General features: G+C 37.3%; 1 protein-coding gene across 2 annotated transcripts; it reads left to right on the forward strand.

The window, feature by feature from the left end:
* Window positions 1-5161: 5161 nt before the first annotated feature.
* SULT1B1 (sulfotransferase family 1B member 1) lies at window positions 5162-45037 on the forward strand. Of its 2 annotated transcripts, none has more exons than XM_025289970.3 (8): window positions 5162-5188; window positions 22294-22465; window positions 22741-22869; window positions 25931-26028; window positions 34878-35004; window positions 35633-35727; window positions 39768-39948; window positions 43791-45037. In XM_025289970.3, exons 2-8 carry the CDS (start codon window positions 22318-22320, stop codon window positions 43901-43903), a joined length of 891 nt encoding a protein of 296 aa, XP_025145755.1. In that variant the 5' UTR covers window positions 5162-5188; window positions 22294-22317; the 3' UTR covers window positions 43904-45037. The 2 variants fall into 2 exon arrangements, with proteins under 2 accessions (XP_025145755.1, XP_006071192.1); XM_006071130.4 differs by lacking the exon at window positions 5162-5188 and adding an exon at window positions 7372-7519.
* The last annotated feature ends 27052 nt before the right edge of the window (window positions 45038-72089 follow it).

The following is a 72089-nucleotide window of genomic DNA, read 5'->3' on the forward strand; positions in this document are numbered from 1 at the left end:
TGTGTGCTAGTCACTTAGTCATGTCAGACTTTTATGAACCCATGGACTGTAGCCCACCAGACAGTAATTCAGTTGACATTGTTTGCTGAACACACACCCTATGAACATCTCAATGTGCTCATAAAATAATAAAGAACTTTAACCAAGAAATAAATACAAAATGGTGATTCAGACTTCTATAAATATAGGTGGCTCATGCTATTCTTTGCAACATTTTTAACTTTTCCTGAAGAACTGAAAATTTCTGAGACAGGTTGAATATAGTGAGTCTATAGGAGGTAAAAGTATAGAAAGTATAGAATAATGTGTTAGAACTCAGACCCCTACTCCACACTCTTTAATAATTGTACCCAACAAGTAACAAGTGAGAAAGTCTGTATTTGAACTCAAATTTATCTTGTAGACATTGAATTTCATGATCTCATCACTCTACTATGTTCTCACTTAAGGGTAATTACCAGATTTTGGGTCAAATTAAGGATTGAAGAAAGCAATTGTGAGATTAATTACATGCTGGCATTTATCAAGCACAATTGATTAAATAAAATTAATCTAGTTCCTATATCTAGGACTAAAAACTTTTAATATATTACATAATTTTATGAGTATTGACATAGATCTAAAAGCCTTTAATTCATCAGAACATCTACCAAGTTCATTCGAAGGGTCAAGATCAGTGCTAGTCTATATCACTACCAAGTAAAGTTTTGAGTGTTGTGTACTCTACAATTCTAGGTGGTACAATTCATATTGAAGTAAAAAACAAACAAACAAACAAAAAAAACTAATGTTCCTGAGATCTCAACAGACAATTGGTTTCTGAAGAGGAATAAGCTCCAGGTTTTGCCACCAAGGCACTTTAAATTATGTCAAATGAGTGGGTTGTTTTTTTTTTTTTCTTTTGAAGACATCTAAGGAAAGAAGTCTAAATTATTTAAGCTCACTTTTGTATATTTTATTTCCCAACGCCAATAATTTTTGGTATTTCTTGTTAATATTTCTTTATCCAATAATATTCCTTCACTGTTACCATCCTTTTTCCTCATCAAAGGTGACTGAGGTTTATGAGGGTATTAATATTCAGATGAAGGATTTCTCCAGTTCTGAATAGGGAAGTGAGGAAAAACCCATTCTGGCAACGCCTGTCAGTGTAATCTGCCTTCAGAGAGGGAGGAAGAGAGATCTTCCGCCTAATCCCTGCTTTCTTAGGTAGATGAGCTATGACGACACCAAGAATTTCAAGGAAGTGACTCTTACCATTATTTCTATCACAGGAGGAAGAAGACAGCCCCATTCTCAGGAATTAAAGGCAAACAAGCAATTTCAAAAAAAACGTTACCTTTTCCTTTAGACTCATGCATTCATAAGAAGGGTAAGTAGAAAACTATTATGTATGCAGACTTCACTGGTATAAGAAAAATGAAACTTGGAGAAAGTAGATAAATATTAGGACATTAAATTTCATAGTCTTAGATCCGATCCTATCACTTCATAGCAAATAGAAGGAGGGAAGTAGAAGCAGTGACAGATCTTAATTTCTTGGGCTCTAAAAAACACTGCAGATGGTGACTGCTGACATGAAATTAAAAGATGCAAACTCCTTTGGAAGTAAAATTATGACAAACCTAGACAGCATATTAAAAAGTAGATCTTTCCTGACAAAGATCCATGCAGTCAAAGCTATGGTTTTTGCAGTAGCTATGTACGAATATGAGTGTTAGACCATAAAGAGGGCCGAGTGGCAAAGAACTGATGCTTTTTAATTGTGGTACTGGAGAAGATTTTTGAGAGTCCCTTGGACAGCAAGGAGATCCAATCATTCAATTCTAAAGGAAATCAACCCTGAATACTCATTGGAAAAACTGTCCCTGAAGCTGGAGCTCCAATACTTTGGCCACCTGATATGAAGAGCCGACTGATTGGAAAAGACCTTGATGCTTGGAAAGACCAAGGGCAAGAGGAGAAGGTGGTAGCAGAGGATGAGATGGTTAGATACATCACCAACTCCGTGGACATGAATTTGAGCAAACTCCAGAAGATAGTGGAGGACAGAGGAACCAGACATGTTGCAGTCTATGGGGTCACAAAGAGTTGGACACAACTTAGCCACTGAACAGCAACAACAGCAAATATGGAAAATGAAAAGAAATGCTCTTGAAATATAAATAGAGAGCTAGGGAAAACATCATAATCTGAGAAAAGCTGTCATCACTTTTGCCTGGAGTTAAATATCATAAAATAAAATGTCCAGTTTCAACATTTCCTCTCACTATCACTTTTAAACTTGATCTTTAAAAAAATTAGAACATTTATTCTGTATTACTAGGTTCAAAAATTGAGGATATTATTTTTATTAACATGTAGTGAAAAGTAAAGTTCACTGTGGACATAAGCATGCATGGCTAAAATTTAGAAGCCCTTTTCCTCACAAATGAATCTATAAAAATTACACGCATATTTATCATTTCTTTGTATTTACTTTGCATATGCATTTTTTTAAAGCATAGTACACATTCCTTGTCTTCAAAGAACTTATCTTCTTATAAGATAGATAATAAAAAACTAAAATTTATTAATAAATATCAGGCTATTGTGTAAAGGAAAGTTGCATGATGTTGGTCATTAGGGTTGATAAAATGTGCATTGATAATCCAATCATGAAAGTTTAAATTGGATGAAGTACCTAATTTTGATTTAGCAATTCTAACAATTTTTTTCAAAGTATGAAATTTTTTTCTTAATAGCAAAATTCAGCTCAAAACTGGCATGTATAGCATAATACCATTGGGTAGGGCAATTTGTGTAAAAATATTTAGAATATTTTTAAATACCCAAATATTAATAGCAGTTGTTTCTTAGAACAAATTTAAATTCACATTTTCTGTATCTTCTAGAATTATCTTGCAATGTAAATATATTACTTTAAAAATATTTTAAGATTTCGTGTGCCTCTAAAATTTTATCTTTCCCACTTGAAATAAAATAAAACCTTAATTTTTATTTAACTCTTCCTAGAATTTATTTATGTATTTATTTTATTAGACATGTAGTGACATTGGAAGAACTCAAACTTCTTGAACACTTCTGTTTAGATCGATTAAAGTGTACACAGGGTTAATTTTAGGGAAAAAAGAATACATGCACTGTGAATCTTTTCTTTCTTAATCTAGCTCTTTTGTTTGTTAAGCCCACATGACTTAGAAGTCACAAGTTGTTTTCTGAACCTGATACTTTACCTAATATTTATAAGATTTTAGACAAATCATTTAGAATTTCTGAATCTTAAAGGTAAAATTTGAGCTATCAATAGATTGAGGATGCCTTCAATCAATAATTATTTGTAAATCAGGAAGGCAAACACAATGTCTTTCTTTTTTTTTCCCAGTGTAGTGTCTGGGACATTTTATGTCTGGTGACTGAATGAATAAACAAATGAATGGACAGATAAATGAATGAATGAAATATAGAATATTAATACTAAGTTTTAAAAGAGCGAATTTTTATTCATGGTTCTCAAAATATGATCCTCAAACTAATAGCATCAGTAATATCTCTGAGTTTGTTGAAATATTAATAGAACATTTCCAGGCTGCATCTTAGAACAAATTTATCAGTAACACTAAGTATTGGGATCCAGTAATTTGTATTTTGTCATGGCCTCCAAAATGATTCTGAAACATGCTAAAACTCAAGAAGCTCTGATTTATGTTATTTTTCAATTAATATTAATTGAAGTTTGATGGTTTTGTTGTAGGAACGGGAACCTCTTCCAGGGGTTGAGAATGGGCTCTTAACTAACAATCAGAAATGAGTTGTCTGAAGAGATACAAGTGCTGACAAAGCAAGAGACTTTATTGGGAAGGGGATCCTGGAGAGCAGGAGGGTAAGGGACCCAGGAAAACTGCTCTGCCCTGTGGTTTACAGTCTTGGGTCTTATGGTAATGGGATTACTTGCCAAGTTGTCACTGGTCAATCTTCTGACTCAGAGTCCCTTCTAGTGTTGCACACATTACCCAGCCAAGTTGGATTCCAGAAAGAAGGATTCTAGGAGGTTGATAGGACATGTGATGTCTTCTTTTGAGCTTTCCCAAATTATTCCTGTTGATGGTGGCTGGTTAGTTACTTGTTCCTTATCAGGACCTCTTGTCATAAAATAACTCAGGCAAATGATTACTATGGTGTCTGACCAGGGTGGGGCCTTCAGTCAGTGTTTCCCTGAACAGTTTAATTGATACTGTGGTTGCCAGGCAACTTATGCACATCTGAAGTAGGGTTGCCCGAAATTAACACCTTGTTGCCAAAGTTTGCCAGTTGCATTCCTTGGTATGTCCTGCCATACGGAAATACTTATATTGTTTCATGTACGTATTAATAGTTAGTTGCCAATATTTAAAAATTTAATATTTGGACATATCACAAAAAGAATCTAGATCTCTAAAAATGCTGCCCTCTTTTCTGCATGAAAAAGATGTGGTAGACCCTTGCACCTCCAGCATCAGCATCATCAGCACATTATTCTCCCACTAAACTCCTTTGTGTATATGTGACTTACCAAAAAAAAAAAAAAAAAAAAGAGGTTGTGGAAATGATTAGAGTGACAGAAAACAAGTGTATTCTGAAACCATCAGCTCCACTCTATTTCTTCTGCCAAAATGTATTTTTAGTGTATGTTTGTGTAGCTTTGTTTTTCCTGTAATGTTGGAAACTCATGTTTCTTTCAGATGAAAATACACACACAATGACTTTTTATCATGATCAAAATTATTACAAGACATTCTTTAAAAATTGTAGAGAAACAACAGGATTCCATCTACTGAACCTTCAGCTTCTTTCCCTTTGTTTTTCTCTCTTTGAAGCCATGTAAACCTTTAAATCTAGGTAATCTCTGACTTTGCTTACTCTTGGCTGCCACCCTGATTCATTTCCTTTCCGGGCTTTCTGCCTCTTCCAGCTGTTGAAGCAGGGGCCCTGCCTCTGTGTGTGTAGTTCAAATTTGTATATCTTAACTGCCCATGAAGTCAATGACTACAGCATTCAGATCATATCTTTAAACTTTTTTTTTTTTAAATCCCAGAGACTGGAATGAGCCTCCCCAGCTCGTCTTTCCCTCCTTTCAGGACTCCCACCAGGACCCAGGATTCCTTTCGGCAGCTGCACCACCAACTGAAAAGAGGGATTAAATCCTCAGGTAAAGTTTTCTTTTTAAATCTCTTTTCTCTGAGTTTTTATCATGCATCCACAGCACAATGAGCTCTTTGAATAATTTCTGTTTTGAACATATGTTTATTGTTAGAATGTTTTTGCCTAATTGCAGTTTTCCCTCAGGAAACGCGGTGTTGTTTATATTGTGCAGACTCTCTTAGTCTTTCAGTGATCCCTTTCATTTTTCTAGGTTCAGTGGGACTCTGCTGAAGCATGCCAGAATTGTGGGTCTTCTCATCAAACTGTAGGCTCATAAGGGAGAATGGAATCCACTCCAAGCTCTCATTTTTCTGCTCTCATCTGTACTTCACTCCATATACACATGTGCACATACACCCTTTAGGGTACTTTCCAGAATACCGAACATGTTATTTAATTTATATATTTCATTAGCTGGAGTTTGGTGTAGACTAAGTAGAGCTGCAGTTTGTTAGAGTGAAACAAATGGAGCAAATATTCTTTTCCCACTAAAAGAATCTCAGTGTCAGAGGATTCAGTTTGTTTCTCCTAAGAAGGGCAATGGTTTCCGTTTTCCTCTTTTATTCTATTGTTTGTTTGTGTGTGCCAGTCGTATCCAACTCTTTGTGACTCTATAGACTGTAGCCTGCCAGGCTCCTCTGTTCATGGGATTTTCTATTAATGTTTCTGAAGTCAATTTTAGACATTTTAATTTTTAACTTATCACTCAACTAGGTAGATGTGTAGTATTGTGTAGACTGTACTATACAACACATTAAAAGTTTTTGTCATTTTTTGTCATTTTAAGATATAAGAGACTTCTAGGAACTGAATTTTTAAAAGTAAGTATCCCTCATTAACCATCTGCCAAAGTATCTTACTCAATAATGTTAGTGGTAGCTCAGCTGGTAAAGGATCTGCCTGCAATACAGGAGACTCCAGTTCAATTCCTGGGTTGGGAAGATTCCCTGGAGAAGGGATAGGCTACTCACTCCAGAATTCTTTGTCTTCCTGCTGGTTCAGATGGTAAAGAATCCACCTGCACTGTGGGAGACCTGTGTTCAATCCCTGGGTTGGGAAGATCCCCTAGAGGAGGGCTTGGCAACTCATTCCAGAATTCTTGCCTGGAGAATCCCATGGACAGAGGAGTCTGGCGGGCTACGATCTGTGGGATTGCAAAGAATCGGACACGACTAAGAGACTAAGCACAATGCTATATCTTTGGGCTCTCTCCCCTGAATCTATTTTCTCATATAGTTCTAAAATCATCATCCACTGGTCACGATGAGGCAATGCTAATCCCAGATTGTTACTCCAAGGTCCTTGAATTGGTTACACCCACTTCCCAGATGTGACTAGTATGTAGTCATTATCCTTTTGTTACTCATAGCCCTTCTTCTCTGACAACATTTTTGCAGCATGAGGAGTTAAAGTTTTTGTCAGAGAGAAGTTTGCTTTGTCAAATAAACAAAAAAAATCCCCTACAAACTGTGAACACCCTTAACCAAATGAGATAAATCAGGAACACCTTTGATTCTAGTCAGGCCTACCCATGCAGTATGACCAAGTGAGCAAAGCTGGGAAAACTGAACTCTATTTCTGAGACACACCTCACTTGCTATGTGTCTGAGCAGACTTCCTGCAACTCTGTTTCCTAATCTCAGTCTGTAAAATGAAAGTAAGATTTATCATCAGGGAGATGATATATATGAAGCACATTCAATATAATTTATTTTCTGGAAAACAATTCATTTTGATAAATCATTTATGTGTACTCTATATTGTTAGAGAGTACCTTAACAGTAGTTTAAAACCATGCTTCCCCAATTTTCTTCTAAATGTAAGCTACTTGGGGATTTTATTAAAATATAAGTTCTGATTCTGGATTGGAGCCTCAGATTCTGCATTTGTAATACAAGCTATCAAGTGATGACAATAGTGCATGGGGCTTGCATATGTACCATATTTAAATAGCAATTATGACTCAATTATATAAATATAAGACAATCAGTTCAGTTCAGTTCAGTTGCTCAGTCATGTCCGACTCTTTGTGACCCCATGAACCGCAGCACGCCAGGCCTCTCTGTCCATCACCAACTCCCGGAGTTCACCCAAACCCATGTCCATCGAGTCGGTGATGCCATCCAACCATCTCATCCTCTGTCGTCCCCTTCTCCTCCTGCCCTCAATCTTTTCTAGCATCACGGTCTTTTCAAATGAGTCAGCTCTTCGCATCAGGTGGCCGAAGTATTGGAGTTTGAGCTTCAACATCAGTCCTTCCAATGAACACCCAGGACTGATCTCCTTTAGGATGGACTGGTTGTACCTCTTTGCAATAGTACAAGTTAAATTAAAATGAGTAAGTAAAGAAACTAAAAAGTTTAAGACATGAAATGGAACCAGGAATGATGTTATAAGTGTATAACATAATGTTAAGCACATATTATGTGAGAAACAAATTTGTCTGTGTGATTTGTTGCAGACCGTATGGAAAATAGATCTGTGTCCTCAATACCTACTTGCTTTCCCATGACAATTTGTGTGTTTAATAAGAGTTGGTAAATGGAGTTATATTTCTACTAAATGCTAAATTCCAGAGCCAAAAAATAAAAAAAAGAGAGCCTCATTTATTTTTCTCAACTGATTCAGAATATGCCAGTGTTCAAATGAGGCCTGGAATTGATATTTACCTTTACATAATCTGGAAATTTTAATTTGCTAAGGAATTAATGGAATAAAATATTTCAAAGAAAACTATTTCATTTACTATGTGAAGCTCAAATCTAATATATCTGATAGTATATAGAAAATCTAGTATATCTGAATATACTATGTTTATTTCTGTTCTCACTCATTCCTTATATCCAAACTCCAAAGTAACACTATCCCTAAGATCTTAGAAGATTCTGAATGGGAAGTACATGTCACATCATTCATTCATTTATTTATTCAATTCATTTAACACCTACTTTATTCTCGGTACAGTGTTTACCTACTCAGCTCCTCCTCCTTTCACTTCTTGCTCTGTTGAGTTTTTGACCAACCACATTATTTGTTTCATTCTTGAAGCTGCTGACATGTTCCAGAATTTTTCTGGACCTAACAAGGGACTACAGATGCAAACAGATAGGATAATTAAGAAGCATCATGAAGACAGCAATTTAATATGGGATATTTAATTTTCTAAAATGCCCAGACCACATAGCTCTCACCCGCATCCTTGTTTTAGTGTCTTGCTGGCTCTAAACCTATTTGTGTCTACTCTGTGCTGAGACTGCTCTTTCATTTAGATACTCTTTTCTAGGCTCCTCAGGTCCCCAAATCCTTTTCTCTGTGAGCAGTAATGAAGATGTAAAATTCAAATTATTTTTCCTATATTTCTAGCATAAGATGCCATATGTTTTTAGACAAATGCATTATATAATAATAACTTTTATTGGGAAAACTAAAAAAATACACTATTGTGGGCATATCCAGTAATTGTCAGACATAAAATATGATATATAATGCATATTTTATAATGTAAAATGAAAAATATGTCCAAATTTCTCTCTTCTAGACTTTTTTTAAACATTATGTATTATTTTGGCTGCACTGGTCGTTGGTTGCTGTGTGCAGGCTTTCTCTAGTGGCAGAGAGCGGGAGCTGCTTTTCATTGTGGTGTGCGGGCTTCGCATTGCAGTGGCTTCTCTTGTGGAGCACGGGCTCTAGAAAGTTGGAGCTTCCATAGCTGCTGCACTTGGGCTCAGTAGTTGTGGCACACGGACTTAGCTGCTCCACTGCATGTGGGACATTTCCAGACCAGGGATCGAACCTGTGTCCCCTGTATATTCTTAACCACTGGACCATCAGGGAAGCCTCTCTTCTAGACTTTTTTCAAAGCCTGGAGAATGGGGTCTAGCAGCGTGTGGAGAAGTTATCTCTAAAACACAAGGCTGTTACACAGTATATTTTTCCTAATCTAAAGCTTTTCTTTTTCTATAGAAAAGCATGTGAGTTTAAATAGCAGCTAGCTTTTATGTTAGTGATTTTGTTTGTGGTTCCCATTACACAAATTGTTAGCTTAACAAGTTTCAACAATTTTCAAATCACCAAATTGCTTTCAAAATATTTGCCTGATAAAAATATTTGTATCAATTTGCCAATCAGCGATCAGCAGTCTTTGATGTCTAGTTATAATTATTTGCTAGGGCAATATAAGTTTATCTGAGATACATAATTTATGTTGTTAATTCAAACTCTATTCATCTGGTTGTATACATTATCTATCATTATTGACTGACAAGTTCTCAGAAATAAATGAAATAGTAGATTATAATGGATCTTAAAATTTCTACATTCTGCCTTTCCTTCTGTTTCTGAGAGGCTTATGTTCCTTGAGGGCAGAGAGAAGGGTTGTAAAATGAGAAACACATTAGCAAGAGCCAGGCTACAGTTTCATATGCAAAGTTCAGGGAAGATGAAGTGGAAAAAGTAAATAATGATGAGCTCTATGTGATGGTCAATTTTGTGTGTCAAAATGATTGACACACAGGAAACCCATATATTTGGTCAAAAATTATTATCAGTGTGCCTGTTAGTGTATTTCCTGGATGAGATTAACATTTGAATTATTATATGAACAAAACAAACTACCCTCCCTATTGTGGACAAGCCTTATCCAGTCAGTTGAAGGTCTGAATCACATAAAAAGGCAGACGCTCTGAGAGTCAGGCGGAATTCCTCTTGCCTGACTGTTTTTGAGCTGGGATATCATGTTTTCCTATCTTCACACTTAAACATGAGTTCTCACTGGGTCTCAAGCCTGCAGGCCTTCAGAAGGGAACTACACCATTGACTGTCCTGGGTCTCCAGCTTGGGATAAGTTGATTCTATTTCTCTGGAGAATCCTGACTAATATACTCTCAAAATGTTTTGAATAGGTTAGCAGATCAATAAGATTCTAATTCAGGATTAGTATTATTTAGGATTATTATGATAAGAATAGTTACCACTCAAAAATATGCAAGACAATCTTTATTGTATATAAATATTTGTGTGTATATATATATATACATAAAGAGATTTATCATATGTAGTTGGCTTAGATAATTTTAGAGGTGGGCAAGTCCCAAGATGTGCAAGATGATTTGCAAGCTGGAGACCAAGAATAGCTGATATTTAATTTCAATTGAGTCTGAAGTCTAAGAACAATGAGAGTTAATGGTATAGTTTTAATTCAAAAGCTGCCAGGCTTCAGACTCAGGAAAAGTTGATGTTTTAGTTCCAATCTGAAGGCAGGAAAAAAACTGTACTACAGCTCAAAGGCTATCAGGTAGGAAGCATTCATTCTTACTCAGATTTATTGTTCTAATCAGGCCTTAAACTCACAGAATGAGGTCATTCCACACTAGGGAGGGCAATCTGCTTTACTTAGTATTACCCATTTAAACATTGCTGCTGCTACTGCTGCTAAGTCGCTTCAGTTGTGTCCGACTTTGTGCGACCCCATAGATGGCAGCCCACCAGGCTCCCCCATCCCTGGGATTCTCCAGGCAAGAATACTGGAGTGGGTTGCCATTTCCTCCTCCAATGCATGAAAGTGAAAAGTGAAAGTGAAGTCGCTCAGTCATGTCCGACTCTTAGCGACCCCATGGACTGCAGCCTACCAGGCTCCTCTGCCCATGGGATTTTCCAGGCAAGAGTACTGGAGTGGGTTGCCATTGCCTTCTCCGATTTAAACATTAATCTCATCCCAAAACATCCTTACAGAAACACTCAGAATAATGTTTGACCAAATGTCTGGGCATCTGGTGGCCCAGTCAAGTGGACACATAAAATTAATCATCATAGCTTCTAAGCAAAATAGAGTATCATAAATTAAATGTTCCCCCTTGTGTGAAACAACCAACAGGAATGTCAACAGAATACAACTTGGGCTCTATTATTTCCCCCATTTACTGCTTTGAGAGAATTTCTGGGCCACAACTCAGGGAGGAAAACCCAGGTACAACATCAGACATCCAACAGAAAGTATCAGGCATGCTAATTAGCAGAAGAAGGCAACCATAGTGAAAGGAAAAATTAGGTAATTGAAAATAATCTAGAACTAACACAGATGTTAGAGTTAGCAAACAAAGGTATTAAAACAGTTGTTATAACAATATTCAATATGCTCTAAAAGTTTTCTGCTTTATTGACTATGCCAAAGCCTTTGACTGTGTGGATCACAATAAACTGTGGAAAATTTCTGAAAGATATGGGAATAGTAGACCCCATGACCTGCCTCTTGAGAAACCTGTATGCAGGTCAGGAAGCAACAGTTAGAAGTGGACATGGAACAACAGACTGGTTGCAAATAGGAAAAGGAGTACGTCAAGGCTGTATATTGTCACCCTGCTTATTTAACTTCTATGCAGAGTACATCATCAGAAATGCTGGGCTGGAGAAAGCACAAGCTGGAATCAAGATTGCCTGGAGAAATACCAATAATCTCAGCTATGCAGATGATACCACCCTTATGGCAGAAAGTGAAGAAGAACTAAAGAGCCTCTTGATGAAATGAAAGAGGAGAGTGAAAAAGTTGGCTTAAAACTCAACATTCAGAAAACTAAGATCATGGCATCTGGTCCCATCACTTCATGGGAAATAGATGGGGGGAAAGTGGAAACAGTGACAGACTTTATTCTTTTGGGCTCCAAAATCACTGCAGATGGTGACTGCAGCCATGAAATTAAAAGACGCTTACTCCTTGGAAGAAAAGTTATGACCAACTTAGCATATTCAAAAGCAGAGACATTACTTTGCCAACAAAGATCTGTCTAGTCAAGGCTATGATTTTTCTAGTAGTCATGTATAGATGTGAGAGTTGGATCATAAAGAAAACTGAGCACTGAAGAACTGATGCTTTTGAACTGTGGTTTTGGAGAAGATTCTCGGGAGTCCCTTGGACTGCAAGGAGATCCAGCCAGTCTATCCTAAAGGAAATCAGTCCTGAATGTTAATTGAAGGACTGATGCTGAAGCTGAAACTCCAATACTTTGGCCGCCTGATGTGAAGAGCTGACTCTTTTGAAAAGACCCTGATGCTGGGAAAGATTGAAGGTGGGAGGAGAAGAGGATGACAGAGGATGAAATGGTTGGATGGCATCATTGACTCAATGGGCATGAGTTTGAGTAAACTCTGGGAGTTGGTGATGGACAGGGAGGTCTGGCGTGCTGTGATTCATGGGGTCACAAAGAGTCGGACATGACTGAACTGAACTGAACTGAAAAGTTGAGACAGGAAGAGTATAATCATTCCCCAAATGATCTTCTAGAGATGAAAACTATAATGTCTGAGGAAAAAGAAAAAAAAAAAAAACAAAAAAAAAACATTGGAAGGGATTAAAATCAGATTGCACATTGCAGAAGAAAAAGTTAGTGAATATAAAGAAATATAGCCATAGACATTATCTGAACTCAAACACCGAGAAAAAAAAAAAAGATTTTTAAAAGATTAAAAGAGCTTCAATGAGCTGTAAGCAAATTCATGTATCTTGGAGTATCAGAAGGAAGAGAAAGAGACCCTCAAAAAAGGTATTTGAAGAAATATTGACTGCAAACCCCAAATTCACAGAAGTTCAATAAACAGGAAGCACAGGCACACATACAAACCCTTGAAAATAACCACATGAAGGCACATCATAATTTAATTGCTCAAAACCAGTGATATTATAGAATATCTTAGAAGCAGACAGAGAAAACAAATGCATTATACACAGAAGAACAAAGGTGAGAAAGACAACAGATTTCCTGTATGAAAAAATAAGGAGAAACAAGATGGTGGATTAGAAGGTGGGTGTGGTGTACTTCTTTCTCCATGGATGCATCAGCAATACACCTTAAGACAAAGAAGATCTTGCAGAACACCAGCTAGAGTGGGCAGGAGTCTTTGACCACCGAAAAGTAATATATAGATCCACACAAATCACGTAAGATGAAGGAAGGAGGGGAAAAAAAGGATAGTTATCAGGACTGGACATGTACCCGGGGGGTTGGGGACCTGAAGCAGAGATCAGATACCCATATCAAGGCAATTGTTTGGGACAGAGGAGAAGCATTTGAGGCTGTTGGAGAGTGCAGCAGCTCATCTGTGACACTCTGAATGCAATGAGAACCAAACAATCTTTGCCGCAGCCATACCTACCCTGGACAGGATTCGAGTCCCCTGGAATGCGCAGTGACACGGAGCTGGGCTGTAGGGATTAGAGAGCAATCCCAGGGTGAGATCTGCTGTTGACAGCAGGGAGACAGAGAGAGAGGACATGAGGGAGGAGATGGAGGGGGAAATACCTTGGAAGGAAAGCTGGGCAGCCATGGAGGTAAGGCATTACTGCTGAGTCACACGCAGAGGGTGGAGCCGTCACTGTAGCCTCTCTTTCCCCACATGCAAGAGCCAGCAGCTGACCAGTAGACCCAAGAGAGGGTATCCCTTTAAGTGCCTGATGCCCTGAGCAACAGAGAAAGATCAGATAAAGAGACCCTTTGAAGCCAGGTGCCAGAGGCTAGAAAAAAACTAACAGCACCGTATTTCCTGCACCAATGGCTGCTGGCTCCCCTGTGTACATGGTGTGTACACGGCATTGCCAAGGTCCCCATGATCCAAGCAGCTGCAACACCTCCACATTCGGTCCTCACTGAAGCAGACCTAAAACCACCAGGGCAGCCTCAGGAGAAAACTCCTGTGGACAACCCACATACAGAGGTGGAAATAAAACCACAATTGAACCCCAGGGGCAGTGTGGCTAAGGAAGAGGATTGAAAACCTTCCCAATAACTGTACAAGCTGGTTTAAATCCACATGATCAACTAGGCAGACTCTGTCTATGGAATATATAAAAAGGCAATGAGAGTTCCCACAAAAGAAAATGCAGTAGCTCTGGCACCTGTGGACAGTGGAGGCAAGAACATGCAGCAGTAGAGCCAGGAACATGCAGGAGTAGGGTCAAGTTAGTCTGAGCTGTCCCCATAGCAGGTCCAGAGACCAACCAACCCATCATTGGAAGACATTTTAAGGAGGCAGAGGTGGACTGTCCAAGAAAAATGTCTATTATTATTCTTATATTTTAATTTGTTCTGTAATTGGCTCTGGATTTTTCTTCCCTGTTCCTGTGGTTGATTTTATTATTGATATTACTCTATTTAAGCTTTTGAGAACTTTTTTTAAATCCAATTTTCATTTCCTTTATATATTTCTACCTCTATGTTGGCCTTTTGCAGTTCTGTGGAATTTTTTTTTCTTTTAAAAATTTTTTCTAAAATTTATTTTTTGAGATTTTTCATATATATATATATAAATATATATATATATATATATATATATATATATATATATATATAATACGTTTGTGTGTGTGCTAAGAAGCTTTAGTCATGTCTGAATCTTAGTGACACTATGGACTGTAGCCCACCAGGTTCCTCTCTCCATGGGGTTCTCCAGGCAAGAATACTGGAGTGGGTTGCCATGCCCTCCTCCAGAGGATCTTCCTGACGCAGGGATCAAACCCCCATCTCATTATGTCTGTTGCATTAGCAGGCAGGTGTTTTACCCCTAGCAATACCTGAGAAGTGCCACCCTCCCTTTTTATATACTTGTATTTAACTTTGCTTTTCTATTTTTTTTCTTTTTCTTTCTGTTATTCATCATGTTTGTTAGTTTTTGTTTGTTTGTTTTGTTTGTTTTCTTTGCTTTATTTCCTAGTTGGCATTCTGCTTTGGTTTTGTTTTTCAGTTTGTGTTTTACTTAGCTTTGATTTTAATTGGTCTATATCATTTTTGGTTTCCTTTGCTCACTGGGTCACTTTCTTGTACTTTCTTTTCTTTGGACTGTTTTGGTTTCGTTTGTGTGTGTGTGTGTGCATGGGTGTATATTCTACTGTTTAAAAATTATTAGTCTGATTTTGTACTTACCATTGTCTAAGGGTCATCTTCTGTTTCTTGTTTTATTTTTTTCTTTTGTTCTTGTCTATTTTAATCATCTTTAATGCCATAACTTACAAATTGTGTAATCTCAGATCCCTGGCCAGAAATCAAGCCTAAGCCTTTGGACTGAAAGTGTTCAGTCCAGGACCCTAGACTGCCAGAGAACTCCTAATCCCGGGGAGTATTAGTTAGTGAGAACTGTCATGAAGGCCTCCAACTATATACAAGACCTGGCATCACCCAGTTGCCCACAACACCCAGTGAAGGACACCTTGCCCAAATAAGCAAGACAAAATTACAAACCCAATCATCAGTACAGAGGCTTCCCAAAGACATTACAAAATATACTTCCTCACACAGCCCTCCCCATTAGAGGGGAAAAAAACCAAAACCTCACCACCTCCCACCAGAACACAGGAACAATTCATTACCAATACAAAGCTTACACAAACCACTGGACCAAACTTACCTACTGAGGGCAGAAACCAAATGGAAGAAGGAATATGACCCTAAAGCCTGTGAAAAAGTGACCTCAAGCACAGTAAGTTAGAAAAAATCTGAAAAAGAATTCAGAGTAATTATAACAAGATGATACACAACCTCAAAAGTAGAATGGAGAAAATGAAAGAATTGATTAACACATTTAGCAAGGACTTAGAAGAAATAAAGGAAAAACAAACAGAGATGAACAACACAGCTACTGAAATTAAAAATACTCTAGAAGGAATCAATAGCAGAAAAACTGAGACAAAAGAATGGATAAGTAAGCTGGAAGATAGAATGGTGGAAATAACAGCTGAAGAGCAGAATGAAGAGATAAGAATGAAAAAAATTGAGGATGTCTCAGAGATCTATGGGAAAATATTAAACACATCAACATTTGAATTATAGAGGTCCTAGAAGAAGAAGATAAAAAGAAAGGGTCTGAGACAATTTTTGAAGAGATAATTGAAAACTTTCACATCATGGGAAAGGAAATAGACCAAGTCCAAGAAGTGCAGAGAGCTCCATACAGGGTAAACCCAAGGAGAAATACACTGAAACACATAATAATCAAACTAATAAAGATTAAATTCAGAGAAAGAATATTAACTGCAGCAAAGGAAAAGCAACAAGTAACATACAAGGGAAACCCCATACAATTAACAGCTGATCCTTCAGTAGAATCTCTGCAAGCCAGAACGGAAAGGCAGGATGTATTCAAAATACTGAAAAGAAAAAAATCTACAACCAAGACTACTTTACCCAGCAAGGATCTCATTCAAAATTGATGGAGAAATCAAAAACTTACATACAGTAAAAGTTAAGAAAATTTAGCAACACCAAGCCAGCTTTACAACAAACGTTAAAGGGACTTCTATAGATAGGAAACACAAGAGTAGGAAAACACCTACAAAATCAAACTCACAACAATTAAGACAATGCCAGTAGGAACATATATATCAATACCTATTTTTAATGTAAATGGATAAAATGCTTCAACCAAAAGAAAAAGACTGGCTGAATGCATACAAAAGCAAGACCCATATAGATACTGTTTACAATAGATCCACTTCACACCTAGAGACACATACAGACTGAAAGTGAGAGGATGGAAAAAGGTATTCCATTCAAAAAGAAATCAAAAGAAAGCTGGAGTAGCAATTCTCATATCAGACAAAATAAACCTTAAAATAAAGAATATTGTAAGAGATGAAGGACACTGCATTATGATCAAGGGATTAATCCAAGAAGAAGGCATAACAATTGTAACTATTTATGCACCCAACATAGGAGAACCTCAATACATAAGGCAAACACTAACAGACATAAAAGAGGAAATTGACAGCAACACAATAATAGTAAGGGACTTTAACACCCTACTTACACCAATGGACAGATTATCAAGCCATAAAATTAATAAGGAAACACAAGCCTAAAATGACACATTAGGCCAGATGGAGCTAATTGGTATCTTTAGGACATTACATCCAAATGCAGAATACACTTTTTTCTCAAGTTCACATGGAACATTCTCCAGGACAGACCCCAACATGGGTCACAAATAAAGCTTCAGTAATTTAAGATAATTGAAATTATACCAAGCATTTTTCTGATCATAACACTATGAGATTAGATATCAATTATAGGGAAAAAACTGTAAAAAAAAAACACACAAAAACATGGAGATTAAACAATACATTTATAAATAATGAACAGGCTACTGAAGAAATTAAAGGGGGAAATAAAAGTATTCCCAGAAACAAATGACAATGAAAATATGAAGACCCAAGACCTATGGGATGCACCAAAGACAGTTCTAAGAGGGAGTTTATAGCAATACAATCCTGCCTCAAGAAACAAGAAAACCATTGAATAGACAACCTAACTTTACACCTGAAATAACTTGAAAAAGAAGAACAGAAAACCCCAAAATTAGCAGAAGGAAAGAAATGATAAAGATCGGAGCAGAAATAAATGAAGGAAACAATAGTAAAGATTAGTAAAACTAAGATCTGATACTTTGAGAATATAAGCAAAGTTTACAGACTATCAACCAGAATCATCAAGGAAAAAAGAATAATCAAATCAACATAATTAGAAATGTAAAAGACTAAGATATGTAATGGGGAAAAGATGGTCTCTTTAATAAGTATCCTGGAAAAATTGGACAGCTACTCTTGAAAGAATGAAATTAGAACACTTTCTAAGATCATACACAAAGATAAACTCAAAATGGATTGAAGTCATAAATATAAGACCAGAAACTATAAAACTCTTAGAGAAAACATAGACAGACACTCTATAACATAAATCACAGTAATATCCTCTATGACCCACCTCCCAGAGTAATGGAAATAAAAACAAAAATAAACAAGACTTAATTAAGCTGAAAAGATTTCCTGGCAAAGGAAACTATAAACAAGGAAAAAATAATACCTTGGGAAAATGGGAGAAAATAATACCAATGAAACAACTGAAAAGGGAATAATTTTCAAAATACACAAGCAGCTCATGAAATCAATACCAGACAAAAAAAAAAAAAAACCCAATAAAAAAGTGAGCAAAAGACCTGAACAGACATTTCTCCAAAGAAGACATATAGATGGCTAATAACACCTGAAAATAAGCTCAACATCACTTATTCAGTTCAGTTCAGTTCAGTCACTCAGTCGTGCCCGACTCTTTGTGACCCCATGAATCGCAGCAGGCCAGGCCTCCCTGTCCAACACCAACTCCTGGAGGTAATTCAGACTCACGTCCATAGAGTCAGTAATGCCATCCAGCCATCTCATCCTCTGTCGTCCCCTTCTCCTCCTGCCCCCAATCCCTCCCAGCATCAGAGTCTTTTCCAATGAGTCAACTCTTCGCATGAGGTGGCCAAAGTACTGGAGTTTCAGCTTTAGCATCATTCCTTCCAAAGAAATCCCAGGGCTGATCTCCTTCAGAATGGACTGGTTGGATCTCCTTGCAGTCCAAGGGACTCACAAGAGTCTTCTCCAACACCACAGTTCAAAAGCATCAATTCTTCGGCGTTCAGCTTTCTTCACAGTTCAACTCTCACATCCATACATGACCACTGGAAAAACCATAGCCTTGACTAGATGGACCTTTGTTGGCAAAGTAATGTCTCTGCTTTTGAATATGCTATCTAGGTTGGTCATAACTTATCTTCCAAGGAGTAAGCGTCTTTTACTTTCATGGCTGCAGTCACCATCTGCAGTGATTTTGGAGCCCCCCAAAATAAAGTCTGACACTTTTTCCACTGTTTCCCCATCTATTTCCCATGTAGTGATGGGACCAGATGCCATGATCTTCATTTTTCTTAATGTTGAGCTTTAAGCCAACTTTTTCACTCTCCTCTTTCACTTTCATCAAGAGGCTTTTTAGTTCCTCTTCACTTTCTGCCATAAGGGTAGTGTCATCAGCATATCTGAGGTTATTGATATTTCTCCAGGCAATCTTTATTCCAGCTTGTGCTTCTTCCAGCCCAGCATTTCTTATGATGTACTCTGCCTATAAGTTAAATATGCAGGCTGACAATATACAGCCTTGATGTACTCCTTTTCCTATTTGAAACCAGTCTGTTGTTCCATGTCCAGTTCTAACTGTTGCTTCCTGACCTGAATATAGGTTTCTCAAGATATAGGTCAGGTGGTCTGGTATTCCCATCTCTTTCAGAATTTTCCACAGTTTATTGTGATCCACACAGTCAAAGGCTTTGGCATAGTCAATAAAGCAGAAATAGATGTTTTTCTGGAACTCTCTTGCTTTTTCCATGATCTAGTAGATGTTGGCAATTTGATCTCTGGTTCCTCTGCCTTTTCTAAAACCAGCTTGAACATCTGGAAGTTCACGGTTCATGTATTGCAGAAGCCTGGCTTGGAGAATTTTGAGCATTACTTTACTAGCGTGTGAGATGAGTGCAATTGTGTGGTAGTTTGAGCATTCTTTGGCATTGCCTTTCTTTGTGATTGGAATGAAAACTGACCTTTTCCAGTCCTGTGGCCACTGCTGAGTTTTCCAAATTTGCTGGCATATTGAGTGCAGCACTTTCACATTATCATCTTTCAGGATTTGAAATAGCGCCACTGGAATTCCACCACCTCCACCAGCTTTGTTTGTAGTGGTGCTTTCTAAGGCCCACTTAACTTCACATTTCAGGATGTCTGGCTCTAGGTCAGTGGTCACATCATCATGATTATCTTGGTCGTGAAGATCATTTTTGTATAGTTCTTCTGTGTATTCCTGCCACCTCTTCTTAATATCTTCTGCTTTTGTTAGGTCCACACCATTTCTGTCCTTTATCGAGCCCATCTTTGCATGCAATATTCCCTTGGTATATCTAATTTTCTTGAAAAGATCTCTAGTCTTTCCCATTTTGTTGTTTTCCTCTATTTCGTTGCATTGATTGCTGAGGAAGGCTTTCTTATCTCTTCTTGCTATTCTTTGGACCTCTGCATTCAGATGCTTATATCTTTCCTTTTCTCCTTTGCTTTTCGCTTCTTTTCTTTTCACAGCTATTTGTAAGGCCTCCCCAGACAGCCATTTTGCTTTTTTGCATTTCTTTTCTATGGGGATGGTCTTGATCCCTGTCTCCTGTGCAATGTCATGAACCTCTGACCATAGTTCATCAGGCATTCTATCTATCAGATCTAGTCCCTTAAATCTATTTCTCACTTCCACTGCATAATCATAAGGGATTTGATTTAGGTCATACTGAATGGTCTAGTGGTTTCCCCTACTTTCTTCAATTTAAGTCTGAATTTGGCAATAAAGAGTTCACGATCTGAGCCACGGTCAGCTCCTGGTCTTGTTTTTGCTGACAGTATAGAGCTTCTCCATCTTTGGCTGCAAAGATGTTTTCGGTATTGACCATCTGCTGATGTCCAAGTGTAGAGTCTTCTCTTGTGTTGTTGGAAGAGGGTGTTTGCTATGACCAGTGTGTTCTCTTGGCAAAACTCTATATAGCCTTTGCCCTGCTTCATTCCGTATTCCAAGGCCAAATTTGCCTGTTACTCCAGGTGTTTCTTGACTTCCTACTTTTGCATTCCAATCCTCTATAATGAAAAGGACACCTTTTTTGGGTGTTAGCTCTAAAAGGTCTTGTAGGTCTTCATAGAACTGTTCAACTTCAGCTTCTTCAGCATTACTGGTTGGGGCATAGACTTGGATTACTGTGATATTGAATGGTTTGCCTTGTAAACGAACAGAGATCATTCTGTCATTTTTGAGATTGCATCCAAGTACTGTATTTCAGACTCTTTTGTTGACCATGATGGCTACTCCATTTCTTCTAAGGTATTCCTGCCCGCAATAGTAGATATAATGGCCATCTGAGTTAAATTCACCCATTCCAGTCCATTTTAGTTTGCTGATTTTTACAATGTTTTTGTTCACTCTTGCCATCTCCTGTTTGACCACTTCCAATTTGCCTTGATTCATGGACCTGACATTCCAGGTTCCTATGCAATATTGCTCTTTACAGCATTGGACATTGCTTCATAAATGCAAATCAAAACTACAGTGAAACATCACCTCACACTGGTCAGAATGGACATCATCAAAAAAATCTACAAACAGTAAATGCTAGTGAGGTTGTAGAGAAAAGAGAACCTTCTTGAACTATTGGTGGGAATGTAAATTAATACAGCCACTATGAAAGAACAGTATGGAGATTCCTTAAAAAACTAGGACTAAAACTAACATACAATCCAACAATCCAACTACTGGGCATGTATCCTGAGAAAACTTTAATTGAAAAAAACGTATACCCCAGTGTTCACTGCAGCGTTATTTACAGTAACTAGGACCTGGAAGTACTCTACTATCCATTGATGGATTAATAGAAAAAAAAAGCTGTGGTACATATATACAATGGAATATTACTCAGCAACAAAGAGGAACACATTTGAGTCAGTGCTAAAGATGTGGATGGACCTAGAGCCTATTATACAGCATGATGTAAGTTAGAAAGAGAAAAACAAATACTGCATATTAATGAATGCATATATAGAATCTAGAAAGATGGTACTGATGAACTTTTTTTCAGGGCTGCAATGGAGATGGAGACATAGAGAACAGATTTATGAACACTGGGGGGAGGGAAGGGAAGGAGAGAGTGAGAAGAATGGAAAGAGTAGCATAGAAACATATACATTACCATATGTGGAATAGATAGCCAATGAGACTTTCCTGTATGACTCAAGGAACTCAGACTGGGGCTGTATGACAACTAGAAGGGTGGGGTGGGGCGGGAGTTGGGAGAAAGGTCCAAGAGGGAAAGGACTTAAGTTTACCTATGGCTGATTCATACTGATATGTGGCAGAAACCAACACAATATTGTAAAGCAATTATCCTACAATTAAAAATAAATAAATTTTAAAAATGAGATTCAACAGAAGTATGATGAAGAATGATAGGTTCAGATTTTTTTAGCATATTTCTGGAAAATGGGATTTTTAAATGTTCACTCCTATTTCTTTCCCAGGCTTCCATTCCACTAAAGACCTTTGATCTGCTTGTCACTAAGCCAGCTGCTGCTCTTGCAATCTACTGCTGAACACCCATAAAAATGCCCTTTGTATTTAGACTTCTTGTTCTCTCTGTGTTAAAGGCCAGTTTTACTCTGTCAAATTGCCGTGTCTTAAAAACTTTACTCAGCTTCTTAGTTTCATTCTCTCTTTTCTCCATGATTTGATTGTGCATTAGGTATTTGTATAATCTGGAACAAAGATGACTTCCCCAAAAGATGTCCTGAGAAAAAATCTGAAGCTAATCCATGGCTGTCCCATCACCTATGCTTTCGCAGACAACTGGGAAAAGATTGAACAGTTCCAAAGCAGACCAGATGACATCGTGATAGTCACTTACCCCAAATCAGGTGAGTTCTGTGACCTGACAAATGCAGGTCTAACTTCAACTTTTGTTTCCTGAAAATTAGCTTCCGTACAAATTGTTAATATACTAAATAAAATTAGTATTCCTAACAGTCAGTCTATCCCCCTAGTTTGATTATATGAAAATAGACATTTGGGGCATAGAAGGGGAAATTCTACAGAATTAATTTTCTAAGAGAGTATATTAAGATGGCAGGCTTCCAACAGGGACCTTCCCCCACATTCGGGTGAAGGTTAAGAAAATGTTCTTTTGCCACAGGTACCACTTGGATCAGTGAAATTGTGGACATGGTTCTACATGATGGGGATGTTGAAAAATGTAAGCGAGATGTTATAACTGCTAAAGTTCCAATGTTGGAACTGGCTCTTCCTGGACTAAGGACTTCAGGTAATTTTAAATGACCCAGGAATTATAATTTTATAGCAACATATCAGTATCATATTAGTTATTGTATCTGTGATTTCCATTCAAGAAGAATGGAGTGTATTTGGTAACATGAAGTAGAAGCATGCAAGTAGAACGGTAACCAAGGCATACAGAGAAACTGTAGTTTAGTCCATCGCATGCACATCCAGGTATAATAACCAAAGATAAAAGAATTCTGTTATGGAAAATGACTAGAAATCTCACTGATGAAAAAGTTTCTTACCTTTTACTGAGTTCTGTTGTATAAAATTTATTCGACTAATTTTTCAATTTAGAATATTATTGTAATTAAATAAACATGTGTGTATGCTCAGTGTCTTCAGGCATGTCCGACTCTTTGTGACCCCATGGACTGTAGCCCACTAGCTCCTCTGTCCAGGGGATTCTCCAGGAAAGAATACTGGAGTGGGTTACCATGACCTCCTCCAGGGGATTTCCCTGACCCAGGGGCCAAACCCACATTTCTTGCATCTCCTGCATTGAAGGTGGATTCTTTTAGTGCTGAACCACTGAGGAAGCTTCAACTAAATAAGTACCAATGACTTTTAAAATAAAAAATTCATTATTAATAAATTTGGCAGTATATGAGTATCCTATATTTTATATTTTATTGTTTAAACACTCTTGGCTGAGATGGTTAAGCCCCTGTTTGCAATGCAGGAGACCTGGGTTCTATCCCTTGGTTGGGAAGATCACCTGGAGAAGGAAATGGCAGCCCACTCCAGTGTTCTTGCCTGGAAAATCCCACGGACGGAAGAGACTGGTCCATGGGGTCGCAAAGAGTTGGACACGACTGAGCAACTCCATTTCCATATTTTATTGGCAGCCCTATAAGGCTGTTTATAATTTCTCCTATTTAGCCTTGCATTGCCTAAAGCAGCTTAAGTTCTTTTTTCTTAATCACTGAATTTCTTGGTGGCCAACTGTAGTGTAAAACCTAAGAGTTTGGTTTTGTATTTTTCTTTTTCATAATCCAAGTGCCTGACATATGCTTTGATTGCCAATGAAACATCAAAGAGGCAATTATTTTAAAAAAGGTGATTGCTAATAAATCTTGTTTTTTTTTTTTTTCTTCCTGTGGTTTAAATTTCTGCTTTTATGTTTTAAATTCACCATTAAAGAGTGAGCACTTAAAACCCTAAGCCTCCCACCCCAGAATAAAATAAAAGCAGAACTCCAGGCCCACTCACTCTCTCTCCAGCAATGAACTTGCTGTGTGGCACCAGGTGTGCTATATAATTTCCAGGTCCTGTAAGTAACAAAACTTTATTTTTTAAATAAATAAACTTGGTAGATTAATTTCTTAACTTAGATCATTGCTGTAATTAAGTAAAGAAGTACCAATTCTTAAAATACAAAATTTATTTTTAATACAATTCATTTTTTCATTGCACAAATATTTATTGAGTATTTCTAAAGAATTATGCACTGATCTATGGACTAGATATAAAATAATAAGTAAACTGGATTTCCTGTCCCCAATGAGCTTACAGTAATATTGTGATGTTAAATAAGTAAATAAACTAATGATATATGAACACTGTTAGTTTAACACATCCAGAGGTAGGGCTCTATGAAAGGGAACATGAGATTTTACTTTAGACTATATATTTAGGTATCTTAGCTCTGAATGGAGACCTAAAGCTTTGTACACAGCTAGAGAAGGCATATTTCAGGAAGATGAAGGAGTAGATATGGTGGCCTAGATGTAGAAAAGAGCTGGGTGGTAGTCTCTGAGGACTAAAAAAAACATCACCCACCAAAAATCAACAACAATGAAAGATTGGAAAGGTGAGATTTAAAACAATTGAAGACTAGACAGGAACAGATCACACAGGGCTTATAATTCTTAGGAATATTCAGTGAGCTAAGAGGGAATCAGCAGACTAGGGTGTCCTGTAGGCAAGTGAGAAGGGTTTGAAAGCAAGGGTTGGCTCTCAAATGCTGCTGGAAACATGGGATAAGAAGACACTATTATGGTGGTGAATGTGTCTATCAGTGTAAAGAGAAGAATTCATATTCTCTCCTCTACTAGAACTCATTACTTCTACAGTTAGACAAGGATCAACTGAAAAGGTGTTCTTTCTGTGTGGTTGTCTGAAGTCAGAAAGGAAATGATAAAGATCGCAACTAAAGGATCATTCTGGGACAAGTAACCAAAATGAGTGCAGAATGAGTTGAGATTCCAGAACCATAGAAAAATATTAAATGAAAAAGTGGTAGAATCAAAGTAATAAGGGACAAGGGAATCAGATAACTGATGAGAGATGAGGGTAGGGTGGAGAACAAGTCTGTGAAGCATCACCAGAGAGGGAGTATGTGAGATACAGCAAGTGAAGGAGAATAAACTGACACTCAGATTTATTCTGGAACCTGAATGTGCATACTTGAGATGTCATTACATATTCCCAACATTCATATTTATGTGTGTAGGAGGATTCTTTAAAGGACCCTGCATGGCAAAATAATTACAAGACAGAAAAGGCTGAGAAATCTTTTGGTAAAGTTAAGAGACAGAATGAAGCAACAGGTTCATTTTGTATATACATAGTATATATGTATATGTATACATATGATTCATAAAGGAGATAATGAAAATGCAGATATAACAGCTGATGCTCTACAAATATATCATCTATACTATCAATATAATAGCTGTTGCAAAGCATAAGTCAATGTGAGGTATGATGAAACTCCAAATTGCTAAGGTTGGTATTATTACTCCTCATTTTGCAGGTGAAGAAAGTGAATCCTTGAAATTCCAGGATACTTTCAGATGCTTGATGATGAATAAGTGATAAACTTAGGATTTGAACCCAAAGAGGTTAACAGAGAACCCAAGTCCTTATTCATTAGAAAATACTGGCTCTTAGAATCCACATTTATGAGGCTTGTGATTTGTTCAAAATTTAGCAACATTATATACTGCTGAAAAGTATTTCAAAAGGTTGGTTGAGAAATTCAGGAAATGGAGGTTCCTTGGAGACTGTGGTACCTATATAACCAAACTAAATTTCCTCAGGTTTAGAACAACTGGAGAAGAATCCATCACCCCGGGTTGTGAAAACACATCTGCCAATTGATCTCATTCCTAAATCTTTCTGGGAAAACAACTGCAAGGTATACTCTAAACAGCAAGTCAGTTTTTAACATGTCTTTTAACTCTTTCTCACTCACATAGTAAAGTGATTGCTCAAAGGCTTTGTTCACCTGTTACCATAAGAAGTGAGCTATATAAGAAAGTGTTTAAATTTGTAAAAACACAGTATGTTTTAGCCTAAACATGCATATTCAAAATTTCCAAAATTATGTAGGAACAGAATCCTTATCTCAGCACAATATTGCTACTACTCTTTCCCAGCTGTCCTCAATAGTCTGACCTTCTCTGAAAACTCAACATAAAGTTGTCAATTCTTATTTGTTTGGTAAAATTCTTCAGTGAGACATCTGAGCCTGGGTATTTGCTTTTGGGAAACTTTTAAATTGGAAACTTCCCACCCCCCCACCCCCTCCAAATATTTTGAAGCTATTCAGATTATCTATCTGGCATTTACTAGTTTGTCACATGTTGGAATCTAAGTTGTTAAATTCTAAGTTGTTGAACTTTGTAATGAAAAGTTGTTGGGAGCAGGAGCTGCATTCCTGGCTGTCCAGGTGCCCATGGGAGCTCACAGTGCACCGAGGCTGGGACTGGCTGGGCAGAGCACACAGGAGTGGAGACCTGCACAAAGGCATCTGCTTGCTCCTTGACTGCTGCGCTCTCAGGTTCTGCCTTGGAGGAGGAAAGAGGCTCAGAAATATCAAGTGGATTGCTCAAGGTGGCACAGCAAGTAAAACGCAGTGCTTGGCTCAGAGCTCAAGTATTTCTGACAGTTGACCACTCTCCTGGCCATGCATTCTTGACTTCATGGAGATTTTCGACCATGTTGTTGAACTTGGGAGAAATGGTTTGACTCCAGGGTCACAGGGCTTAGAATGAGCACCTCATGAAAGGCTGACTTGGCGTCTCCTCTTTGAAGAAGGACAAGCTTGGTCTCTGATGCCACAGTGGTGAGAAGTTAATTAAAGTAGCTCATTTTCAAATGAAGCTAAGTGAACAGAAAAGACCAAGTTCTGAGCCTTTAGAGTGGGAACACTGACTCCAAGACCCTAGACTACCAGAAAAATAACCCTAAGTAGTATCAAATAGTGAAAACTCACACAAAGGAAACCACTTGAATACAAGACCCAGCATCACCCATCCACCAGTAGCACCCTGTGAAGTACACCTCATCTAAACAACAAACAAAACAAAATCACAAACCCAGTCATCAGCAGACAGGATTACCACCTCACTTAGCCTTGCCCATCAGAGGAAAAATGAACAAACAAAAACTCAGCACAAATCTCACCCTATACGAAGCTTACACAAACCACTGGACCAACCTTAGGATGGCAGAAACCAAAAGGAAGAAAGAATTAAACCTTGACCCCTGGGAAAAGGAGACCTCAAACACAATAAGTTAAAACAAAAAATGAAAAGGCAGAGAAATACTACACAAATGAAGGAACAAACTACAAACACAGAAGTCAAAAAAAAAAAAAAAAAAAAAAAAAAGAAGAGGAAATAGGCAAACTATCTGAAAGAGAATTCAGAATAATGATAGTAAAGATGATCAAAAATCTTGAAAACAAAATGGAGAAAATGCAAGAATCAATTAACAAAGACCTAGAGGAATTAAAGAATAAACATACAAACAACACAATTACTGAAATTAAAAATACTCTAGAAGGATTCAATAGCAGAATATCTGAAGCGGAAAAGGAATCAGTGAGCTGGAGATAAAATGGTGGAAATAACTTCTGAAGAGCAGAATAAATTAAAAAGAATAAAAAGAACTGAGGATAGTCTCAAAGACCTCTGGGACAATATCAAACACACCAACATTCGAATTATAGGGGTCCCAGAAGAAGAAGAGTAAAAGAAAGGATATGAAAAAATGTTTGAAGAGATTATAGCTGAAGATTTCCCCAACATGGAAAAGGAAATAGTCAAGCAATTTCAAGAGGCACAGAGAGTCTCATACAGGATAAACCCAAGGTGAAACATGCCAAGACACATACTAATCAAACTAACAAAGACTAAACACAAAGAAAGAAAAAGATAGTGCTAAGTCGTGTCTGACTCTTACAATCCCATGAACTGGAGCCTGCCAGGCTCCTCTGTCCATGTAATTCTCCAGGCAAGAATACTAGAGTGGGTTTCCTTTTCCTTCCCCAGGGGAACTTTCTGACCCAGGAATTGAACTCAAGTCTCCCACATTGCAGGCAGAAGCTTTACCAACTAAGCTATGAGGGAAGTTTCAAATACACACACACACAAAGAATATTAAAAGCAGCAAGGGAAAAGCAACAGGTAACATACAAAGGAAACCCCAAAGACTTAACAGCTGATCTTTCAGCAGAAACTCTTCAGGCCAGAAGGGAATGGCAGGATATATTTAAAGAACTGAAAGGGAAAAGTCTACAACCAAGATTACTATACCCAGCAAGGATCTCATTCAAAATTGATGGAGAAATAAAAAGCTTTTCAGACAAGGAAAAGTTAAGAGAATTCAGTACCACCAAACCAGCTTTATAACAAATGTTAAAGGGACTTATGCAGTCAAGAAAAACAAGAGAAGACAAAAGATCTACAAAATTAACCCTAAACAATTAAGAAAATGGCAATAGGAACATCATATATATCAATAATTGCTTTAAGTGTAAATGGATTAAATGCTCTAAACAAAAGACACAGACTGGCTGAATGGATACAAAAACAAGACCCAAATATATTCTGTCTATAAGAAACACACTTCAGACTTTGAGACACATATAGACTGAAAGTAAAAGGATGGAAAAATACATTCCATGCAAATGGGAAGCAAAAGACAGCTGGAGTAGCAATCCTCATATCAGATGAAATAGACCTTAAAATAAAGAAGATTGCAAGAGATAAGGAAGGACACTACATATCAAGGGGACACTACATATCAAGTGATCAAGGGGTCAATTCAAGAGGAAGACATAATGATTGTAAATATCTATGCAGCCAACAAAGGAGCACCTCAATACATTAGACAAACACTAGCAGGCAAAAAAGGAGAAATTGACAGTAATACAATAAAAGTAGGAGACATTAACATGCCACTCACATCAATAGACAGATCATCAAAATAGAAAATTAATAAGGAAACACAAGTCTTAAATAACACATTAGATGAGATGGATCTCATTGATACCTTCAGGACATTACATCCAAATGCAGAAGAATACACTTCTTCTCAAGTGCACATGGAACATTCTCCAGGATAGACCACAGCTTGAGTCACAAATCAAACCTCAGTGAATTTAAGAAAATTGAAATTGTATCAAGCATCTTCTCTGACCACAGTGCTATCAGACTAGATAACAATTACAAGAAAAAAACTATAAGAAGCACAAACACATGGAGATTAAACAACATGTTTCTAAATAAACATCAGGTTACTAAAGAAATCAAAAAATTTCTAGAAACAAATGACAAAGTATAACAACTCAAAACCTATGGGATGCAGCAAAAGCAATTCTAAGAGGGAAGTTTATAGCAATACAATTGTACCTCAAGAAACAAGAAAAACACCAAATAGACAATCTAACTTTACACCTAAAACAACTGGAAGAAGAAGAACAACAACAACAATAAAAATTAGTAGAAGGAAAGAAATCATAAAGATTAGAGCAGATATAAGTGAAAAAAAAACATGAAACAATAGTAAAGATTAATAAAACTAAAAGCTGGTTCTTTGAGAAGATAAACAAGATGGATAAACCTTTTAGCCAGACTCATCAAGACAAAAAGAGAGAAGAATCAAATCAACAAAATTAGAAATTAAAAAGGAGAGGTTTCAACAGACAATGCAGAAATATAAAGGATTATAAGAGACTATTATGAACAACAATATGACAATAAAATAGATAACCTGGAAGAAATGGAAAGTTTATTAGAAAAGTTAAATCTTCCAAGACTGAACCAGGAAGAAACAGAAATTATGAACAACCCAATTATAAGCACTGAATTTAAAGCTGTGATTAAAAAAAAAAATTCCCTAAAAACAAAAGCTCAGGACCAGATGGCATCACAGGAAAATTCTATCAAACATTTAGAGCAGAGCTAATCTATCCTTTTAAAATCTATCTTTTTAAAATTCTTTCAGAAAATTTCAGAGAAAGGAACACTTCCAAACTCATCCTACAATGCCACTGTCACCCTGATACCAAATCAAGACAAAGACAACACAAAAAAAGAAAATTACAGGCCAATATCACAGATGAACATAGATGTAAAAATCCTCAACAAAATTTTAGCAAACAGAACTCAGCAACACATCAAAAAGCTAATACACCATGATCAAATTGTGTTTATTCCAGGGATGCAAGGATTCTTCTATATATGAAATCAATCAATGTGATACACCATATTAACAAGTTGGAAGATAAAAATCATAATATAATCTCAATTGATGCAGAAAAAGCCTTTGACAAAATTTAGCACCTATTTATGATTAAAACTCTTCAGAAAATGGGCATAGAAGGAACCCATCTCAACAAATAAAGGCCATATATGATAAGCCTATGGCAAACATTATTCTCAATGGTGAAAAACTGAAAGCATTCCCCCTAAGACCAGAAATAAGACAAGGGTGTTCACCTTTGCCACTATTATTCAACATAGTTCTGGAAGTCCTAGCTACAGCAATCAGAGAAGAAAAAGAAATAAAAGGAATCCAGATCAGAAAAGAAGTAAAGCTCTCACTGTTTGCAGATGACATGATACTGTACAAAGACAACACTAAAGATAGTATCAGAAAATTACTAGAGCTAATCAGTGAATTTAGCAATGTTTCAGGATACAAAATTCACTTGAATTTCTATATACTAACAATGAAAAACCAGAAAGAAAAATTAAGGAATCAATCCCATTCACCATTGCAACAAAAAGAATTAAATATCTTGGAATAAACTGACCTAAGGAGACAAAAGAACTATACACAGAAAATTATAAGACACTAATGAAAGAAATCAAAGATGACATAAACAGATGAAAGAATATTCCCTGTTCCTGGGTAGGAAGAATCAATATTGTGAAAATGACTATAGTGCCAAATGCAATCTACAATCCCTATCAAATTACCAATGGAATTTTTCACAGAACAAGAACAAAAAATTTCACAATTCATATGCAAACACAAAAGACCCTGAACAGCCAAAGCAGTCTTGAGAAAGAAAAATGGAGCTGGAGGAATCAACCTTTCTGACTTCAGATTATATTACAAAGATACATTCATCAAGACAGTATGGTACTGGCACAAAAACAGAAGTATAGACCAATGGAATAAGATTGAAAGCCTAGAAATAAAACCATGCACCTATGGGTACCTTATTTTTGACAAAGGAGGCAGGAACATACAATGGGGCAAAGACAGGCTCTCCAATAAATGGTGCTGGGAAAACTAGACAGCTACATGTAAAAGAATGAAATTAGAATACTTCCTAACACCATACACAAAGATAAACTCAAAATGGATTAAAGACCTAAATGTAAGACCAGAAACTATAAAACTCTTAGAGGAAATCATAGGCAGAACACTCGATGATGTAAATCAAAACAGATCCTCTATGACCCACCTCCTAGAGTAATGGAAATAAACATAAAAGTAAAGAAATGGGACCTGATTAAACTTAAAAGCTTTTGCACAGCAAAGGAAACTATAAACAAGGTCAAAGATAGCCCTCAGAGCTGGAGAAAATAATAGCAAATGAAACAACTGACAAAGGATTAATTTCCAAAATATATAAGCAGCTCATACATCTCAATACCAGAAAAACACACAACCCAATCAAAAAGTGGGAAACAGATCTAAACAGAAATTTCTCCAAAGAAGACATACAGATGGCTAACAAACACATGAGAAGATGCTCAACATCACTCATTATTAGAGAAATACAAATCAAAACTATAAAGAGATACCAATTCACACTGGTCAGAAAGGCCATCATCAAGAAGTCTACAAACAATAAATGCTGGAGAGAGTGTGGAGAAAAGGGAGCACTCTTGCACTGTTGGTGAGAATGTAAATTGATACAACCACTATGGAAGATGGTATGGAGATTCCTTAAAAAACTGGGAATAAAACCACCATATGACCCAGCAGTCCCACTTCTAGGCATATACCCTCAGCAAACCAAAATTGATAGAGACCCATGTATCCCAGCACTATTTACAATAGCTAGAACATGGAAGCAACCTAGATGTCCATCGACAGATGAATGGATAAAGAAACTGTGGTACATATACACGATGGAATATTATTACTCAGCTATAAAAAGTCAGTTCTAATGAGTTGGATGAACCTAGAACCTATTATACAGAGTGAAGTAAGCCAGAAAGAGAAACATAAATAACATATTTTAACACATATATACCGAATCTAAAAAAATGGTACTGAAGAATTTATTTACAGGGCAACAATGGAGAAACAGACATAAAGAATAGACTTATGGACATGGGGAGAGGGGAGGAGAGGGTGAGATGTATGGAAAGAGTAACATGGAAACTTACATTATCATATATAAAATAGATATCCAATGGGAATTTGCTGTATGGCTCAGGAAACTCAAAAAGGGGCTATGTATCAACCTGGAGGGGTGGGATAGGCAGGAAGATGGGAGGGAGGTTCAAAAGGGAGGGGATATATGTATATCTATGGATGTACTAAAAAGATCTTCACCACCAAGATAATAACGATGGTGTGATCACTCACCTATAGCCAGACATCTTGGAATGTGAGGTCAAGTAGGCCTTAGGAAGCACCACTACGAACAAAGCTGGTGGAGGTGATGAAATTCCACTTGAGCTATTTCAAATCCTGAAAGATGATGCTGTGAAAGAACTGCACTCAATATACCAAAATTTGGAAAACTTAGCAGTGGCCACAGGACTGGAAAATGTCAGTTTTCATTCCAATCCCAAAGAAAGGCAATGCCAAAGAATGCTCAAACTACCACACAATTGCACTCATCTCACACACTAGTAAAGAAATGCTCAAAATTCTCCAAGCCAGGCTTCAGCAATACATAAACCATGAACCTCCAGATGTTCAAGCTGGTTTTAGAAAAGGCAGAGGAACCAGAGATCAAATTGCCAACATCTGCTGGATCATCAAAAAAGGAAGAGAGTTCCAGAAAAACATCTATTTCTGCCTTATTGACTATGCCAAAGCCTTTGACTGTGTGGATCACAATAAACTGTGGAAAATTCTGAAAGAGATGGGAATACCAGACCACCTGATCTGCCTCTTGAGAACCCTATATGCAGGTCAGAAAGCAACAGTTAGAACTGGACATGGAACAACAGACTGGTTCCAAATAGGAAAAGGAGTACGTCAACGCTATATATTGTCACCCTGCTTATTTAACTTATATGCAGAGTACATCATGAGAAATGTTGGGCTGGAAGAAGCACAAGCTGCAATCAAGATTGCCGGGAGAAATATCAATAACCTCAGATATGCAGATGACACCACGCTTATGGCAGAAAGTGAAGAGGAACTAAAGAGCCTCTTGAAGAAAATGAAAGAGAAGAGTGAAAAAGTTGGCTTCAAGCTCAGCATTCAAAAAACTAATATCATGGCATCTGGTCCCATCACTTCATGGGAAATAGATGGGGAAACAGTCAAAACAGTGTCATGCTTTATTTTGGGGGGCTCCAAAATCACTGCAGATGGTGACCGCAGCCATGAAATTAAAAGATGCTTACTCCTTGGAAGGATAAGTTATGACCAACCTAGATACCATATTCAAAAGCAGAGACATTACTTTGCCACAAAGGTCTGTCTAGTCAAGGCTATGGTTTTTCCAGTAGTCATGTATGGATGTGAGAGTTGGACTGTGAAGAAAGCTGAGGGCAGAAGAATTGATGCTTTTGAACTGTGGTGTTGGAGAAGACTCTTGAGAGTCCCTTGGACTGCCAGGAGATCCAACCAGTCCATTCTAAAGGAGATCAATCCTGGGTGTTCTTTGGAAGGAATGATGCTAAAGCTCAAACTCCAGTACTTTGGCCACCCCATGTGAAGAGTTGACTCATTGGAAAAGACTCTGATGCTGGGAGGGATTGGGGACAGAAGAAGAAGCGGACGACAGAGGATGAGATGGCTGGATGGCATCACTAACTCGATGGATGTGAGTTTGAGTGAACTCTAGAAACTGGTGACGGACAGGGAGGCCTGGGGTGCTGCAATTCATGGGATCACAAAGAGTCGGACACAACTGAGGACTGAACTGAACTGAACTGAACTGATGGCTGATTCTGGAGAAGGAAATGGCAACCCAGTCCAGTATCCTTGTCTGGAAAATCTCATGGATAGAGGAGCCTGGTGGGCTGCAGTCCATGGGGTTTCAAAGAGTTGGGTATGAATGAGTGACTAAAACTTACTTACCTATGGCTATCTCATGTTAAGGTTTGACAGAAAACAGCAAAATTCTGTAAAGAAATTATCCTTCAATAAAAAGTAAATTAAAAAAAAAGAAAAGTTGTTAAAAATTCTCCCTCCTTATTCTTTAACAGACTTTATTTTATACAGTGATTTTATTTTTAAAGAATTTTAGATTGATAGCAAAATTGAAAGGAAGTTAGAGACTTTTCACATATCTCTTGTGCCTGCACATCCAAAGACTTCTCATTATCAGTAACTTATGTCCTCTCTATTTTGTCAGACTTGTTAGATATTTATCAATTTTGTTGGTTTTTTAAAAAAAGAACCAACTTTTTCATTTCTATTAATTTTCTTAATATTTCACTGTTTTTAATTTCATGGATTTCAGATCTGTTGTTTTACATGCCTACTGTATGTTACTTTTTTCTTAAACAAAATATCATGCATTTGATTTTCTTCATCTTCCCCCTACAGATCATTTATCTGGCTCGAAATGCCAAGGATGTTGCTGTCTCATTTTACCACTTTGACTTAATGAATAATTTGCAGCCTCTTCCTGGAACCTGGGGAGAATATCTAGAGAAATTCTTGACTGGAAATGGTAGGATGGTCTTAGCTAAAAATTAATGTCACTAAAAATTATTTTTAATAATATTAAACATTACAAGTATGAATTTCCCTTTCAAAACATTTCTTTTTCCAAATCAGTAACAAGTACATTCAAAAATCATTTCAAATTAAATCAAATACATTTAATATTTGCTGGCATTCAATATATAATCCTGCTATTAAACATCAGCTTAATGAATATATTCTCAAATCTCTTTTCAGTCGATAAAAACCCATTCTCAGTTCCTACTCACAACAAAAATTTATTTGCCCAAATCATTAGTTAAATCTTTTATACATACATTTACAGTAGTTAGATACATAAGTGATATGAGTATTTCATAAAAGAATAGTTTTCTTCTACATGTGGCCAAGTGTAACCTATTGGAGGTCAATGTATTTCCATTTGAAATGTTTCTTTTGCAATTAATATATTTAAAAATCTGAAATTTGTGCATCCATAAGTAGCTGATTATATATACTTGTTTACATAGACTTTATAGTTTCAGTTCCTTGATTACTAAATTCCACAAAATATTTGTATAATTTGACTTATTTTTCACAAACAAATCTTCAATTTGATAAATGTTTATGGAAATAAGCTATTTCTTTGGTTTTAGTGGCCTATGGTTCCTGGTTTAATCATGTTAAAAGTTGGTGGAAGAAAAAGGAAGGACACCCGATACTTTTCTTATTCTATGAAGATATGAAAGAGGTAAAATAGTAGAAATACATTATAGAAAATTCCTCAACTACATCCTGGAGCAAAAGGATTAATAGTTTTTTCAATTAATCTATGGAGTTCAAATGATATAATTGCTTTGCCTATTTTCCATGTCTGTTTACCCAGATCTTGCTAAGATCTTTAATGAATCTAATTGTGAAATCAGTGACATTTTAATCCTCTTATCCTTTTCAATCATTGTGTTTCTCTTGAGCACCTTTCTTTTCAAATTTGTCTCCCTCATTTAATGGGTTATCATTCTGTCATGGTTTTCCTGTGAATTTCTATCATTTGGTCATCATTTTTTTTGAACTCTTTGTTACAGATTGATGATCATATCTATTCCCACTGTTGCCAAAACTATGTGCTAATTACCCACCAAAAACTCCATTTTAACTTCTAACCTGAATTCAGATCCTTGTTTTTCTTAACTGCTACTGCTAAGTCACTTCAGTCGTGTCCGACTCTGTGTGACCCCATAGACGGCAGCCCACCAGGCTCCCCCGTCCCTGGGGTTCTCCAGGCAAGAACACTGGAGTGGGTTGCCATTTCCTTCTCCAATGCATGAAAGTGAAAAGTGAAAGTGAAGTCACTCAGTCGTGTCCGACCCTCAGCGACCTCATGGACTGCAGCCCACCAGGCTCCTCCGTCCATGGGATTTTCCAGGCAAGAGTACTGGAGTGGGTTGCCATTTAAATGACCCTCAAATTTAACATGTTGAAAATTAAACTCATCTTGCTTCTCTCTCTCTCCAAAAGTAATCCTTTTCTTTTATTCTGTCTTTTGGTTAATGATGTTTGGTTGTTCATTCAGTATTGAAAGTTTGAAAGTAAATTATCCTCATTGACTTTCATGTAGTGAATATGGTTCCATTTTCTCCTGAATATCCCATTGGTTCACATGCCCTACATATTATATTTAAGTGTGCTCCTCCCTTTTATATTCTTCCTAACTGTTAGTTCAGGGATTCATAAAGATTTTTCTAGTCTCCCATATGAACTAGTATTAGCCTAAATACTATTGCAAAGTTCCAGGCCTATCCTCAGGCTATTTTATTGCATTAGGTAATACACACATGCACGCACGCACACACACACACACACACACACACACATACATGGAAACCAAGCTTATCTAGTTGTAAAAGCCTGAACATGCAAATAAGGATATCTTGTGGAATTTCAGATTCTTGATGGAAGGCATACCTACCTTTCTTGTAACAGCATCCACAGTACTTATAACACCTACCACATACATATGTAGGTGCTCATGGCCACTTATTGTATGCATAAGTGATTGCTTGAATGAATGAATGAGTAGTGGTTGCAAACATTTGTGTGTGTGTGTGTGTGTGTGTGTGTGTTAGTTGCTTAGTCGTGTTCAGCTCTCTGCAACCCCATAGCCTGTAGGCCACCAGGCCCCTCTGTCCACGGGATTCTCCAGGCCGAGAACACTGGAGTAGGTTGCCATTTCCTTCTCCAAAAAGAACTATAGAAAGAAAGAAAGTGAAGTTGCTCAGTCGTGTCTGACTCTTTGTGGACTGTAACCTACCATGGCTGTAACCTACCAGGCTCCTCCATCCATGGAATTTTCAGGCAAGAGTACTGGAGAGGTTGCCATTTCCTTCTCCTTACAAACATTTGAGTGACATCAATAAAGAACCTGCCTGCAATATGGGAGACTCTGGTTCAGTCCTTGGATTGGGTAAATCTTCTGGAGAAGGGAATGGCAACCCATCCCAGTATTTTTGCCTGGAAAATTCATGGACAGAGGAGACTGGTGGGCTACAGTCCATGGGGTCGCAAAGAGTTGGACAGGACCGAGTGAGAAACACTTTCACTTTTTTTTTTTTATCCTACTCAGTACAGAAACCTTACCTTATGTAAAATCTCTCTTGTTGCATGTATTTCTGAGAAACTCTCAGGGCATTTCTCATATCTTATCAATAAGAGTCCTTTTCTACTCTGCTCAGGCTCCCACTCTCTATCATACTTACTTGTATCTCATAGAGAATCCGTGATCTAAACATTACCATTGCCCCTTTATGACAATTTGCTGGCAACACAATACACAGCTGTAAAACTAGAGTGGTTTTATGAAACCACTTTTAAAAAGTGGTGCTCTCCCTTGGGTGCTTGATTAATCAGAATTAAGTTATAAGTTCTTCATAAGACAGAAAATTGTCTTTCTGTGCCAAGTATTTTATTTTTACTTTCTGGAGACCAAAGTGAAACTTATTCACTTTATGAAGAGAGCAAATTTAACTTCTGGATGTAGTTCTTTTTCTCCATAGGATAAACAAAATAATACATTTCCTAGGCTGAGCTGGTATCCAAATTCTGAGTCAGCCATCATGCTGCTCTCCACATTACACTCTTGTGTCAAATATTTCTCTCCTTATTCACTGTAAATGCCTTTTTCAGGTCAATTTATGCATACTGATTTACGGTCTGGCCTAATCAGTTCTATAAGAATATCCTGATATTTTGAATCCCACTCAAACTTACTATACATTAAACTTTTTAGACAACATTTTTTCCTATCATGGTTATATTTTAGACAATGTTATAGAAATGGTTTTCGTATAAAAGCAATAATATGACAAAATTATAACTATAGATCAAGAATAAAATTCAGAGAGAAATCTAGTAATTTACATCAGGTTTATGAATGTCTGCATCAATTCTCAAACTCTCAATCAATGAGGTGAAAAAGAAGTAGAAGCTAGCACTCTCTGCTTTAACTTCTACTTGTCTGTAAATTAGCAACATCACTGATACTTTGGCCGTGGCCAAATTATTCTTCAAACACTATAAATATGTAACAGAAATTGCTCTATATTTGTTTGCCTGTCCATATGTTTTTTCTGTGTTTTCACTACTAACTTTTCTCTTAGTCTTTTCTCCACTATCATCATTTCTGACATTTAAGTCATGCTAACCCCTGGCACCCCATTAGTAACCATCTCAGTGTTCTCTTGTCAAGGCCTGATACATAAAATATTGTCAGAACTTCCATTATAGGAAACTCTTTACCAAAACATAAACACGCAAACACATTCAGTACACACACACAGACACACACACACTCAACACACACAGAGTTAATAAGACACATTATTAAAGAGTTGTGTCCCTACTACATAACAGATACAATCCAAATCCTTCAGCAGGACATCCAATGATGCTCTAAATTTTATCTCAATTCATCTTTACTGCCTCGTAGCCTCTCTCACTCCTATGAACAACACAACCCCAACTCCAACCACTTTTCTCTTTTTTCACTTGAACACAGTGAGTTGATGCTTCCAAGAGTTATATTTTCTTTACTGGAAATTTACTCTCCAACTGCTCAGGAGACTGCATCTTGGTAAACTCTGACACATCTTTCTAAATTAAGCTTAGATGTTAATCCCTTCAAAATCTTTCTAGACATATCTATATATATTTTTGCTTAGCTTCCTAAAAGGTTCCAGATATTAAGTTAAGGCCATTAGAATTTGAAAAAATTATTTATTTCTGAGATTTTTTTCTTCTTATTCTCAATGACTAATGAATAATTTGCTATCTTTGCAACTTCACTGAAGTTTGTTTTTAATAATGTACATCCAAGCAAGATTTCATCAGTGTTAATAAATTTAAAAAATATCTTCAGTTTTGCCTGAATTTATTACATTATTTTTATTAAATATTATTATTATAAACAAGAAACCAATTTGGAGGAGTAACAGAAAAATAAATATGGAATAAAGATACTGGGTCCCTAAAACATTCAGTTTTCAAATTTAACTGCAAATTGAGCTTAAAATTTTTGCTACAATCTGTTTTACTAAATGCTATTAATAATTATGTTAAAGTTTATTATTATTGTACTTTGAATGAAAAATAAGGCTTAGAATAAACAAAATATTTCCACTCTACCTTTACTAAGCATAAATTATTGATCTTTTTTCATTTTCATGATTTTTTTCATACTATTTTAATGATTTATTTTTTACCATTTTCTTGGGTGTATCTCTACCCTATTGATAGAATCCAAAGCAAGAAATCAAGAAGGTTGTTCGATTTCTAGAGAAAAACCTGGATGATGAGATCTTGGATAAGATAATCCATCACACATCATTTGAAATGATGAAGGACAACCCTCTAGTGAATTATACACATCTACCAAGTGAAGTGATGGACCACAGCAAGTCCTCATTTATGCGCAAAGGTAATTATTTTCTGAGTTTATTTTTCCTTTCTGCTTTCTTATGAATTGCTCTGATATGAGGGTGAGCTTTGTAATCTCTACCCAGTTATTTAGCCAGTTTGGGGCTCAATTTTTTCATCTGTAAAATAAGGACACTAAAAATACCTACCATAAAAGTTGCTGAGTTAGATTGGAAATTATTAAAGGGACTAATGCATGTAGACCTGTTATTGAACACCTTGAGTACCTAATAATCTTTCTCCCTTTCTTTACAATCCTGCAAAAAGGGAGTGGTTTTGTCACTTCTGATGTGAGTCATTCTGTATTTTTTTATTCCTAAAACTTAAATCTTTATTTAAATTGGCACAGGCCTCCTCCTTCCTCATAGTAATAAATTAATGTCAGTCAGTGCAGTACCATCTTCTCTATAGACTCATTATCATTAGAAAGCAGCGGTCATTTTGTTAAGAAGGATTCACAAAGAGAAAGGGCATGTGGGAAGTGTTTGTTCCCTAAAAATACTATCTGAATTATGTTAATGGTAAACATGCAATCTATATTTAACATAAGATAACAATAGAGAAATATGACATTCACTGTCAAAATACAGCTCTATTTCAATTAAGTCAAGTACTATAAATTGTGGGTTATCACATGTGTTTTGGGTCAAAAATGTGTTATTATCTTAAATGTGAGAATTTATCCACCTAGTCATGTCACCCTATCTTTTCAATATTCTTTACTGAACTGGAGAGAAAGATAAAATTTCAGTTGGTGTGTCTGAAAGTAAACATAACCTGGAAATATATTGTATGTATGAACATGTGGATTAAGACCCTCGATGCTAAGTCACTTCAGTCGTGTCCGACTCTGTGTGACCCCATAGACGGCAGCCCACCAGGCTCCCCCATCCCTGGGATTCTCCAAGCAAGAGCACTGGAGTGGGTTGCCATTTCCTTCTCCAATGCATGAAAGTGAAAAGTGAAAGTGAAGTCGCTCAGTCGTGCCCGACTCTATGCAACCCCATAGACGGCAGCCCACCAGGCTCCCCCGTCCCTGGGATTCTCCAGGCAAGAACACTGGAGTGGGTTGCCATTTCCTTCTCCGAAAGTATTATATGATTACAGAATTTTCTAACACATTTTTCTGTGTACCTTAGTGTACACCTAGAGTTTTCAAATTATGCTTTTTTTTAAATTTTCAAAACACTACTTAAAAAGTAAGCTCTAGTATAAGAGGTCAAGGCTAATTTTTCATTGTAAATGGTGCATTACAAGTTTGAACAAAGAAGACTGATACAACACAACACACAACAACACACACGTGTTTTCCTGGTGGAAGAAACAGAGACCAAAAAAAAAAAAAAAAACCCAAACCCTTATTAATTAAATAAGGCAAATTTTCATTATACCAGATCATTGAATGTAACTTCCAAGAGAGCTTTCCCCCAGTCATGAATATTTATGCCATTGGATGATATCTCATTAGGGTATAGAAATAACCTCAGTATTTGGATTCCACGGTTTCTACAACTTCAAAGGAAGAGAGTACACAAGAAAGACACTCTTTCCACCCCTCTGGGAGTAGTGAAGGACACAACTTTTGTGGTCAGTTTGCTCTGGGATTTATCCAGGCTGTGCCATTCCCTGAACCTTTGACACTGCATACACTAATAAATCTGCCAAAGTTCTGGTTACATCACTGATAAAATGGAGAAAAGAATAACATCTGAAGCACAAGCTTTGGGGGAGGACTTTCATAGAAGATATGTAAGCTTACACTGTATTTTTTTCTGACCAAAAATTATATACACAAAAGTAGCAAGTCCTATTATCTTGCAGTTTAGTATGTTCTTATCTAATATAACATCTATTTATTTATTCATGTGTTCAATAATACTTAAAAGATACCTTTTATTTGTTAGTTAATATTTAAGAAAAGGTCTTCATGAATACCTATATGCAGATCATATTTTCTAGAATGTAAATAACACATATATGCTCAAGAAGCTCATATTGTAACACAAGAGAATGGATATTGGAAAATTCTGAAAAGTGAAGTATGAACAAAGGGCTAAGAACAGTTTTGAAGAATTCCACCCTGGATAATCAAGGTCATAGTTTACTCACACAATATTAATGACGATAGGGAGATGATAAAATCCAATGTTTATGCTTATGTCCCAAACTGCAACAAAACAGAAAATCCTGGGATTTGGCCAGAATTTATTTTATCAAAACATTTTTATACTTCCTCACTCTTGTGAAGCAAACGTTTTTGTGTATAGAATATTTATACTCAAAATAGAATTTATTATTAGAATGCTTTATATATCTCTTTATTGTTTAAATCTACACTTCCTCTTTTCAATGACATCTTTAGAGGTATACTATCCCAACTATGAACTATCCTCACATACATTCCAAAGAACTATCAACTTCTGGTGAAAATAGAATAAAGTATAATAACCAGGGAAACAATTTTGTCTATGGGGATGTCTCTTGTTGAAATGATTTAAAATCTTCATGAAGCCATCATGGTTTAATAAGACTTGCAGTTCAATATGATTGTATTTATTTATTTTTAAATTTTACTTTTTTTTGGCTGCTCTGAGTCCTCATTGCTGCACATGGGCTTTCTCCAGTTTTGGCAACTGGGGGCTACTCTCTGGTTGCGCAGAACAGGCTTCTCTTTGTGGTGGCTTCTCTTGTTGCAGACGAGAGGCTCTAGGGCATGTGGGCTCAGTAGTGGTGGCCTCCAAGCTCAGTAGCTGCAGCTCACGGGCTCTAGAGCATGAACTCAGTAGTTGTGGTGCATGGGCTTAGTTGCCCCATGGCATGTGGGATCTTCCTGGGTCAGGGACAGAACCCATGTCCCCTTGATTGGCAGGCAGATTCTTAACCACTGGACCACCAGGGAAGTTCAATTTAATGTTAAATAAATTGCAAAATTAATTTTTTCCTCCAAACACATCAGCAGTACATTAAACATTTATTTTCAAATAAATATTTTTAAGCATCCAAGAATAAAAGATTAAATGTAAATTTATATCCCAGCAGTTTCACTTCTATAAAAATTGTTCAGTGATTTTATATGTTTAGTTTTAATGCTATTCTTCTCCTCTAAAATTAAAATAAGATGTATCTAGTGAGTTCAGGAAACACAAGAATCATCCAAATATCCTAACATCCTCATTTATTATTTCTGGGAAATGATATTTATCAACTTTCTGTTTCACAGTGTGACTATACTCATGACCAGTCTTTGTACAGTTTCCAAAAGCAACTCATGAAAGACTGTAAAATATTCCCTGATCATCGATTCAGTGACCAGTGGTAACCCCATGATCTGGGACAATTAGAAACACTAAAATAATTTCTTTCAGGAAATTATTGTACAGCTGCAAATTTAGACAAGAAAACTAATCCTTCTTATAATGTTTCTTTAAAACCAGAGTCTGTTTAATTATGAACATGTCAAAGAATTAGTTGTTCAATTGTGTCCAACTCTTTGTGACCCCATGGACTGTAGTCCACCTCTGTCCATGGAATTCTCCAGGCAAGAATACTGGAATGGGTAGCCATTCCCTTCTCCAGGGGGTCTTCCTGACCCAGGAATCAAGCCTGGGTCTCCTGCATTGCAAGCAGATTCTTTACCATCTGAGTCACCAGAGAAGCCTGCTGTTTATTTATATACAGATGGCAGTAATTACCAATAAAAAAAGAAATGAATTTTAAAGTATCCAAATACAAAGAAAGGCTTCCTTTAAACTCTTTCAGTCTTTTCTTTTTTTATACAATGACTTTTCCTTCATAAAGAAAATATTTTATTCTTTCATATGTTTTCTTATTTGTAATTTTTAGGGATTGCAGGTGACTGGAAGAATTATTTCACAGTGGCCCAAAATGAGAAATTCGATGCCATTTATAAGAAGGAAATGTCTGAGACTGAACTTCAGTTCCGTACAGAGATTTGAGGAACCTAAACTGAAAATCTGAAGAAAAAAGTCTGATCTGCAGTTTGGTGAAATAAGGACAGTTAGGATTTAATTTGGGTAATTGAATGGTTTTATAAAGGAAGAAAAAATGTGCTTCTAAGCTTTGATTTTTCAATGTGGTTAATCACTCATTCTGAGAGTCCCTAAAACTAGGACAAACTGTCACCTTTTCAAAACTATTCCTGCATTTTCCTTGTGGTTTAAAATTAAGTTCTACTCCCTACTAACATGACTCAAGAAATGCTGCTTTAACACTGGTACTGTGTTTCCTAGCTCTGCTCCAATTTCTCTTTCCTTAAAATTTGACCCAGAACACTTTGTGCCATTACTGTCTGTCTTCAGGATTTCAAGTTGTTCCCTGAGTCATAGCTCATCCGGCCTTGCCTCTCTTGGAATTATACGATTCATGTCTCAGATAGTATGGTTCAGGTTTTGGAAATGTTGTTTCTATACCTAATTTCTGTTTATCCAAATTCCTAAATTCTGAGTATGTAATTTTCAAGTCTCCAAAGATGAAAGATCACCATTAGTCTCCCTACGGCTATTCCCTGGGAATAGGAGCTCTGCTCTGAGCACCTAAGCTGAGGGCAGGAACTTACTTCCTATGGAGAGTCCTTCCAGAATTCAACAGCTTCCTGTGATTCCTGAGAATTTCCTATTGCCATGATATGGCATCTTGGTTTCTTCATTTTGTATCTGAACAGATGTGGATCCCTTAATAATAGTTTCAATATTTCATATACAATCTGGTGCCTACAAGAGATTCTCTAGGCTGAATCTCCACTACACCTTCCCAATCCAATGTCTTTTCTACCCCTTTTTCTACTCTTAGGTCTATCTGTTGGTCTCTTTGATGGATTTTTCCTTGTAATATAAATCTTCTAGTAAATATGTATAAGTTTTAAGGTAAGCTTTTATAAGAGATGTCTCATTACAAGAGATCTCTTATATCTAAGAGATATATTAGCATTCTTTTATTTTTAATTGAACATAATTATTTACAATATTATGTTAGTTTCGGATGTATAGCATTGTGAGTCAATTTTTTTATAGACTGTACCCTGTTTAAAGCTATTACAAAATAAAGACTATGTCTCTCTGTGCTGTACAATACAACCTTTTTGTTTATTTATTTTACACATCGTAGTTTGTATAGCTTAAATACATACCACTATTTTGTCTGTCCATACGTCCCTCTCCTGGTAACCACTAGTTTGTTCTCTATATCTCTGAATCTGTTTCTGTTATGTTATAGTCATTTGTTCTACTTTATAGATTCCACTCAGGAAGGTTAACATACAGTATGTGTCTTTCTCTGTCTAACTCATTTCACTAAGCATAATGCTCTCTAAGTGTATTTACATTATTGCAAATGTCAGAATTTCATTCTTTCTATGACTCAGTACTATTCCATGTGCATATTTACCCATTCATCATCTTATTTACACATTCATCAGTGGAAGGACACAGGTTGTATCCACATCTCATGTATTATAAATGCTGCTATGAACATTGGGGTGCATGTATCTTTCAAATTAGTGTTTTCGTTTTCTTTGAATTTATACCCAACAGTGGGATTGCTGGATCACAGGGGCCTTCTATCTTTAGTTTTTTAAGGAACCTCTATACTGTTTTCTGTAGAGTCTGTGCCAGATTATTTTCCGACCAACAATGTGTACTAAGGTTCCCTTTTCTCCTCATACTCATCAAAACTCGTTATTTCTAGCCTTTTAAATGATAGCCTTCTGACAAGTGTGAGATAATATCTTCTTGTGTTTTTTATTTGTTTCTCTCTGATGATTAGCAATGTTGAACTTTAAAAAACAAACTTTTTATTATTTATTTATTCATTATTATTTTTTTTTAAATTTTGGCTGCTCTGGGTTTTAAATCTTGATTGCTGTGCTTGGTTATGCTTTTTGTTACAGCATGCAGACTAGAAAGTCTGTTTGTGCATGTTGTGGTGCATGGGCTTTGTTTCCTCCCGGCACGTGGGATATTAATTCTCTGACCAAGGATCAAACCTGAGTAACTTGTACTAGAAAGCAGATTCTTTGCCCCTGGATTACCAAGGACATACCTGTTGAGCTTTTTTTTCCTGTTGGAAATCAATATATCTTTTTGGAAAAATGTCTATTCAGGTCTTCTGCCATTTTTGATTCAGTTCTTTTTTTTTTTTTAATATTGAATTGTATCTGTGTGTATATTTTGGATGTTAATCACTTATTGGTCATATAATTTGGAAATGTTTTCTTCCATCCTCCCAGTAGGTTGTCTTTTCATTTTATCTATGCTTTCCTTTGCTGTACAAATTTTTTTTAAGTTTAATTAGGTCCCATTTACTTATTTTTCTTTTGCCTTAGGAGACAGAACCAAACATATCAGTATATATATAACTTCTATGGGTTCTGTCAAACAGTGTTCTGCCTGTATTTTCCTCTAGGAGTTTTATGGTTTCAGATCTTACATTTAAGTCTTTAATCCATTTTAATTTTATTTTTGTATAAGGTATTGCAAAATGTTCTATTTTTTCTCTTTTACATATAATTGTCCAGTTTCCCCAGAATATGTTATTGAAGACACTACTTTTTCTCTTGTATATTCTTGCTTCCTTTGACACAGATTAATTAGCCATAAGTGCCTGGATTTATTCATGAGCTCTTTATTCTGTTTCATTGGACCATGTGCCTGATTCCGTGTGAGTACCATGCTGTTTAAATTACATAACTTTGTGAAGCTAAGTGTTAGTCACTCAGTCATGTCAGACTCTTTGCTACCCCATGGACTGCAGCCCACCAGGCTCCTCTGTCCATGGAATTTTTCAGGCAAGGATACTGGAGTGGGTTGCTAGTTCCTTCTCCAGGCGATCTTCCTGACCCAGGGATTGAACTGGGGTCTACGGGAAGATCCCCTGGAGAAAGAATAGGCTACTCACTCCAGTACTCTTGGGCTTTCCTTGTGGCTCAACTGGTAAAGAATCTGCCTGCAATGCAGGAGATCTGGGTTCCATCCCTGGGTTGGGAAGATCCCCTGGAGAAGGGAAAGGCTACTCATTCCAGTATTCTGGCCTGGAGAATTCCATGGACTAGTCCATGGGGTCACGAAGAGTGGGACACAACTGAGCGACTTTCACAGTAACCTTGTAGGGTAGCTTGAAATCAGGGAGCATGATATTTTCAGTTTGTTCTTTTTTTCTCTCAAGGTTACTTTGGCAATTCAGAGTCTTTTGTGGTTCCATACATATTTTAGGATTATTTCTTCTATTTCTATGAAAAATGTTTTGAGTATTTTGTTAGGGATTGCATTAAAACTCTGGATTGCTTTGGGTAGTATGGACTTTTTAATATTAATTCTTCCAATCCAAGAACACAAGCTATATCTCTCTTCTTTTTTTTCAAATATAACAATTGTGCTTTTTTTTAACTTTTCATTTAAAACACTTTTAGATTTATAGAATTTCTGCTAAAATAGTACAGAGAGCCTCACACCTGGATACCTCACATTGTTTCCTCTATAATTAATATCTTACATTAATATGACATACTTATCACAATAAATGAACACATATTGATATTATTAACTAAAATCCAAATATTGTTTAGATTTACTTGATTATTCTCTAATATTAGTTTTCTTTATCAGGCTACTATTCAGGGCATCACATTGCATTTAATTGTTGTGTCTTCTTAGGTTCCTCTTAGATATGAAAAGCTTCTTAGAGTTTCTCTGTATTTGATGACCTTAATAGTTTTGAGAAGTACTGATTAGCTATTTTGTAGAATGTCCCTCGGAGAAGGCAATGGCACCCCACTCCAGTACTCCTGCCTGGAAAATCCCATGGACGGAGGAGCCTGGTAGGCTGCAGTCCATGGGATCGCTAAGAGTCGGACACAACAGCGTGACTTCCCTTTCCCTTTTCACTTCCATGCATTGGAGAAGGAAATGGCAACCCACTCCAGTGTTCTTGCCTGGAGAATCACAGGGATGGGTGGGCTGCCGTCTCTGGGGTCTCACACAGTCGGACACGACTGAAGCTACTTAGCAGCAGCAGCAGCAGAATGTCCCTCTATTGGGATTTATATAATATTTTCCCCATGATTATACTGAGATAATATTTTTGGGAAAAAGACCATAGATTTATTAACGTTACCATTCATACCACATCACATCAAGAATGTATAGTAACTATACGACTTATCAATGTTGGTCACCTGACTGAAGTAATGTTTATCAGTACTTTCCACCGCAAAGTTACTCTTTTTTTCCCCCTCCCTTTCTATATTGTACACTTTGGAATAAATCACAGTTTGTAGCTCATACTTAATAAGCAGGAAGTAACACTTTATCTACTAAAAAGTGAAGTATCTACAGAAATTAAAATCAATCTATGTGAGGAGTTTTTAAATTCTCAACCACTTATTTACTTAATGATTTATTCAAATCATTATGGACTCTTATTATACTTTTGGTTATGTTGCTAATACTATATTTCCTTGCTCAAATTGTTCCAGTTTGTCTGTTGGGAGTTCTTTTAGTTGGCTTCTGAATACTTTTGATATATTCCCATTATTGTAGAGTTGTTTTTATTTACTTACTTATTTTGAGCATTTTATTAATGTCTGGCACTGAGAAATGCTCCAGACTCATCTTGTATATTCTGTGTCTTAGTTGTAGAATCAGCCATTTCTCTAAGAAGCTCTAGTTCCCTTTTTTGGAGAATTAATAAAAATCAAGATTTTGGTTCTAGATGTGTTTATTATTTCTCTGTTGTCACTGATCCTAAGCCCTCTCAGCTAACAAAACAAAGAGTTTGATGTGTGTATACTCTGTATGTGCATATATTTATAAAAATTTCTATAGGTGGCTATCTGTACCATTATTAAGTAAAACAAGAGTTCACACTGATGTCTCCAACAGTAATCCTTTAGTAATCCTTTAGGGATCATAAATTATATTTTATTCCAATTTTTATTGATAATTTATTTAAAAAAATTTATATTCAAGTATAGTTGATTATGGAGAAGGAAATGGCAACCCACTCCAGTATTCTTGCCTGGGAAATCTCATTAACAGAGGAATCTAGCAGGCTACAGTCCATGGGAGTCACAAAAGAGTTGGACATGCCTGAGTGACTAAACAGCAGCAATAACATAGTTGATTCACAAAGTTGTATTAGTTTCAGATGTGCGGCAAATTGAATCAGTTATACATATATATGTATCCTTTTAAAAATTCTTATTCCATTTAGGTTATTATAGAAAACTGAGTAGAATTCCTTATACTATACAGTAGATCCTTGTTGGTTATCTATTTTAAGTTTAGCAGCGTACACACTTATTAAGTGTCAGACAATCTTGCAGAAGTATTAATGTACTCATTTTGAGGTGAAGAAACTGAAACTTTGCACTAAAATTCAAAGCTATGTTTGCTTGATTCTTAAATGTCATTCTTAATCACTATATGATACTACATAGAATTGCATAAAAATAATCTTCAGATATTACATACTTTACTATCTCTCAAAATATTCTCATAAATATAATTAGATAATGATGCCCAAGCTGACAATATAAAGGCTCCACGCTTCATCCAGTCTCAGAATCCAGCTGTTGAAGGGACACTGACTGCAAGCCTATAAGGTTAGATTTGTGAATGTCTTTCCTCTATAAGCTATGTCATAATTGGTACTTGCTTGTTATTTAAATAAAGATGAAATAGCTTTTTTCAAGCTCATCTAGCTTAATGTACATTTCAAATAATAAAATTAAAAGCAATGTCGTGGGTAAAATGCATACAGTCTAAATAAATGACTAATAGTTTTTGTAATGCTGCCTATTCATAAGGCGAGGTCTGACTGTGTTCTGTTCTGTTCTTTCCTGTAAAGGAAGGAAGAGAACAAGCTGTCATAAATCTGAGAAACTTCCCGTGCAGCTTGAATGAACATGAGAGGAAAAGGAGCAGAAAGAACAAAATATTTCCTCACAGCTTGTATCTTCTGTATCTCCTCCCTTCTGCTGCTGCTAGTGGTACAAGTACCAAAATTCCTTAACTTTTTCAAATTATTTGTAAAGAAAGGAAAGTTCTCAGGGTTCTCGCTGGAGATTTTGATAAAATAGACTGGACAAGGCCCCAGATTATGCAGTCTTCATAAATATCAAAGGAGATTTAATGGTTGTATTATCTATTGTATCTTCATATGATAAAGATTAGTTAGCTTTCTTTTTCAAGTAAGATAAATTAGATAGCTAGATAGAGAGATAATGACATTCCTTTTGTACTGATTAAGTTCATACTTGAAAATGTAAAAAAACAAAACAAAACTTAAACACAGTGGTATAATATAATTTGAAAAGAAGAAGGAAGTTAATTGAATTATACAACTCAGCACTGGGCCTTTAGCCGAATGTCCACTGTGTCTCAAAATAAAAGAAATGGGTAACTTTTCAAGTACAGTTTGCTCAATGTGTGAACTATTCACTCACTTAAACAATTGAGGTAGATTCAGTTTCACTGAGAACATTTTTGCTTATTTCCTGGATAATTATTCCTTCCATTGTGTAAGATCTAAATTTCTAAAAGATTAGTATGTGTGAAAACTCTACTCTCTCATTGTTTGGCCTGAATTGTTCTTACTGGCATGCTTGGGGTTCTTAGGCTTAAAGAACATTGGGCCTCATTAGGAAGTAAACCAGAAAAAATAATAAATATATAGCAACTAGATAAAAAATAAAAGCTTTTCATAGCAGCTTCTTGGTCAAGGCATAGTATTTGAGTGGTCAAAAAAATCTATCCTGTTATCTGAATTTTCCACCATCATTGCAGTTTAACTTTTCTGTATAACAGACACACAGATACATTAAGTATTGAGATAAGTCTTCAGAGTAAACATATCTGGGTAACCATATTCATATCCCAAGACACAGAATAATATCAGTGCAAAAGCTCTCCTCTCCCATGCACTCTCTTCCATCAATATTTCCCACAATGAAAACCACAATTCTGATTTATAAAATTAAAGATTTGATTTCTGTTTTTTGATATTTCGATTAATGGAATGATGCAGATGGAGTCTTTAACTTTCTTTTTTACTCAACCTTATAATTAGGAGATTTACCCATGTTGCATCAGTTCATGTTTTTATCTCTATATAGTGTTCCCTTTCACTTTTCACTTTCATGCATTGGAGAAGGAAATGGCAACCCACTCCAGTGTTCTTGACTGGAGAATCCCAGGGACGGGGGAGTGTGGTGGGCTGCCGTCTATGGAGTCGCACAGAGTCGGACACAACTGAAGCGACTTAGCAGCAGCAGCAGCAGCAGCAGTGGAAATACATCAACATTTATTTGGTGTTGATGGGCATTTGAAGAGTTTCCTGTTTGGCTTTTAACAAATATTTCTGCTATGAACACTCTTTGTCATATTTTTGGTATGTATAAATAAACATTTCCAATGCATTTTCCTTGAGTTCAACCTAAGGATGAAATTGCTAGAAAATGTAATATCCGCAGGTTTAAGCCATACCACCAAAATTTTTTCTAAATTAGTTGTGCTGATTAATAACTACGATAGCAGTGCATGAGAGATTTTATTCCATATTCTTCATATCTGCCAAGTTGCTTCAGTTGTGTCCGACTCTGTGCAACCCCATAGATGGCAGCCCACCAGGCTCCCCCGTCCCTGGGATTCTCCAGGCAAGAACACTGGAGTGGGTTGCCATTTCCTTCTCCAATGCATGAAAGTGAAAAATGAAAGTGAAGTCGTTCAGTCATGTCCAACTCTTAGCGACCCCATGGACTGCAGCCCACCAGGCTCCTCCGTCCATGGGATTTTCCAGGCAAGAGTACTGGAGTGGGTGCCATTTAGTATTTAATGTAATGTCATAGCAGTCATCGTGGTAAGTGTATATTATGCTGTGATTCTAATATACTTTTCCCTGTAGACTAATGAAGTTCAATAACTTTTCATGAAAATTTATCATTTTAATATTCTTTTTGTGTGGTGTCTTTTCAAATTTTTTTTTTATTTTTCAATGTCCTATCTTTTTTATTGATTTGAAAGATATTTGTATCTTTGTGTGGGTGTGTACATATGTATATCTATCTATCTATATATATACACATGTATGTATGTTTTATATTTATAGTATTGGTTTTATTCCTCAAGATAACCCTGAAGGTTCAAATGATATCTCAATATGTGAATCATTATAAACTAACTGGCAGTTTCAGTTCAGTTCAGTCGCTCAGTCGTGTCCAACCCTTTGCAACCCCATGAATCGCAGCACACCAGGCCTCCCTGTCCATCACTAACTCCCGGAGTTCACTCAAACTCACATCCATCGAGTCAGTGATGCCATCCAGCCATCTCATCCTCTGTCGTCCCCTTCTCCTCCTGCCCCCAATCCCTCCCAGCATCAGAGTCTTTTCCAATGAGTCAACTCTTCGCATGAGGTGGCCAAAGTACTAGAGTTTCAGCTTTAGAATCATTCCTTCCAAAGAAATCCCAGGGCTGATCTCCTTCAGAATGGACTGGTTGGATCTCCTGGCATTCCAAGGGACTCTCAAGAGTCTTCTCCAACACCACAGTTCAAAAACATCAATTCTTCGGCGCTCAGCCTTCTTCACAGTCCAACTCTCACATCCATACATGACTACTGGAAAAACCATAGCCTCGACTAGATGGACCTTTGTTGGCAAAGTAATGTCTCTGCTTTTGAATATGCTATCTAGGTTGGTCATAACTTTCCTTCCAAGGAGTAAGCATCTTTTAATTTCATGGCTGCAGTCACCATCTGCAGTGATTTTGGAGCCCAGAAAAATAAAGTCTGACACTGTTTCCACTGTTTCTCCGTCTATTTCCCATGAAGTGATGGGACCAGATGCCATGATCTTCGTTTTCTAAATGTTGAGCTTTAAGCCAACTTTTTCACTCTCCACTTTCACTTTCTTCAATAGGCTTTTTAGTTCCTCTTCACTTTCTGCCATAAGGGTAGTGTCATCTGCATATCTGAGGTTATTGATATTTCTCCCGGCAATCTTGATTCCAGTTTATGTTTCTTCCAGTCCAGCGTTTCTCATGATGTACTCTGCATATAAGTTAAATAAGCAGGGTGACAATATACAGCTCTGATGTACTCCTTTTCTATTTGGAACCAGTCTGTTGTTCTATGTCCAGTTCAAACTGTTGCTTCCTGACCTGCATACAGATTTCTCAAGAGGCAGGTCAGGTGGTCTGGTATTCCCAACTGGCACTTTAGAAAATTTAAAACTATGAATATTTTTTTCTTTCCTCAAATGCCATCAAGTTCATGCTATAATCTTGATCTTGCTGTTTTGGATCTGTCAGGAGTCCTCTGTTCCTTATTAATTCCTGAATATTCAGGAATTGAGAGGGAAGCCTTTCCCGGGGCTGAGGAATCCAGGCATTTCCTTCGTTAGTTTTTCAATACGGTGATAAGTACCCTCTTCCTTCTTATGAATCATACAGTAAAAGTGATTTTTTACAACTCTCTCTCTTTAATATGGATTGCCTATGTTTTGTAAGTCTGGAATTTTAATCTTTATCTTTGCTGAGAATAACTACCTTGTAAGACAGTATATATGCCCACACCATGTGGATTAAAACACCTTTGCTCCATCAGAGCTTTGGTCCCCTGTCTTGCTTTCTTTCTCTCTCTCTCTCTCAGGCTAATTCTTTGGAGTGCGGGGACCCATCGTGCTCATTCTCCTGCCCAGGCTTCTAAGACCCTCTGGTGAAGGTGCACTGTGCCTTCACCCCCTAAAGAGGGCGCCAGGTGCCTTCGTGAGCGACGTAAGCCCTGTGTCAAAGGGCTTTACTGGTTTTCTGCGTAAACCAAGGAATATCAGCCTCTTTCTCTCTCTCTTTTGCTTTCTTATCGTCGACTCAGGACCACCAGGTTCCGGTCCATTAAAGGACCTCAACACCACTAGAAGTTGAATTTTCCACCACCTTGGATCTAGTTGGATCTAACCAATTTTCATCATATTCTATGGCAATGCCACTCTTTTAAAAGGCTGTACCATGCCCACTTCTTTCCTGAAATTCTTAATATAATGTACATTACAGGTTTTCCTAGTGGCTTAGATGTTAAAGAATCTGCTTCCAATGCGGGAGACCTGGGTTTGATCCCTGTGTTGGGAAGATTTGCTAGAGAAGGAAACAGCTACCAACTCCAGAATTCTGTCCCGGAGAATCCCTATGGACAGAGGAGCCTGGTGGGCTACCATCCATAGGGTTGCAAAGAGTCAGACACAACTGAGCAACTAAGCATACACAATGTACATTACAGGGTCTTAGATTTTCTGAGATCTTGAAGAACCAGGCCTGTTTAAATGATGAAGATTTTATGTTGTAATTGCTGAAAGCATTCCTGTCTCTAATAAATTACTAAGAACCTATCTGGCAATGACTTAGGAGATTTAGAAATTGAGAGAAATACTTTGGAGTATGAACCTTTATTTCTCAAGGGCAAGAAAGTTTTATTTTGCTATTTAGTTTCTTTGGATTTGAGGTTGCAATGGGATTTAACTTTTAACTTATTTAGAAATTTAATAAAGGAAGTGAGACTGTAGTCAAATCTGCAATACCTTTATGTTATTGCTGTTGTGCAGTTGCTCAGTCGTGTTTAACTTTTTGTGACCCCAAGAACTGTAGCACGCCAGGCTCCTCTATCCTCCACTATCTCCTGGAGTTTGTGCACATTCTTGTCCCTTGAGTTGGTAATGCTATCTAACCATCTCATTCAGGGTTGATTTCCTTTAGGATTGACTTGTTTGATTTCCTTGAAGTCCAAGGGACTCTCAAGTGTCTTCTCCAGCACCACAATTTGAAAGCATCAATTCTTTGGCACCCAGTCTTCTTTACAGCCCAACTCTCACATACATACATGACTAGAAAAACCATAGCTTTGACTAGGCAGAGCTTTGTCAGCAAAATGATGTCTCTGCTTTTTAATATGCTGTCTAGGTTAGTCATAGCTTTCCTTAGTTAGCATTTACTTATTATAATTTTTTGCATTTTATCCTAATTATGGCATATAATTTCATTGCAGAATCTGTGATTAATCTATTTTGTTCCATATGGCTGGACATAATTTGACTGATAAACAGAATAGGAGATAAACTGTAGAATGACCTTTCAGTTGACTTAATTGATATGTTGTTTTAAGCCATTTTTCTGTTTGTTTGTTTTAATGGGCAAAATCTAACTACTCACAGTCCTGGAAGAATAAACTGATCTTTGAGAAATGACCTTGCAAATTGGTATCAAGACAGTCCTGGATTAAACTATTGAGTCATCCCTCAAGGGAAATGAACTTATCCTTAGTCCATCACAGTTACATGGTTAAACCCAGTGAATAAAGAGAACAAATACTAGAAGAGTATTAGAAGAAATCAGAGATTATCATGGTAGCCTTGAATGAGACCTGAAATATCCTGATGATTTCCAGAAAAAATGCTGGAGAAATTTAAGGGCAATTAAAGTTTCAGTAGAGTTGTTGCTGTTCAGTCACTCAGTCATGTCCAACTCTTGGGGACTCCATAGACTGCAGCACACCAGGCTTCCCTGTCCTTCACCATCTCCTGGAGCTTGCTCAAACTCATGTCCATTGAGTCAATGATGCCATCCAACCATCTCATCCTCTATCATCCCGTTCTCATCCTGCCTTCAATCTTTCCCAGTATCAGGGTCTTTTCCAATGAATCAATTCTTTACATCAAGTGGCCAAAGTATTGGAGCTTCAGCTTCAGCATTAGTCCTTCCAATGAATATTCAGGATTGATTTCCTATAGGATTAACTGGTTTGTTCTCCTTGCAGTCCAAGGGACTCTCAAGAGTTTTCTCCAACACCACAGCTCAAAAGCAGTTCTGTAGGGTAAATGAAGAGAAAATAAAAATAGTTTTTCCATAGTAAGTCGGACATGACTTTGTGACCGAACAACAGCAGTGTATGTATGACTCTATCTTTACCCTTATATTTTTTTGATCTAAATGAGCTTAATCTATAATTAAGGTTTTCATTGTATTATTTTTAACTTAAATAAAAATAACTACTAGTTTTGAATGACATGCAAAGTGGTAGGCCCCTCCTACTTCACAAGAAATAATGAAGTTATTTTAAATGAACTGATTTTCCTCTCCCTACTTTGGAGACTGTATGTGTAAAATGTATGAAGTCAAGTGTCTGTTTGTTTTTGAATGATTAATGCAATAATTTACATTTGAAAATAAGATGCTGATTATTGTGTGCAATTAAGTGGTAAAGTAGAATTTTGTGACTGGAATTTGGCTTTTGAAGTGTTTTGTTTGGACAGCAGAATTTTCAGTGCTTTTACTGGTGGGTTTTGTCTGTGTGATCTTCACTTTTTAAAGAATTAATATCTTTAGCTGGGACATATAATCTCCAGTTCCACATAAGCCCACCTACAGTCTCGTGTTGATTTATGTATTTATGTGATGTGGCAAAGGCCCTAAAAGCATTTTAGTTTTCACTTGTCCAGAAAAGTGTCATCTAGATTCTTTTCTAAGATACATGGTTTCCCTCAAAGCAATATTTTCTATTTGCACAATTTGGTGTCAGAATTAATCTGGTATTTGAAGTTAAAATCTATGATTTTGTTAAACTATCCAGTCTTCTCTGTTATCATTAAACACACACCCATACACACAAATATAAAACAAATAACAAATTGCAAAACAGCAAGATGAAAAAGTAAAATGAATTTAGTCTTTAGATAAAAAAACAACCCCCAGGTTAGCATCTGGATGTTCTCAGTTAATAACTACATGACCTTGGCCATCATGACTTATTGAGTGGAGCAGATTTTAAACAGTGAATTTAAATTAAATATTTCTTACTTTACCTTTTCATAGCCCTGAAAGATCTGATGTCCTACAGTGAAAACTGAAGATATCTGAAGACCCTACTCAGTGATTAATGCCTATCTTCTGGGTGTTTTAAATAACATGGCTCTTTAATGGTTACCAGTGGGGAGAAGAAAGGGAGGAGGGACAGTATAGGTGTGGAAGGAAGTTTTGTTAAGATATTATATGAAATGTTATTTTGATGCTTTCAAACTGTGGTTCTAGAGAAGACTTTTGAGAGTCCCTTGGACTGCAAGATCAAACCAGCCAATCCTAAAGGAAGTCAACACTGAACACTCACTGGAAGCACCAACGCTGAAGCTGAAGCTCCAATACTTCAGCCACATGATGAGAACAGCCAACTCATTGGAAGACACTGATGCTGGGAAAGACTGAAGGCAGAATGAGAAGAGGGTGACATGGGATGAGATGATTGGATGGCAGCACCAATTCAATGGACATGAACTAAGGTAAGTCAGGGTATACATAAGGTATACATATACATTTTTTTCCCTTATTTTTTTCATAAGCCTTAACAGAAAATTATGTCCAAATTATTTTTGAAAAAAATTGAATCAATGGGTGAAATATACTGAGAATATTGCCTTATAATTGTTCTATAAAATTTATCTGTCATATGTATACCAAGGAGTACAAAATTAAATATGATTAATCTGACATAAATACTTAAAACACACACACAAAAGAAAGAAAAAAAAAGCAGAGCAAACATAGCCATGCCTAGAACTGGGAGGCAATTATGATCTACCTTAGATAGCACCTCACTTTGTAACTGTGTTAATTCTGCCCCATTCAGCTATTACAGATGTGTTTAGTTCAAAGCATTTACCCAGTGAAATTTCCCAGATAGTGAGAACATTCTGATGTGAGGTGATAATGACATACTAGGTGACGTGGTTGCCAGGAAAACAACACTGTTCAAGCCAACATTGACACTCACATGGATCCTGCAAAGGGTAATGGAAGTCAAAGAAATAAACAAGAGTTTTATTTTAAGCTAAAATAATGGCTTGTTTATTATAGATGAAATAATTCTTTGATCTTGAAAGCCAGTAAGACAAGTTGGCTATTCTTTCTCCTGAAGTGAGCACAATCATATGCTCATATGAACACAAGCATAGGAAGTGAACATAATACAATGTCACTCAAGAGATACGAATGAATTTCAAACTAAAACCACACATATTTTTCATTTTGTCCTGATTTTTAAAGACCATGCAAATTTATTTACAAAGTCATCATACAGTTCAATAAAGGTTTTTTGTAAAAATTCTAAAATGAAAAAAATTTCTTTTTCCTTCTTTCCCCTCTCAAAGTTCCTTTCTCCCACAATAACAGTGTATTTTTTTTTCTTCTATCTCATTATATATATGATGGAAAAAATTCCAATAACTTTACTATATGTCCAGATAATTTTGAATTTAGAATCAGTGCATGAAAATCCTACAGACGTGTCCTGTCCTGTGGTTTGGGCTTCCTCATGGCATGGTGACTTCAGTGAAGTTTGACTTATTCCCAGAAACTCAGGGCTCTAAGAACAAGTGTCCTAGAGAACAAGATGACTGTTATATCATATTATGATCTAGCATTAGAAGTTAAAAAGTACCATTTCTCACATATTATTTTAATTAAAGCAGGCACAAGTTTATCCATACTCAAGGAGAGGTGACAAAGACCCCTTTCATTGAGAGGGGCATTAAACATTTTACAACCATGTTTTTATTAAAACCACAATAGTGCTAATGACAAGTATTTAAACAAAATTTCCTATTACAGCTGAAATCTTAATTGCCCTTAGTTTTATTCATTGGAATAAAATATATCATTTAATTTAAGTTTTACTATTTTTTTTCCCTATTGGTTTGGTGGTTTAGTCGCTAAGTCATTTTCAACTTTGTGACCCCATGGACTGTAGCCCGCCAGACTCCTCTGTCCATGGGATTCTCCAGGCGAGAATACTGGAGTGGCTTGCCATTTCCTTTTCCATTGTCCCTGTAAAAGAAGGACTGTGGGACCTCTACAAAGGGTATAGATATCTCCTATGTTTCCTATCTAAGTATGCTATGATGTATGAGGTAAACTGTCCTAAGAGAGAGGTATTTGCAAGTAGCTGTAAGACAGCTGATTTTTGTGGTCAATAAAGGAAACACAAAGTCCCAGTTAAAGTATTAGGTGTCTGGTGCAAACATAGGGACAAGAGAGCCAGCCTGTTATAACTGAAATGAGAAAAAGACAAACAAACAAAAAAATTAAACAGCTAGAGAATGCCACAAAGTGAAAACTATCCTTCGCTGCTCAGCTCCACCCTCTTCATTGTCTGCTAGCCTGGGTTTTCATGGTGATATAATTCCTTATTTTTCATTCCTTATCTGTCCCCCAAGATCTGCATCCTTCCTCTTAGTCTTACTTTAGTTGGAAGAAATATATTCCTGGCTATTACCTGCTTATAAGCTTTAGAAAGCCATACTCTCGTCATTGTCTACCTGTACCTCTCTATGGAGTAAGGAGTCCAGGGAGCCAGGAAATCTGTCCTTCCTTCTTGACTATGTTTTCACAATCCCCAATCCTGGAGTGGGCTAGTGGGAGCCCTAACCTACTCCCATATCTATGAAGTTTTCTTTCCAGGTTGTTCCTCCTCAGGGCAGACCTCTATTGCAGGCATGTGTAACCCTAGGCTTGAAAGATTGTCAAGTGGTGACTTTTTGTTTGGAAGAGGGGTGTGGACAAGAACTTAAGATTGTGGCTTAGTTTGTCTAAATACATTTATATGAGATCCTTTTGGGTGGTAAATGGAGCTAGGTTGGACTCTGGGCCAAGAATTTCATTTGTGCTCTTGTCCTGAACTTGAAAATGTTAGAAGTTGGCCAGTTCCAGCTTGTTTTTTATTTGTTAAAAATAAAAAATAGTAACATAAAATGGTTCTCCTTCCTATTCTCTCTTAAGACACACTGAAATTTTGACCTATTTTTCTGAGACATGAGTCAGTAGATGTAAATGTCAATATATTTCAGCCTATATGTGTTATTATTTGTTTGAATAAAAGTTACAGGATGTACAATCATCAATAGGGGCTCTTACCAGATTTGAGACTACAAGTTGGAACACTGATTACACATTCCAGAGGGTTATTGTTTATAGTGATTAAGACATATAGGATATTTTGTCATGTACAATATTTTGTGAACCTAAATGTTTGTAAGAAAAGTGTTTTGTCTAGACTGAGAACAGGTCAAACTATAGAACAGGTAACACTGGAAAATATCTTCCAAAATAATCTACAAATGAATTTTTTTAACTGCAGTTAGTTTAGAAATGGTCAATTACACTGAAATAGCAAGACAAGTTGACCCCTTAAAATTCTCCTGATTAAAACAGTACCATTCATTTAAAAAAAATATATTAATTTATTTATTTTTGTTTGTGTTGAGTTTTCATTGCTGTGCGGGCTTTTCTCTAGATGCAGTCAACAGGGACCATTCTAGTTACGGTACATGGGCTTCCCATTGCGGTGGCTGCTCCTGTTGTGGAACACAGGTTCTAATCTAGGGTGCACAGGCTTTAGTAGTTGTGATGCATGGGATTAGTTGCCTCGTGGAATGTGGGATCTTCCCGGATCAGGGATTGAACCCATGTCTCCTGCACTGGCAGGCAGATTCTTTACCACTGAGGCACCAGGGGAGCCCAGTACTATTTATCTTGAATTCATCTTTGTAGAAAAATTCTTCAGAAACTAGAGTATACAAATGGAGAAAGAAATAATGATATTCAGGTTAAGCCAGCTCATTTAGGTTTGGTTTCTGAGATCTGTGGGAGTCCTTTATGAAAGTCAAAATACTGAGAACTGAATACTTAAAGCTTGTATAACTGTTATTGTCATTACTTATGATAATAATCAGTTTTTATTAAATCGTTAACTTATCTTTGTGTCATCCTAAATCATATACTTCTTGCAAAATGCTAGAGCTGAGTTTGAGCGATAAAACTTGTTGATACAAGATGATGAAAGAAAGATAATGGGTTTATGTTTAGGAAATTTCAGGGCAATGTTAAGTTGTAAAAGAAAGTGCTTTCTCATTATCCACACTGAAAGTAATGATGACAAATATCTACTTCCACTATTGTCACAGGGCATATGCTGTAACTTTTCACTTTTACAATTGATTTTAACTGAATCTCTTTAGTACTCCAGAACCTATTCCAAGGCGATTGGACTTGATATCTACGCTCAACAGTCCCTTGAGAATCCTGAATAAACTTGGACACCTTTACCTGCTACCAGGATGATGAGTAAGAACCTTAACCATAATGTGTATGTCTCGTTTGGTCCCTTGATGGATAAGAAGTCTTACTCAAAGTGCTGATAAATAGCACTAACGTGTATAGTCATTTTAGATTATCATGAAGCTCTCACAAAATTGAACCTGGGTATGAAGAAGGAATTCATAGGGCCTGGACTCCATCTTAGGCCTGTTCATGCTGATCATGCTCAGCCACCTTTCCAATGGACTCTGAACTCTGTGTTTAGTGCCTATGAAAACAACAACAGAAGGATAAGACCCCCTCCAGACAGGGGAACCTTGAAGATCATATCTAGGTTACTCATTGCCTAAGAGAAAACATACACTAATCACTCCTTCCTCCAGAGAGGCCATAAATTTTTCTGTATCTATTGGAGTGTAACCTCAGGTTATTGATTATTGGCTAATTGTTTGACTGTTTGAGCACATGACACATAGCACATGAATCATGGGGTTATTGGGATTGTATTTTCCTTGGTTTATGTAAGTCTCAAGGAATTCGGAGTGGTGGGTTCAGACACGTACACATGGGGTATAAAAGATTTTCACAAATGCTGGTCGGGGTCCTTGGTTAAGAGGACACTCTGCTTTGGGCCCGCCGGTGTAATAAACTGCACTCCACTATCTGCATTGTCCTTCTGAGTGAGTTTGCTTCCTGGAACGCGTGGCTACAACAGGTAGACTACACATAAAGGCCATATAAATATAATGGACATATGTTTGAGTTCACTAAATGTACCATTTAGTATATCTGAATAATCTGAATTGCAAGAATGTATGCTTAGTTGTGGTCGACTCTGCAACTCTATGGACTCCAGCTTGCCAGGCTCCTTTGTCCATGAAATTTTTCAGGCAAGAATACTGGAGCAGGTTGCCATTTCCTCCTCCAGTGGATCTTCCTGATCCAGGGATCAAACCCTCAGTCTCTTGTGTCTCCTGAATTGGCAGGTGAATTCTTTATCAATGCACCACCTGGGAATAACCTGAATAGTGTGGATTAAAACATTTTAACAAAAAGGAAGACCAGAAAGGGAGATTAAACAGTAAGAAAGAAAGAGCAATATGAAATGATTTCATAGAAGAGAGTAGTGACAGAAAGGAAAATACAAAAAGATATCTGGGCTCATAGACATGAGCTTCAATTTGAAGTGAGACCAGGTAGGTACCATGGTAGTGTTGCATTCTCTAACCTTGTGTAGGCACAAAATAGATGAAATGTTGAATTTATCTATGGTTAGGATTTTGCAAAATAAGTAAGATGGGGGGGTGAGAGAGGCAACAAAATTTAGTGAGTTAAAAAGGGGGTGATTAGAATGAAGTGCCTATGTGTAGGATATGGCTATTAAAAATCATAAATTAAACAATAACTAACATAGATTATTTTCTTTGTGCCAAGCAATGGGCTGATCTTGTATAATTTCATTTAATCTTAAATATTTTCTTTTAAATAGTTACCATTGTTAACTCCATTTTATAAGTAGAGAAACTAAGCTATTAAATACTGTAAATCAGATAATTCATTCATTTAGCTATTAAATAAAACAGTCATAAAACCTACAAGATATAGAACTAGGATAAAACCAAGACTAGGTAAAGTTTTAAAATAAATAAATAAGTACAATATATGCGGGTTGATCACTCACCTAGAGCCAGACATCCTGGAATGTGAAGTCAAGTGGGCCTTAGAAAGCATCATTACAAACAAAGCTAGTGGAGGTGATGGAATTCCAGTTGAACTATTTCAAATCCTGAAAGACGATGCTGTGAAAGTGCTCCACTCAATATGTCAGCACATTTGGAAAACTCAGCAGTGGCCACAGGATTGGAAAAGGTCAGTTTTCATTCCAATCCCAAAGAAAGGCAATGACAAAGAATGCTCGAACTACCACACAATTGCACTCATCTCACATGCTAGTAAAGTAATGCTCAAAATTCTCCAAGCCAGGCTTCAGCAATATGTTAACCGTGAACTTCCTGATGTTCAAGCTGGTTTTAGAAAAGGCAGAGGAACCAGAGATCAAATTGCCAACATCTGATGGATCGTCAAAAAAGCAAGAGAGTTCCAGAAAAACATGTATTTCTGCTTCATTGACTATGCCAAAGCCTTTGACTGTGTGGACGACAGTAAACTGTGGAAAATTCTGAAAGAGATGGGAATACCAGACCACCTGACCTGCCTCTTGAGAAACCTATATGCAGATCAGGAAGCAATAGTTAGAACTGGACATGGAACAACAGACTGGTTCCAAATAGGAAAAGGAGTATGTCAAGTCTGTGTATTGTCACCCTGCTTATTTAACTTATATGCAGAATACATCATGAGAAACGCTGGGCTGGAAGAAGCACAAGCTGGAATCAAGATTGCTGGGAGAAATATCAATAACCTCAGATATGCAGATGACACCACCCTTATGGCAGAAAGTGAAGAAGAACTAAAGAGCCTCTTGAAAGTGAAAGAGGAGAGTGAAAAGGTTGGCTTAAAGCTCAACATTCAGAAAACGAAGATCATGGCATCTGGTCCCATAAGTTCATGGCAGATAGATGGGGAAACAGTGGAAACAGTGTCAGACTTTATTTTTTGGGGCTCCAAAATTACTGCAGATGGTGATTGCAGCCATGAAATTAAAAGATGCTTACTCCTTGGAAGGAAAGTTATGACCAACCTAGATAGCATACTAAAAAACAGAGATATTACTTTGCCAACAAAGGTCCATCTAGTCAAGGCTATGGTTTTTTCAGTGGTCGTGAATGGATGTGAGAGCTGGACTGTGAAGAAAGCTGAGCACTGAAGAACTGATGCTTTTGAAGTGTGGTGTTGGAGAAGACTCTTGAGAGTCCCTTGGACTGCAAGGAGATCCAACCAGTCCATTCTAAAGGAGATCAGTCCTGGGTGTTCATTGGAGGTACTGATGCTGAGGCTGAAACTCCAATTCTTTGGCCACCTCATATGAAGAGTTGACTCTTTGGAAAAGACCCTGATGCTGGGAGGGATTGGGGGCAGGGAGAGAAGGGGACTAAAGAAGATGGGGGGACTAAAGAAGAAGGGGACTAAAGATGGCTGGATGGCATCACTGACTCAATGGATGTGAGTCTGGGTGAACTCCGGGAGTTGGTGATGGACAGGGAGCCCTGGCGTGCTGTGATTCATGAGGTCGCAAAGAGTCAGACACAACTTAGTGACTGAACTGAACTGATGGAGGTTGGAAAGACATGTTATAAGAAGTGTAGAAAATAGGAATTATAGCAATATTTAGAATAAAAACTTTTTTTTGGAACCAATCAATGTTTATTTAGAGAATTTGAAGAAAACAGGCAGCCTGATCATCTTGAGTAAGTTGATCTAAAATAACTCTTTTGGATATTTACTCTATTCATAAAGGAAGGTGTGGGGAAAGAGCAAATTAGCCAAGTTGGTGTGGTCAGGCTCTCTCAGCCCATGGCCTCTCACTCTTTCCCTACATTTTATAAATAATGATTTTGTAACAGCTGAGATCACTTATAGCCACTGTACATGCATGTCATGAGGTACTCACTGGGTCACAGGTTGTGAGCAGTACGCATATGTGAGCTCCACCTAGAAAGTGGTGGCATTTTACTGCTGTGTCATGGCTGTGCCATTGGGTCAACAACAAGAGGAGAGAATACAGCATGTCTGCTGCTAGGGATGGTATGTCAGCCAGGAGAGAATACTGCTATGGCTGCTGTGCCACCCAGGAGAGAATAAATGTGCATGCAGTTCAAATGGTTCCTCCAGTATCCTTCCAGCCTCATAGCTCGCACCTTGTGATCCCTGGGTTCAGCCAGCAGGGAGGATAGTGAGAACAGCAAGACAATTGGCATCATGAACAGCATGATCAGTGATACAGAAGGTCACGTTCACTTCAGTTCAGTTCAGTCACTCAGTCATCTCCGGTTCTTTGTGATCCCATGGACTGCAGCATGCCAGGCTTCCCTGTCCATCACCTACTCCCAGAGCCTACTGAAACTCAAGTTCATCATGTAGGTGATGCCATCCAACCATGTCATCCTCTGTTGTCCTCTTCCCCTGCCTTCAATCTTTCCCAGCATCAGGGTCTTTTCCAACAAGTCAGTTCTTCGCCTCTGCTGCTGCTGCTGCTGCTAAGTCACTTCAGTCGTGTCCAACTCTGTGTGACCCCATAGACGGCAGCCCACCAGGCTTCCCCGTCCCTAGGATTCTCCAGGCAAGAACACTGGAGTGGGTTGCCATTTCCTTCTCCAATGCATGAAAGTGAAAAGTGAAAGTGAAGTTGCTAGGTCGTGTCCGACTCTAGTGACCCCATGGACTTCAGCCTACCAGACTCCTCCATCCATGGGATTTTCTAGGCAAAAGTACTGGAGTGGGGTGCCATTATCTTCTCCAGTTCTTTGCCTCAGATGGCCATATATTGGAGCTTCAGTTTCAGTACCAGTCCTTCCAATGAAGATTCAGGACTGATTTCTGTTAGGATTGACAAGTTGGATCTCCTTGCAGTCCAAGGGACTCTCAAGAGTCTTCTCCAACACCACGGTTCAAAAGCATCAATTCTTCAGTGCTCAGCTTTCTTCATAGTCCAACTCTCACATCCATACATGACTACTGGAAAAACCATAGCTTTGACTAGACAGACCTTTGATGGCAAAGTAATGTCTCTGCTTTTTAATATGCTCTCTAAGTTGGTCATAGCTTTTCTTCCAAGGAGCAAGTGTCTTTTAATTTCATGGCTGCAGTCACCACCTCCAGTGATTTTGGAGCCCCCCAAAATAAAGTTTCTCACTGTTTCCATTGTTTCCCCAACTATTTGCCATGAAGTGATGGAACCAGATGCCATGATCTTAGTTTTCTGAATGTTGAACTTTAAGCCAACTCTTTCACTCTCCTCTTTCACTTTCATCAAGAAGCTCTGCACTTCTTCACTTTCCGCCATAACGGTGGTTTCATCTGCATATCTGAGGTTATTGTTATTTCTCCCTCTCTTGATTCCAGCTTGTGCTTCATCCAGCCTGGTGTTTCAAATGATGTACTCTGCATATAAGTTAAATAAGCAGGGTGACAATATACAGCCTTGATGTACTCCTTTCCCAATTTGGAACCGGTCTGTTGTTCCATGTACAGTTCTAACTGTTGCTTCTGACCTGCATACAGATTTCTCAGGAGGCAGGTCAGGTGTTCTGGTATTCCCATCTCTTTCAGAATTTTCCACAGTTTGTTGGGATTCCCACTGTCAAAAGCTTTGGCATAGTCAATAAAGCAGAAGTAGATGTTTTTCTGAAACTCTCTTGCTTTTTCAATGATCCATCAGATGTTGGCAATTTGATCTCTGGTTCTTCTGCCCTTTCTAAATCCACCTTGGACATCTGGAAGGTCACATTAAGTACACCAACGTGCTCAGTTGTGTTGGACTCTTAGTGGCCCCATGGACTGTTGCCCACCAAGCTCCTCTGTCCATGGGATTTTTCTAGGCGTGAATGTTGGAGTAGGGTGACATTTTTCTCTTTCAAGGCCTCTTCCAGATCCAAGGACTCAATCTATGTCTTTCATGTCTCCTGCATTGGCAGGTAGATTCTTTATCATTAGAGTCACCTTGGAAGCCCAAAATACACCAACAAAAAGATCTTATTTACATAATACTAAGAGAAACAACAAAATAGGAAAGTCCTACTTAAGAGAATTAATAAAAAAAAAAGGGGGTGAAATTTTAAAACAACATTTAAAAATTCTTAGAACTGTAACAAAGAATAATTTTTAAAAATCATACTTTCCAAATTAAAATATTCAATGAAAATGAAAGTAGAAATTTCTCAGTCATGTCCGACTCTTTGCAATCCCATGGACTATACATCCATGGAATCCTCCAGGCCAAAATACTGGAATGCGTAGCTTTTCCCTTTTCCAGGGGAATCTTCCCAACCCAGGGATTGAACCCAGGTCTCCCACATTGCAGGCAGATTCTTTATCAGTTGAGCCACAAATACTGAAACATAAATAAATACTCATGAAACTGATTTATGTTGAAGGTTAAACAAAAGAACTGTTTTATAAAGAAAAATACCAAAAATGGAAAAATGTGTCAAGTTAAGGTATCAGAGAAGTGCAGGACATATCAGAGCACTCTGTAAAGGACAATAAGAGATTCAGAAAAACAGAAGAAAATGTGGAAATGAAACCAATAACCAAAAGTTGATTAAAAAGTGTTTTACTGGGATGAATCAATCGAAATTGATGAAAAATGTGCAATAAATTCAAAGTAGGATTTGAGAAACAAAATGCTCACTCTGGAAAGATTTCAGAATTTGAAGAGAAAAACTTTATGTTCTGTCAGATAGAATAAATTACTTGATTTTATTACAAAGGGAGAACAATCAGATCACTACTGGCTTGCTCATCTGTAACATTGGAAACTATAATGTCTACAGTGTTTTAGAGAAATAAATGTTTGTACCTTAAGAATCATATCTACTGTCAAAATATTATTCATGTAGTAAGACCAATGTAAAATATTTGGGGAACATTTAGCAGTTCAAATACATCAGCAGTTCATTTACATCTTTGAAAAAATTATAAGTGTTTACAAACAAAATTCCCATCTCCTGTACAAATAATAGAATAAATAAAATAAATTAAAAAAGTAGAATAAATAATAGAATAAATAAAAAAAAATAGCAAGGCCTTTGAGAAAGCCTTCCTCAGCCACCAATGCAAAGAAATAGAGGAAAACAATAGAATGGGGAAAACTAGAGATCTCTTCAAGAAAATGAGAGATACCAAGGGAACATTTCATGCAAAGATGGGCACACTAAAGGACAGAAATGGTAGGGACCCAACAGAAGCAGAAGATATTAAAAAGAGGTGGCAAGAATACACAGAAGAACTGTACCAAAAAGATCTTCATGAACCAGATAATCATGATGGTGTAATCATTCACCTAGAGCCAGACATCCTGGAATGTGAAATCAAGTGGGCCTTAGGAAGCATCTCTATGAACAAAACTAGTGGAGGTGATGGAATTCTAGTTGAGCTATTTCAAATCCTGAAAGATGATGCTGTGAAAGTGCTCCACTCAATATGCCAGCAAATTTGGAAAATTCAGCAGTGGCCACAGGACCGGAAAAGGTCAGTTTTCATTCCAATCCCAAAGAAAGGCAATGACAAAGAATGCTCAAACTACTGCACAATTGCACTCATCTCACACGCTAGTAAAGTAATGCTCAAAATTCTCCAAGCCAGGCTTCGGCAGTAAGTGAACAGTGAACTTCCAGATGTTCAAGCTGGTTTTAGAAAAGGCAGAGGAACCAGAGATCAAATGGCCAACATCTGATGGATCATCGAAAAAGCAAGAGAGTTCCAGAAAAACATCAATTTCTGCTTTATTGACTATGCCAAAGCCTTTGACTGTGTGGATCACAATAAACTGTGGAAAATTCTGAAAGAGATGGGAATGCCAGAACACCTGACCTGCCTGCCTCTTGAGAACCCTGTATGCAGGTCAGGAAGCAACAGTTAAAACTAGACATGGAACAACAGCCTGGTTCCGAATAGGAAAAGGAGTACGTCAAGGCTGTATATTGTCACCCTGCTTGTTTAACTTATATGCAGAGTAAATCATGAGAAATGCTGGACTGGAAGAAGCAAAAGCTGGAATCAAGATTGCTGGGAGAAATATCAATAACCTCAGATATGCAGATGACACCACCCTTAAAGCAGAAAGTGAAGAAGAACTAAAGAACCTCTTGATGAAAGTGAAAGAGGAGAGTGAAAAAGTTGGCTTAAAGCTCAACATTTAGAAAACGAAGATCATGGCATCTGGTCCCATCACTTCATGGCAAATAGATGGGGAAAACAGTGGTTGACTTTATTTTTGGGGGCTCCAAAATCACTGCGGATGGTGATTGCAGCCCTAAAATTAAAAGACACTTACTCCTTGGAAGGAAAGTTATGACCAACCTAGATAGCATATTCAAAAGCAGAGACATTACTTTGCCAACAAAGGTCCTTCTAGTCAAGGCTATGCTTTTTCCAGTGGTCATGTATCAATGTGAGAGTTGGACTATAAAGAAAGCTGAGTGCCTAGGAATTGATGCTTTTGAACTGTGGTGTTGGAGAAGACTCTTGCAAGTCCCTTGGACTGCAAGGAGATCCAACCAGTCCATTCTGAAGTAGATCAGTCCTGGGTGTTCATTGGAAGGACTGATGTTGAAGCTGAAACTCCAATACTTTGGCCATCTGATGCCAAGAGCTGACTCATTTGAAAAGACCCTGATGCTGGGAAAGATTGAGGGCGGGAGGAGAAGGGGATGACAGAGGATGACACGGTTGGATGGCATCACTGACTCAATGGACATGGGTTTGGGTAAACTCCGGGAGTTTGTGATGGATAGGTAGGCCTGGCGTGCTGCGGTTCATGGGGTCACAAAGAGTCGGACATGACTGAGTGACTGAACTGAACTGAACAAACAAAATAATCAGTATAAAGTTCTCAAAATAACATGAAATGAGCCTGAAACAGTGCTGAACAGAAAATAATGAAAAAAATAGTAAAATATACACAATGCTAATATGCCTGAAAAATGCCTGCATAGTATTCTTAAAATAAGAAAGGTACATTAGTAAAAATATTTGTAACACATATGAATGAGAAGATACAGTTACTCAAAATACAAAAATCGAAAAGACAATCTTCTTTCAAATGTGTGAAAATTGTGAATAGAAATTTTTTTTCAGAAAGAAATATCTGAATGATCATTTAACTCATTATTTCAGGTATTACAATTCCAACAAAGTTTCATTGGGAAAAACAATCCATTGATTTTGCCACTTGTCACTGTCACTCTTTTTCTTTTTCCCTATTTACCTCTTCACCCAGCAGAGATTTTATGATACAGTACATGAATCACGCTCTGTATCAATCATACATTCATTGGCTCCTCTACCCCATCCTCATGATGGTCTGACCAAAGCGCAGTCATGGCAGTGAAAGCTGACTGGAGAAATCCACACAATCATGCTGAATAGTATCATTTACATTCATAATGATGGTTATGTTGACACAACATCCTGGTTTCCTTTCTTCTGAAAGACTACACCATTCTTTCTCTGCCATTCTCCAACTCCCAATGCATGTGTCCTAAGTCACTTCAGTTGTATCTGACCCTTTGTGACTCCATGGACTGTAGGCCGCCAGGCTCCTCTGTCCATGGGATTCTCCAGACAAGAACACTGAAGTGGGTTGTCACGCCCTCCTCCAGGAGATCTTCCTGACCCAGGGATTGAACCCACATCTCTTATATCTCCTGCACTTGCAGGTGAGTTCTTTACCACTAACACCACCTGGGAAACCCAAACTCCCAATATCAACCCCCATTTCTGACAAAGTCAATCAGTAAAGAATATCCAAGTTTGTGTATACCAGCTTGTGTGCCCCTGATCCCTTAGGCTCTCTCACTTTCTCTGTGGAGGTACTGTCCGCATTGTCATACAACGCCAACCCTTCCAGTTCCTAGATCCCATGCCCATGTAACCTCTGGATTCTACAATATTAGTCCACAAGTATTTCCCTTTTTCTTACACAATCATTCCTTCATCTCATAAATGTTATTTATTACATGTTAAAAACAAATACAAAAATCTCTTTGCCATACATTAGCTTCCAGCAGTCACTTCATTCCTCCGCTCCCTTTACAGCAAATTCTTAGAAAGTATTGAGTATATTCACAATCTCCAGAGTCTCTCCTCAAATCTACTCTAGTGAATCCCTCACCTCCACCACCTCACCCATCTGCTCTTGCCAAGTTCACTGAAAACCTCCATACTGCTAAACTATATGGCAAATCATAATTGGCTTATTATCAACTCTTATACTCCTATGGAATATAGCCCACCAAGCTTCCCTATCCATGGAATTTCCCAGGTAAGAATGCTGGAGTGAGTAGCCATTCCCATCTTTAGTAGATCTTCTTGATCCAGGGGTCAAACCTGGGTCTCCTCATTGCAAGCAGATTCTTTACCATATGAGCCACCAGGGAAGCTCTTATCAGCACTGAATACAGTTAATTATTTTTGATTTAACTGATATTTGGCTTTGAGGACATTACTCCCAATTAGTTCTCTTCTTACCACACTAGCTATCCTTCCTTAGTCTCCGTTTCTACTGCCCTCTCATATTGACAACCTCTACAAATTGGAGGCTTCTAGGACTTTACTTTAGGACCTCTTCTCTACCCACATTACACCAAAGATGAGCTCATCAAGTCTCATTACTTTAAAAATTATCTGCAAGCTGATGACTTTCAAGTTTATATTTCTATTCTGGACTATTCATCTGAACTCAAAACTTCTGTCACTAAAAGTGTACTCAATAGGTGTACCTGGATTCTAACAAGAATTTCAAATACAATGTGTGCCAAATTGAGCTCTTTATTTCAACCTCCAAAACTGTTCCCACCACCACATCCTTCCTCATTTCAGTAAATGTCAACTCTATCATGTCAACATAATCTTAAAATCATTTCCAACTTCCTTTTCTCTGAGATTTGCATGAACAATGGTCTCATTCCAAATTGGAAAAGAAGTATACCAAGGCTCTATATTGTCACCCTGCTTATTTAACTTATATGCAGAGTACATCATGCAAAATGCTAGGCTGGATGAAGCACAAGCTGGAATGAAGATTGCCGGGAGAAATATCAATAACCTCAGATATGCAGATGACACTACCCTTATGGCAGAAAGTAAAGAGATACTAAAGAGCCTCTTGATGAAAGTGAAAGAGGAGAGTGAAAGACCCAACTCAACATTCAAAACACTGAGATCATGGCATCTGGTGCCATCACTTCATGGCAAATAGATGGGGAAACAATGGAAACAGTGAGAGACTTTATTTTTTGGGGCTCCGAAATCACTGCAGATGGGGGCTGCAGCCATGAAAGTAAAAGACACTTGCTCCTTGGAAGAAAAGCTATGACAA

Source organism: Bubalus bubalis, chromosome 7 (genome assembly GCF_019923935.1).
Source record: "Bubalus bubalis isolate 160015118507 breed Murrah chromosome 7, NDDB_SH_1, whole genome shotgun sequence".
Lineage (NCBI taxonomy): Eukaryota > Metazoa > Chordata > Mammalia > Artiodactyla > Bovidae > Bubalus > Bubalus bubalis.

Coding starts and splice junctions, on each gene's coding strand:
- SULT1B1 (XM_025289970.3), top strand. CDS start 22,318: ATGACTTCCCCAAAAGATGTCCTGAGAAAAAATCTGAAGCTAATCCAT. Junction 22,466..22,740: donor AGTCACTTACCCCAAATCAG/GTGAGTTCTGTG, acceptor CTTTTGCCACAG/GTACCACTTGGATCAGTGAA. Junction 39,949..43,790: donor GTCCTCATTTATGCGCAAAG/GTAATTATTTTC, acceptor TGTAATTTTTAG/GGATTGCAGGTGACTGGAAG.